Genomic DNA, 70,241 nt, shown 5'->3' on the forward strand with positions numbered 1-70,241 from the left:
CACCACAGTTTCCATGTGAGAGGAGGCCTTAGCACCCACAACTTATCCAATGACGCTTCTCACCTTTCCCTTCCAATACCACATCCCACATTCTTTCTGATAATGGCTAATGACATAGGGAGGCTAAGGAAAGAAAGGGAGGAATGGGGACAGTGGGTAGGAAACATACTGGGGCTGGTTCTTATCTGTCTCCCCACATCCTCACCGGGAAAACTGATGGCTTTTAGAAATCAAAGTTACCTAAGGATTTTGTACCCTCAAGCAGGGCACATCACTGTTATTTCATCTGCACAGTGAAAAATGTTGGCAATGATCTCAAAGGGCCTTTCCAAGTACAGTGTTTTGTGATTCCAAGATCCATGTATTCCTGTAAGGGATACTGGTGGGCAATAAATCTACTGTTATTATGTAATACAGGTCCAGAATCCCTACTCCAAAATTCTTGTAGCCAGGTGTATTTTACAGATTTTTGAAAGGTAATAGAGTACATTTCACATAGTATGGAAAGCTACAGTAAGGTCGGGGGTAGCACCTCACAAGCAAAAACAGTAATATTTCTGCAACAAAGCATACACTTAGTAAGTGGGCAAAGATTATAAATGGCCTGTGTCATGTCAGTTCTGGGTCTTCAGATCTTTTGTATTCAGAATTGAAAATAAGGGATTGAGGAACTGCAGGGAGAATATTCTTAAGATTTCAAAATCTTCATACTTTCTCCAAGTTTCTATCTCCTGACTGCTTCTTCCTGGAGGTTAAGTAGTAAAACCCTTTAAAACGTATGTTTTTTTGAAGATATCCGAATGCGAGAAAGTGACTTAAAACAACTACAGAAGTGTATGCATACACACATACATGCACACATACATACATACATACAAAATCCTGTCCTATAATAGTCTATTCACAGCCAACCTGGGCTGCATGGACTCCAGCCTGGAAGAGTAAGCCCTGGCAGGAACCCACAGGGTTAATATCAGCTCCCAATTACTGAGTACTTCCCTGGGTACAGGGAACCTCTCCTTGAATCTTCACAAGAATCTGGGAGATGGGTATTGTCACTCCATTTTACAGAACTAAAGCTCACAGAGGGCAAGTAACTTTCTAGTCAGATAGCTGGTAAGCAGTAGATCAAATGCCAGGGCCAGCTCTTTTCATTATATCATGTCTCTAAGGAAAAACAAAAAAACAAGGATATATAGCAAACCAGCCCAGAGCTTACCTGGCAGGAGGTTAACTTTACGACCCTATCAAAAATAGTACTCCCATCACTTTATCCCTTTTTCTGCTTTTTTTTTTCTTCCTAGCACTTATCACTCCCTGACATTACATTATATATTTATTTGTTTACTGTCTACCTCTCTCACTAGAAAGTTAACTCCATGAGAGGAACTTTTTGTTTTGCTCACTACTATTTCCCCTGCATCTGGAACTATGCTGGCCCAGAGCAGATGTGTGTATATTTATGTGGTGAATGAATGTAAGACCCTGTAAGCCCTCATCTAAGAAAGATCAAACAAAAGTCTGTTGCACAATGTGAAGTGCAGTGCTTATGCAAAAGATTTCGCCATCCTCCTGTGTCTCCAGCAGCCCTGAGATCTCTGTGAGTGCCCCATTAGCAGGGCTGCAGGCTGGGTGAACAGCTGCAGGGAAAAGTAAGTGAGACACCAGCATTCTGGAATTCGAATTCTGGTCCCTGATTTCTGTAATGCACTCAGGAGGCCCTAAGCCCAGACTGAAGGAAATTTAAAACAACCTACTAAAACTGTATTTACCTTCCTCCCTGACAAACATCAGAACCCCTCCTCCCTTCCATCACCACCCCCCAGCCCCTACAGGACCACAAGGAGGTAAATCCCCTCCACACAAATTATGCAGTAGGAAAAACATAATATCCAGCCTCCTAGCAGCAGCGGGGTTGGGCTCAACCAAATTTCTGTTTCAGTACAAACAAGGCCTCATCTGAAAGCTCTCCATCCACTCAGATACCAATCTTTCAGTTGGGAAAAGCCAGAGGCAGCACCCACCCCAGGCACACTTTCAATCCCCAGCTCTACCTCCAGCTCCAATGCCACCTCAAAGACACTTGGCCAGCCAGACTACTTAGGGACACACCATATTCTGCCTTCTGCCAACCTGCAGCCTTATACTATAAACAAGTGCTGCCTTGTTCTGCTAATTTCCCTTTTAAAATCAGTCAATAAATACTGGGTTTAGCAGCAATGTAGTTGTTACTCCCTTTCCCCTATGCAGAATTGGAAGTCTTTCACTCTCTGCATTTCCCAAAAGACAGCACATGGCTAGGCCACTGACAGGTACTCATTCATTCATCAACAGATATTTACTAAGCACCTACAATGGGACAAGCACTAAGGCCAGTACAGTCCCCACCCTTAGGACGATTACATTCTAGCCAGGGAGACCGGACATTAACAAATTATGCATGTCATTATCATTGTGCCAGGGAGAACTACAGGGCACTCTGTGGTTCTTGCACCCTGGTCGGATGGCTGCCGCACACTCCTGTGCACAAACCTTCCTCTCTCCCAGTCACAACACATAAAGATGCACCTGTCTCTCTCAGTGCTCCTGTCAAATCAACGCCACCCAGACTCCCACACTCCCAACCCAGTACAAGCAGATATCCATCCCCACAGAGTATCAGCAAAAATGCAGGGTCTCTGCCTGGTGCACGGCCGAACCCCACAGGCCGCACATCCAAAGGATGCTCTCGCTAGGATGGGGTGAAGCTAGGGAAGGGTGTCCCTCCTCCGAGCAACGGGGGGAGGGGGGAGGGAACAGGTGGCCCCACAGGACTCTGGGACCGGGCGATCCTCTCTCTACAGAGCCCTCCACTCAGTCTTTCTCTAGCGCTGTCGAGGCCTGAGGTCTCTCGCAAAACCAGACGCTGTGGCCTGGCAGGCAGGTTCTCCCGCTGCGCCCCAGCCCCTCCGGCCCGAACCCCTTCAGCTAACAGGCGCCTCAGTCACCTCTTACAGACCCGTCCCTCCCCGTCCTGTCCTCCTCAGCGCCCAGCTCAGGATCCTCCAACCCACAGCCGGGCTTGGACCTCCGCCGCCCCGGCCCAAGATCTGCCCCCGCCGAGGCCCGGAGCTCCCCGCGTCTCCCCCGTCACTCAGTCCCCAGTGGCCCCGACCCGGGGGTGGAGTCACGTACCCAGGCGAAAAGCGCGGTGGCGGCGAGCGCGGCCTCCGAGGCGCCGGGCCCGCGCTCCATTCCGGGACGCTCGGCGGGCGCTTCCGGGAGGGCGGGCGTGGGAAGAAGGCTGGCAGGGGAGGGGTGGCGGGGAGGGGCGGGCCGCCGAGGGGCCGGCGCGGGGGCGGGGTCTCTCGTGTGGGAGGAGCCGGCGGCGGCCACGGCGCTCCCCAGGACGTGCCCTGCGGGGTCGCGGGCTGCCGGCTGCGCCGTCTTGCCGCCGACACCCTGGTGCCTACCGGAGCCAGGCAGTCACCCGGCCCCGCCCCGCCTGCCGCGGCGTCGCCTCGCCGGAGCGTTCTCGGAGCATCCTGTTGCGCTGGGTGGCGCTTCCTCTCTTGTCAATTCGCACTTTATTTTTAGAGATAATTTCATCCAGGTGCACGACGCTCAACAATTGACAAAGCTCCTTGGTGTTTTTGTCTCCTTGAAGTCCCACAGAAGTCCAGAGGGGCTGATGGAGTAGGCACTGTATTACCACTTAGTGATAGAAAAGGTCTCCTACCAGGGTTTTAGGCGGAACTATTTTTGAACCTGCTTTGGTTGCATTTACAAAATCTAGGGAAGGTGAGTGTAGTGTCTTAAATGAGAAGCTGATCCTTGCCAATTCCTGTGGCGACAGCCTCCTCACGCTCCTGTGCACCTAATTCAGGTAATCGAAACTAGGTCATATTGACCCAACTAAGCTTTTCATATAAAATGGTTTTCATTAGATACCCTCTGTGCAGGTTTGAAACTACTGTGTACCCCAGAAAAGCCATATTCCTTAATCCTGATTCAGTATTGTTAGGTGGGATCTTTTTGATTAAGTTGTTTCCATGGAGATGTGACCCACCTAATTGTGGGTGGGACCTTTTGATTAGGTGGTTTCCATGGAGATGTGTCTCTACCCTGTCAAGGTGGTGTGGATTACTGGAGTCATTTAAGAAGGAACCATTTTTGGAAAAAGCATCAGAGCTGATGCAGAGAAGTCTGGAGGGGCAGAAAGAAAACCCCTGGGGAAGTCATTTGCAATGAGAAGCTAGGAAAAAAAACTAGCAGACAACACCACTGCCCTTCCAGCTGATAGAGAAACCCCAACACCATCAGCCCTTTCTTCAGTCAAGGTATCTTTCTCTGGATGCCTTAGTTTGGACATTTTTATGGCCTTAAGAACTGTAAGCTTGTAACTTAAAATTCCCTTTATAAAAACCAACCCATTTCATGGGGCAGTGCAAAGATGGCTCAGTGGTAGAATTCTCTTATGCCTTGCCAGAGACCTGGGTTCAATTGCTGGAGCCTGCCCATGCCAAAAAGAAAAAAAGAAAAAAAACCCAACCCATTTCTGGTATATTACATTTCTGCCAGCATTAATAAACCAAAACACCCTCGTAGTCTCACTGCTCATGAGCATTAAGTAAGCACAATTTTTCTGAAGGAAAATATAGTCATGCTTATTAAGGATATGAATATATATAATTGTATCTAGTAATTCCATGTTGATTGCTTTATCACAAGAATACAATTAGAGCTGTGTGCAAAGATTTAGGCTGCAAGGTATTCATTATGGGTTGTATATAATACAGAAAAAATATTTAGAATCTACTTAAAAGTCTAAAAAAATGAGTTGGTCAAATTAAGGTATAGGTATGCAATTATATTTTGTAAGGATTTTAAAAGGGAAACATCCATGATACCTTGCTAACAGAAAAAAAGTAAGTATTATGATACCAGTTTTAATTTTTAAAAGCTTACACACACACACCACATTGGGTGATGAATTACAATTACAGATCATTTTTATTTTATTTTCTGTACATAATTTACATTTTCCAAGCCACACATTACCTTTGGGTGCAATGGGAGTCACATTAAAGATGATAACCCATATTCACTATCTCCTGGCTCCTCTGCTGACAAAATATGCATCTTCTTTTATGCCTGGGTCCCCTGACAAGGGTCTCAAGTGAGCTTTTAAACAGTCCTTTCCACTCACTCCCCTCCTTGAGGTGACCACTTGAGGGCAGCATATCACCTTCATCTCTCCAGTCTGTGGCATCTGGAGAACATCGATGACCAAGCTAAGAAAAACACAAACCCGAGAGAAATGAAGTAGCTCTTCATTCTCTAGAACTTGATGTGTAGGAAGAACACTACGTTTACCTACTGCCTTTTTGTTGTTGTTGTTATTCTGGCCATTCCTTTCAAGCATGTGTAACAGCATGTAAAAATGGAATCCTTCCCATCTCAGTTTTGGCTGAGCCACGGTAATAGGTACCAATTACTCCCATATTATAAAGAAACGTGCAAGAATACCAAAGTAGAACTTGCAGAGGATGTGTCTAGAAACCAGTGAGTGGCTTCCAATCTATGAAAGAGGCTGTGAGGCCAAGAGAGTATTCTACTGAAGTATGTGGAGGGAGTCATCAACGTACCGATAGCCCTGTCCATCTCATGTCCAAGGAAAAGAGTACCAGCAGAGCCATCTGGAGACCTTGCGATGCACCTCCTCAAGATTGAGGCCCTGGCAAGCTGCTGTACAGTCCATCCTGGAAAGTCCCATGGGTCACAACCCATGGGACAACTTCTCTTGATGCTTAAACAGACAGACATCGATGCTTCAAGGAAGTCTTTCACACCCAGAGGTTTTCAAGGCAAAAATGCCAGAGTATCTCCCATGCATAAGGAAATTGGCCAGGGACAATTTTAGACCCTGTCCAAGGAAATTTCTCGAAGCTGAGATAATACCCTTAAGATTTCTTGAAATCAAGAGAGAAAAATTCAATAACCAATCAGAGAAGTTTATTTACCCAACTCAAGAGATCCTGGGAAATGCCAGGGGGATAAAATCTTCAAAAAACAACAGGCAGGAGAAAAAGTTGACCTTAAATATTTACCATGTGCAGAAAATACTGATGCCAACTCACAACAGTATCAGACAAGAAATAACTTTTCTACTCCTTATCTTTCCCCCCTCACCATCGCCCCCCAACTTTGGAGGAACCAGAAGCATCCTAGTGTGTCAGGAAAGAACAGCCAGAAAATAAGGAAGCTGAGCGCACACCCTCCTTTCTCAGTTTTAGAAGGAGAAAAGTTTTAACCAAGCCTGAATGTTTAGACTTTTATATGGGGGAGTAGATTTTTTTAAATACTGAAATGAGAGACTGGGTGTATTTGTGCAGATATGTGTATATGTGTGTGGTTGGAAAAAAACTAAAGACTCTTTATTATTTGAGAGTAAGCAAAAAAGTCAAAGCAGATAATGAGATTTCATTTTAAAAAGCAAGGAGGAATGATCCAGAGAGTCAGTCTTAATAGAGAAAGGATCTAGAAAAATACAATGGTTTTCTGATTTCATCCCTTGAATGCACATGCATCCATACCTTAGCCATAGAGCTACATTATTATTTTGTATCACTTAATACAATTTCTTGGAAGTTTTGAAATGTTGTAACTATTTCAACTACAGGTCTGCTACAGATTTGCCACTATCTCTTCTCATTAGTAGTCTGGGTCACTTGCCTTTCTTGAATGGGACTAGATTTAAACTATTTGCTGGTATCACATTCAGATGCCTTGTCTCCCTATAAAAGGAAAGTATAAAGGATTTCTAGCCATCCAGATTACATTTCTGTTCCACAGATATTTAGAAATTTTTTCCCATTAGATTATCTTACTTGATCCTTCCAACAATCCTAGTATTATAAGTATTGTTAGGGTCTTATAGATGAGAAAACTGAGCCTTAAAAAAGTTATATTATTTACTCTAAGGTCAGATTTCTGCTTTCAATAAAGGCAGATTAGCTAATGACAACTAATTTCTACCAAGAACAACTAGAAAAGCTAGACAAAATATTTTTTTAATCTGTTGAAGTCATTGGAGAGCTATCAAATTAGTGAGAACTTGAGGAGTCAAGATCTGAAAGCTGAGATATTATTTTTGATATTACTTTTCTCCTTGAAGGATTGGCTATTTAGCAAGACGAGTCCTGGAAGCTAAGAAACTGTGATGAAAATAGCTGCTCAGAAGCTGAGAAACTGAGCAGAGCCTTCAGCAATCTCATAGTGGGGGAGAGGAAAGGAGGGGGGAAAAAACTGGAGTTCAGGACTCCCAAAGAGAAGCCTTACTATGCACCCATGGCATTCAGTTGGCATCTCTAAAGGACTGCACCCTAAAAGTAAAGGAGAACTGGAAATTGACCAACCAAAACAAAGACTAAAACTCAGCTTGGAAGTGGCTCAATCCTTAACTGGACTAAGAGATCTGCCCAGATCATTGTATACTGCCTGCTAGAAGCAAAAATTAATACCCACTAGAAGGAGATAAAATCATCTAGAGGCTCAATTATCTCATACAAAATCTTTCACATGCAATAAAAAATTATCAGGTGTACCAGGAGACAAGACTATATGACCACAGCCTTAGAACCGTAAATTTGTCACTTAATAAATTATCCATGTAAAAGCCAATCCATTTCCGGTATATTGCATTCTGGCAGCTTTAGCAAACCAGAAGTATTAAAAAGCATGCCAACATGTAATACCCTGATACATCTCAGAGTATTTGGAGCAGAAAATAAAAAAGTATTTGCAAAGTCCCCTTGAGGTACTGGATAAAAAGGTGGAAATATTAAAATTTCCTCGGCTGGGGAACACCTGATTTTCCAACAATCATTAGGGACTTCCAATTTAATGGGCCAGGCCCTTGATCTTGTGGCTTGCCCTTATGAAATTTATTCCTGCAAAGGAAAAGTTAAGCCTACTTATAAATATACCTAACAGTCACCCCCAGGGAACCTCTTTTGTTGCTCAGATGTGATCTCTTTTTCTAAGCCAACTCTGCAGGTGAACTCACTGCCTTCCCCCCAAAGTGGGACATGACTCCCCGGGGGTGTAAATCTCCCAGTCATTGTGGGATATAACTCCTGGGGATGAGCCTGGCTCTGGAATCATGGGATCGAGACAGATTTCTTGACTAAAAGGAGGTAGAGAAATGAAACAAAATAAAGTTTCAGTGACTGAGAGGTTTCAAATGGAGTCAAGAGGTCATTCTGGAGATTGTTCTTATGCAGAAAAAAAGTATTGTATAGATAATACTTTTCAGTTTTTGGTGTATTGGGGTAGCTAGAGGGAAATAGCTGAAATTTTTGAACAGTGATCCAAAAGCCTTGATTCTTGAAGATGATTGACTAATTATAGAGCTTTTAAGGTATGACTGTGTAATTATGAAAACTGTCACTCCTTTACCCAGTATATGAACAGATGAATAAGAAAAAAAAGATGGAAAAAAAAGACAATAATAATTTGGGAAGAGGGGTGTGCTGGTTTGAAAGGATGAATGTCCCCTGGTAAAGCCATGTTTTAATCTAAATCCCATTTCGTAAAGCAGAATAATCCCTATTCAATACTGTATGTTTGAATCTGTAATTAGATCATCTCCCTTGAGATGTGTTTTAATCAAGAGTGGTTGTTAAACTGGATTAGGTGATGACATGTCTCCACCCATTTGAGTGGGTCTTGATAAATTTCTGTAGTCCTATAAAAGAGGAAACATTTTGGAGAATGAAGGAGATTTGGAGAGAGCAGAGAATGCTGTAGCACTATGAAGCAGAGAGTCCACCAGCCAGCGACCTTTGGAGATGAAGAAGGAAAACACTTCCTGGGGAACTTCATGAAACAGGAAGCCAGGAGAAGAAACTAGCAGATGATGCAGTATTCACCATGTGCCCTTCCAGATGAGAGAGAAACCCTGACCGTGTTCACCATGTGCCTTTCCAGATGAGAAACTGTGACTGTGTTCGCCATGTGCCTTTCTCACTTGAGAGAGAAACCCTGAACTTCATCGGCTTTCTTGAACCAAGATATCTTTCCCTGGATGGATACCTTGATTGGACAGTTCTATAGACTTGTTTTAACGGGGACATTTTTCTCAGCCTTAGAACTGTAAACTAGTAACTTATTAAATTCCCCTTTTAAAAGCCATTCTGTTTCTGGTATATTGCATTCCGGCAGCTAGCAAACTAGAACAAGGGGTATGGGATGTTTGGGATGTTCTTTTTCACTTTTAATTTTACCTTTATTCTTATTTTTATTTTGTTGGAGTAATGAATATGTTCAGAAATCTATTGTGATGAAGAATGCACAGCTATATGATGATGCTGTGAACCACTGACTGTACAACTTGAATAATTATATGGTATGTGAATATATACTATATCGCAATAAAATTGCATTTAAAAAAAGACATGCCAACAATGGCACAAAAAGACTTGAAGAAGTTAGCAATAAAATGTTCTCTGGTCATTTTATTATCCATAAAGTAGTAAAAATATTAATTTATTGGACTTTTTAAGTTAAGAATAAATATTGTAATATCTCAGGTAACCTCTAAAAGAACAATATAGAATGGAGTAACTAACAAACTAATAAGAAGGAAGAAACAGGATAATAAAAAATAATCCAAAAGAAACGAAGAGAAAGAATAACTAATGGGAAAATAGGAGACACGTTATGAATTCATAGATTTAAGCCTAACTACATCAGTTTCTACATTAAATGTAAACAATTCTTGTGAGGTAACATGGTTAATCAGCAGTACAGGCAAACCTAATATTCATTTCTGTAGACCAAAACCTGAATTCTATTGCTGTTTAAGAAAATCCCTTGATCTCACAAAGACTCATTTTTCTCCTCTGCAAAATATAAATATTTGCCATAAGTACTTCACAAATGGCATATTGTATGTGAAAATGATTTGTAAAGAAAATACATTAAAATATGAGATAATAATAACAAATGTTTGGTAAATAAGTGAATCTATTTGAATCCATACAAATTGGTTAATTCAAGTGACTTGGACATAGTCCAAATTACTCCAAGTCTAGAGGATTGAATTCCTTAAAAACACACGGTATGATCACAACAGACTAAAGAAATTCATGCTTCCACTTTGAAAAAATAATTCTAAATATAAGCTTTGGATCTTCAGCTTCCAGTCATGAGCGCGTAACAAGAACTAGATTCACTTTCCCACACTACACATCTAAAGCACTGGTAACGATATGTAAAGCTTTAGATTCAGACATTGGAACTAAAAGGAGAAATAGGCAAATCCACAATTATAGTCGGAGATTTCAACACCCCTGTGCATAAAAGGGTTAATTTTGCAGGCCTGGGGCTGCTATTCTTTAGAGGATCGTGCTTCCATGTTGAGCATCTGTGAACTTGAATTTCAAGAACGTCCCCACCAGTCCCTAACTGCAAAGGATGATTTGCTGGCCTGGACTGCTCATGCAAACAATATGGTTTATGCCGCACACCTGCTTTCTTTCTGAGAATACAGAATTTTGGTACGTGCTAGGCAGAGGTTGCCTACGTGACTAGCCCCGATAAAAATCTTAGACGCTGAGTCTCTAATGGGATTCTATGGGCAGAAGCATCACATATGTACTGCTGCATTTCCTTGGTGTGAGAAAAATGTGCTCTGTGTTGATTGCTCCTGGGAGCAAGGGAGCATAAGGGGAGCCTCCATATGTATTTCTCTAGACTCGACTGGTATCATTTTCTCTTATGATCCAGCTGTGTATCCATACTATGTCACTGTAATGAATGTCAGCTATGAGTACAACTATATGTTGAGTCCCATGAATTCTTCTAGGGAATCTCCAAATGTGGAAACAGTTTTGGAGACCCCCATACAACCCCTCCCTCAATAACTGGTAGGACAAGACAGAAAAATAAGTACAAACAGAGAAGACTTGAACATTATCAGTCAACTTGACCTAATTGATATTTATGGAACAACCCACTCAACCACAGCAAAATACACAATCTTTTCAAGTACACACAGAACTTTAACAAGATAGATCATATTGAATTAAATATGTTAAATATCACAATTGAATTAAATTAAAAAATCAATAACAAAGTTATGGAGAATCGCCCAGTATTTGGAAACTATACAACACTCTTCTTTTAAATAACCCACAGATCAAAGAAAAAATCACAAGAGAAATTATTAAAATATTGCAAATTAAATGAAAATGAAAATGCAACATAAAATTTGTGGATGCAGATGAAGGAGTGCTCAGAGGGAAAATTATAGATAAATGCTTATCTTAGAAAAGAAGAAAAGTTTAAAATCAATCAACCAGATAGTTTTCCATCTTAAGAAACTAGAAAAACAAAAGCAAATTAGATCCCAAATAAATACAAGCTTTGCCTATTATGGCTTTATGGGGATCTCTGATTAGGAGAGTGTTTATTCTAACAATTCCTTAACAGGGGATAATAAACTATTTTTTTACAAAGTACTCTCACAACATGCTCTAATTTTCCCAATAGCTCAGGGAGGTAGATTTCTCATGTTTCACATATTAGGAAAGTGAGATTCAGGCTTTGCCAAGAATTCTGCAAAGTGGCTACTAGATCATGTTTGGCTTCTGTCATATCTTAAGAGATATAAGGATGTGATAGATTTCTTAAAGTGATAAAATTTGCTAATACAAAATTTAAATAAATATTTAATATGATTTTTTAATAAGAAAACACTTAAGAACACGAATTTATATATATTGATTATCCAGTGGAATAACAGACTTGCAAATCATAAATATATATTGCCTAGTAAAACAAGACTAGACTGAAATAAACTGAAGTATCTTTATAACATCCCTAGAAATTAATATATAACTTTATTATATGTTCCTTTATAGAATTCTAGAGGTTTTTTTTTTCTATTTGGGAGCCAACTTAAAAATAATAATGATTCTATACATTCTGGTGGGTCATTTCTTTTTGAATAGCTCTGAATGACAAAATATCCAGATTAAGAAATGGTATCACAGAATGATCAAAATAGGAAAAAAAAAAAAAAAAGGAAATGTTATCATTCTGACTTACAGCTTTTAGAGTTTTCTTCTAAAAATCAGGAGCATACTACCTATATTTCCAAGCAATGACTCATTGATTAACAATTCTGAATCAATCTTTTAGTTCATTACATTTCTTTTTCTCTCTTTTTGCATGGGCAGGCACCGGGAATCAAACCCAGGTCTCCGGCATGGCAGGCGTAAATTCTGCCACTGAGCCATCGTCTCACCACCCTAAATGTCATTTTTATATTTGAGTCAACTATCAACATACTCCTAGATGCCTTGAAGACATATATTTTAAATGCCTCTCAAAATTTCGATTGTGATGGTAAAAAAAAGTATTTAAGCCCTCTAGCCTCCTATTTTTGGAGCAGCTAGAAGGTAAAATGTGAGAGAATCGTATGGCAGCCAATGACAAACTCTGGGATCTGCCCTGTAACCACTTGTTGAAGAGTGCTTTGACAAGTATTGCTTTTTTATTTCCTTGCTTTGGTATATATGTTATTCTATGCAATAAGAAAAGTAAAAAAAAAAAAAAAAAATTCTAAAACTGTCAGGATTCTTGATACATCAAACATCCCAAACTGAAAGGTTAGAAGAAAGAACTGAAATAAATCATTAAATATTTCCCTTATTTTGAAATTGTGAATCAAAAGAGTTGCACCTTTGACATTTATTTTAGTGTTCTTTGGTCAAAGACTGATTTTAAATGTCATCATTTTAAAATTCTATAACTATGATACTTTATCATGTTCAAAGTTTTATGAAAAGAACCAGAAATAAAAAATTATTTATTTAGCAAAAAAAAAATTATTTATTTAGCAAATTAGAATGCATAATTTGCTAAAATCCAGGTCTATTATGATTAGCTTGCAACAGATTTTCTTTTAACCAAATGGGCTAAGCATAAACTAGCTAATCAATATTTCAAATAACTTTAGATTAGCTAACATATCTATTTCCTAATAAATGCATATTTAACAGTATTCTGTTTCCATGGCAACATAAAATATGTTTTGTAAAGGTTTTTATTATTTTTTTTAATAACTAAAAAAGGATTAAGATAGGGCAGTGCAATGGTGGCTCAGTGGCAGAATTCTCACCTGCCACGCTAGAGACCTGGGTTCAATTCCCAGAGCCTGCCCATGTGAAAAAAAAGAAAGAAAGAAAAAATGATTAGAATAGTGGTTAAAATAAAACATGTTTATTGGTATACAGTCTGACCACTAATATGAAAAAAATTAAGGACGTAGTTTTTTACGAAGCTGAATAAGCCTGCAAAACTGACTGGGAAGATGACATTTAGTATATACCATTAGCAGAAATGAGAACTGGGAGAGGAAGCTGATGGCGTGTAATATTCAGATGATTCTGAGTTCCTTTATAGACCAGTTGAGTTTGAGATACTTGGCATGGCTGCCACGTTGCACAACGCCATTTTATTCTATGTGAATGATGCCTTGGGAAGTTGTATAATATTGACCTAATTTATGGGATATCGCAATAGAACTATCCAGCAGGCAGCTAGACTTAAGGGGCAAAAATTCATGAAAGATGTGGGGCTAGAATTGCAAACAGAGTCATCCACAGAGAAATAAAAATTGACGTTCTAGACATGGATGACGTTCTCCACAGAAAGATGACAGAGAAAAGAGGGCCAGTGATAGAAACTTGGAGAAAGCCCTCATTTAGTGGGGAGGGGAGGAAAGGAGCAAATTTAAATGATACAAATATGTATTAGAGACCATCTTGACCTCTTTTCGATATCAAGACTACTCCCTGTGCTGCACAACTGGCATGACATAAAAACCAATCCCTGAAGCCCTTACCTTATTTCCAGCCTCTGTCCTAAACTGTTCTTCTTGGCCTTTCTCTTACACTATTTCTTCCCCTTTCCCAACCCTCTATCCTTACGACCTGTCTTCCTTCCCATTTAGGGCTTCATCTTCTACCTTGAAAATGAGATTCTCAGCACTTTGAACTCTCCATTTGACACTTCCTCCTGCAAACTGCGGACAAACCCACCATGGTCCTTGGAAACACATAATCTAAATAAAGGGCCTTGCAAGTGGTACTGCCACCAAGATCCCCTCAGCCCTATACAACAGATAATCTAGAACAAAACCAGCATCATGTAATGTCACAGAAAGCAAAAAGGACTTCAAGGAGGATGGTACCTTGAGAAGGGGGTCCCTACTGTTACAAAATTTTTAGCCTGGTATTAAGGATTATGCCCCAAACAATCTTTCTCAGCCTTGGCTACTCCTCTTTCCCTGTAAGACCCTAAACTTAAAACCAGCCTCCTCTGCCTGAAAATGTAGAGCTGTGTTCCAGTAGCCATGTTTCTTGATGATGATTGTATAATGATACAGCTTTCACAATGTGACTGTGTGATTGTGAAAACCTTGTGTCTGATGCTCCTTTTATCTACCTTGTCAACAGATGAGAGGAACATATGGAATAAAAATAAATAATAGGGGGAACAAATGTTAAAATAGATTTAGTTTGAAATGCTAGTGATCAATGAAAGGGATCATTAAGGGGTATGGCCTGTAAAATTTTTTTTTTCTGTTTGTTATATTTTTCTGTTGTCTTTTTATTTCTTTTTCTGAATTGATGCTAATGTTCTGGGAAATGATCATGATGATGAATATGCAACTATGTGATGATATTGTGAATTGCTGAGTGTATATGTTGGGAATGTTTGTTTCTTGTAATTTTTTTTAATTAATAAAAAATTAAAAAAAAAAAACTGGGGCGCTGTGCTCCACGCACCATGGGCTGGAGGCTGGTGTGCGGTCGCTGCGGTGGGCTTACCCACGTGCGCAGCGGACTCGGCCCGGCGTCGGGGGGCGCGAGGCACGGCCGTGCTCGGATTACCCAGGACCCTCCGCGCGCGCCTCCCGCCCCGCCTGCCGCGGCGTGCCGGGGGCCGCGCGTGTGCCGGGGGCCGCGCGTGTGCAGGCCGAGGGGCCAGGTGAAGGCGGCCCGGCTAGGGGAAAGAAGGAATTTAAACCTTCTCCCAGAAGTGTATGATTGAATTAAAGAAGAAGACAACCAAAGGTCATCTGAAATTGTGATTGGCTCTCTAATAATCCAGGGACGAAGTTAGAGATTACAACTCAAGCATAAGTTTTCCTAAGACCACTACAAAGATGTTTGATATCAAGGCTTGGGCTGAGTATGTTGTGGAATGGGCTGCAAAGGACCCATATGGCTTCCTTACGACAGTGATTTTGGCCCTTACTCTGTTGTTCCTAGCAAGTGCTGTACTGTCCTGGAAATTGGCCAAGATGATTGAGGCCAGGGAAAAGGAGCAGAAGAAGAAGCAGAAATGTCAAGAAAATATTGCAAAAGCCAAACGACTAAAAAGGGATTGAAGAAAATAAACAGGCTCTGAAACCAGAGGAAAATCATTTGGAAATTTCTGCAGCTTTGGAAGGACTCACTAAGGTTTCTTCTTTGGATTTTATGACAGTATTAGAGAGTATTATACAGTCTGACCATATGGAAGAATCATGTTATAACTTCAGTACTGACTTTTAGGCTTGCATAGAAGTATGTTGGTATCTGTGACAGTTATTGGGTAAATTAGCATTTATTATGCTACAAAATCTTTATAACTGACTTAGTCATTTGACATTTTGTAGCCTATCTATAAAATGAATAAAAATATCATTTTTATGGAGAAAAAATGACTTTAGATTATGAACTCTATTCAAATAATAGCTTACATTGGGGTCCTATTCTGGACAAAAAAGCAAAAAGTCATAATTGTCTCCTCAGATGAATAATATGTTTGGGCTTAAAATAGTCAAAATATTTAAGCACATATTTTGTCATTATTGCTTATTTCTTGGAATATAACCATCTCTAATTTTCTCAGAGCAAAATGTTAATCATTTATTTATCTTCTGTATAGTTTATCTGATTTTTAATCTTTATATTAGTAGTATAATTATAGACATTCTGCATTTTTAAACCTAATTTTATAAAGCATTCTCATCTTGACCAGTAAAATACCACTTGCTGGATATAACAATTTTTATATTTACAGGCATAGCCATTTTCTTACAGATGATTTGTGGAGAATGAAATTATAATTTAAAGCTTGCAGCACAAATGCCAAGCATTGTAGTACCTTGGAACCTTTTTATTTGCTTGCGCTAAGTATGTAAAATAGTTAAAATTCTTATCAGTAATTGCTTGTTATATAGATACCACTTTTGTTTTTTTTACTCCATTTTTTGTTTAACTTGTGGTAGTGATGTCCTGTACTTTATCACTTTAATATGAAAATTAAAATTTCTAAGTATCTTTTAAGGAACTCTTAAGATGAATAGTTATGTCATATTCCATAAGTGGAAAGAAAAGCTTCGAAAGGTTTTGTTGGATATAGCAGTTGGGCTGAAAATAGATAAATTATGTCAAAATGAGAATGTTACATTTAGACGTTAAGAGCTAAAGAGTATTCCTCAGTAAGTAATATAATAGGAATTACTGTTAAATATGACTGGTAAATGTGTGGCCCAAGAATTTTTTTCATGGTCAGTCTTTAATAGCTTATTAATGTTTTTCCCACTTTCATGAGTTTTTTTAAGTTACAAAATAATTGCCATTAACTCTAATTAAAGAATGAAACTCGATATTGAAATAAATTTGATATTTTTGTAAAAAAAAAAAAAAACTGGCCTCCTTACTTTTCACTAGGTATACTTTGTGTGCAAAGGTCTCATACTTTTGTTCACTCTGTCAGCAGATACAGCTGGTCTCCTATTAAATCTAGGCATATGAATGTTATCAATAGTGATTAAGTAATTTAGAAATAAGAGTATCTCCAGTACTAACACAGGTCAGCTGCCTCCTACCTAGTCAAGGTATTCTACGTGATCACAAAGGTCTTTTTACTCAAGAAGGAACAAGGCAAATAGAATCAGACTGGAACTAGAGCTATCCATTAATTTGAACAACTTTTCTATTATAAATATGGGTGAACTGTATCCAATGTGAAGTTTATCCCCGTGAAGCTGTTAACAACAACAAAGATGGTGGGAAGAGTATCTAGATGTTCAAAAACTAGTGTTCCATTAAGGAGTGGGAGCAGACAATATGATTAGGCCAGATTCTGTCCCTCTTGTCCATTCCACCATCAGCTCTTCAAGAAAATCAAGAGTTGGCTCCCAGACGTCTGATAGATGCTCAGAGGTCTTCTGGATTTAGGACCAGTGATCATCAGATACTTGGCTGCCTGCTGATCTTAGCAAGGGCATCACTGACCACATCGAGATCATGCCGCAGCTCACTCATGGCGCTGGTTATGCTCTTGGTGTCCTTCAAGACCTGAATACTCCGCGTGTATGGATTGTACTTCACTCCAAATGGACGTTTAATTGTTTTGGTGAATTCTCTATTTAAGAAAACAAATGATACCATCAATTTCTAGGGGGAAAAATGACATGACGAAAACCAAATAAACAATAGCAAATGCATCAGGCAAAAGACAAATCTTCATTAGATGTGCGTGCACCCAATCTGGCCTATTGTCCCACACGGCATTTGCAAAGGCCACCTGGAATCCTGCACGAATGCATGAATGCAGCTGGTCCTGCATTACGAGGGAAAGAGCCTGTGGGTGGCCTTATGGATGATTTATTACCCTACTTATCTCTTGACTAGAGTAAGGAGTCCAGTCATGGTAGCTTTACCAGTTGACAATGACAACATTTGTTTATAATAGAAGATGTTTCGATTGTGATCCAGATAATTACACCTACACCCCAAAAAAGACCAGAAACAGTCCAGCCCCCTGTACATATATATTCTTTCTGCGTAGAATGTTTTCCTCTAACCTCTTCACAAATGACCTAAGTGCTACCCTTTTTTCAATCATTATCTAAAGTTTATCCCCTTTATCAAGCCTTTATCAAACTTCTCATTTGTCATCCCTCAAGGACATTATTGCACAGGGCCCCAAGGACAACTGGACAGCTAAGGACAATTGTGTACACGTAGGAGATGAAGTCTACCCAGAGGGGATCCCTTTTTCCTAATAGGCACAGGTGCTATATTTGCTAGAGGAAGCCCCGCTGCTTATTCTATTCTGTGCGTGGACTAACTCCCCAGCTAACAGTACATCCCCGGAAGACAAGGTGTATGTCTTCAAGTCACCTATCTCCACTTTCACAGTGTGACTTCATGATTCTTTTCCCTAAATGTTTTGTTAATTCTGCTTCTATAGTCATCTCCTCTATCTTAGTTCAGGCTTTTATTTCTCACCTGAAGTATTAGAAGAATTTCCTAAATAGTTTCTCTGCTTTTAATATCCTTCTTTCTTAACCACCCACTTAGCTGATTTAAAAAGTATAGCTTCAATTGTATTGCATATATCTCCTATATAATCCCACTCCCTTAATCTTTTTCATGCTATACCTTAGCTTAAAACTGAATATATCTAAAGCCCATCTATCCTTCACATCCTTTCTCAAATGCCATTAAGCTTTCCCTGTGCCTCCAGCTGGAATGAATTACTCCTGAATAACATACAGAACCATGTATCTCACTAATGCTCTTGTCACTTTTATGCTGTTGTGCTGTTATATCGTAATTTATGTATATTTTTATCTTTCCTAATAGACTATAAACTCTCTGGTGGGAAAGAATGAGAGGAAACGAAGTTCTCAAGTATCTCTATTTAAAGAATATATTAATAATAATATATGATGTAATATAATACATCATTATACAGAACAAACCCTAAATACCTGTTGTGAAAGGAAGGCAGAAGGCAAACTAGTTGGCTCCTACTTATACAGCTGCTTACTTCTATGACTTGTTACCATCACCGAACCTATCTTTTGCAGAGGAAAATGAAGGCATGAGAAAAAATACTTACCTCATCTTCTCCTTTGCCTCCTCAAAGCTTTCTGATACAAAGTAGACATCCTGAAAAGTTGTGATGAGACACTCTTGTTTGCAGGTAATCTTGGGATCAAAGGGCTTTACTTTGGCATGTCCAGAAAGTGCATGCTAGAGGACAAAGAGTCAGTGAATCAAAGAATACTATTTATTTGTATAAATCACATTCTACATATACAGCTAGAATCAATACAGCTCTGAATGTGCTACTAATGCATTGGCTGAACCTACAATTCCAAACTTATTTTCTACAGCTCTATTTAATCCACAATATATTTCAGCAAAACAAATGGCATACTGTTCTCCATAAATTCCCCAAGATCATCTCCATAGCTTTGTTCTAACTCCTTTATCTTGGAGGCACCTAAGGATGTCTATGCCTCTGAACTTCAGAGCACATTATTTACTTCTGAATTATGGCACCCACTCTCTACCCTGCGCTAGTTATTTCTGTACATGGCCTATACCACCAAGGGATGGACTTCTTGAAGGCAAAACAGCATCTCGTACACATCAGTCACCTAACAAACGTAAATTCATTTGTTCATCGGATAAATAATAAATCTCACAGAATTCCCTAGGAATTGCAGACGTTATTGTTAGCATATATAAGCAATGGTAAGGAAACACCAAATCTTTGCAAACACAAGCTTTAAAGCACTATTTTATTATAAAAAATAAATATTTATATGCACACATATACATACATACAATCAGAAAATTTGAGAAATAGAGAAAAATGCTTCAAATAAGGTTTACTGCCATTCCCATATATTTTCCAGAGGAAGCTCTTGTTCAAGTCCAAAAAGGATTTCAGGTGGTATCAATTATATAAAGCGAATTTAGTTATGTGCAAAGATTTACAACTCTTACTTTGAGTTCACTGATGGAAGAAAGTAAACCTGCACCAAAGACTTTTAGCTGCCCATCTTGTTTACATAGTCCAAACTCCACAGTGAAAAAGTAGCACTGCAAAAGGACATCAATATTACTTTCACATCCTGAATGACTCAATTTAAAACTGATTATAACAACTCTTAGTCAATAATCCAAATTACCCTGGAATCAAGTCCAAAACCCCCAGCCTGGTTTACAAATCTCTCCACAAACTGGCTTCATTCTAAACTAGTGGTTCTCAAAGTTTTGTTCCTAGGATTCTTTTAACTCTTAAAAATTACTAAGGACCCTAAAGAGCTTCTGTTTATGTGGGATATATTTAGGTATAATTACATATTAAAACTGAAAAAATATTTAAATGTTTATTACTTAATTCTTTAATAATAAGCCAATTTTATGGAAACCAAAAGTTAACATTTTAATGAAAAATAACCATATTTTCTAAAACAAAAAAAGCCATGAGAAAAGCAGCATGACTTCACATTGTTGCAATCTCATTAATAGCTGACTTAAAAGAAGACAGATGGATTTTCCTAACGGTTTTTGTATTTAAACTGTTGCAATGTGTTGTTTATATAAAGAAAATTCAGTCTCACATAGATATGGAGTTCGAAAAAGGAACAGTATGAAATAGCCTTTTCAGATAATTGTGGCTATTCTTCTTTGACATGACATCCAAACTTGCCAAGTGATAGTTTCTTAAAGTTCAGTAACAACCTGAAATCTGAAACCATGGCAATGAACCCGGTTACAGTAAAATCTGCTGGTCTGTCTTGCACTTTGAATGCGTCTTTTACCTATGCCTGATTCTTACCTCGTACACTCCCTGAAAGGGTCTCAGGGACTCAGGCATCCCCAAAATACAATTTAAGACTCACAGTGCTAAGCCATCTCCTCGTTCCTCCCTGCCTCCCCCACCTTCACATACTCTGCTCCAGCTTCGTGCTGTTTCCCAGACACACTAAGAGCAAGCTTAGTCTTTCCTTTTGTGCCCTTATCCTGATCTGCTCTTCCTTCATCTCTTGGCAGGTGAAAACTTTCCTCCTCTTTCATGGATTGATCCAGAGGTCCCCCTTCCACGAACCCTTCCCCTAGAAGTCCTCTGTGTTCCCAGGGTACTTTGCCTGAATGTCCCTTTTAGCCTTTGTTTCATTCTAACATAACTCTCCCTTCAAGTAGTGTGTAAACTCCTTGAAGGCAGAAACCAGTTGTTATTCACCTTTATATTTCCAGCTTTGTGTCTTACATTCAGTGCTCAAAAGTATTTTTTAGCACCCTATCATTTTTATTGAAAAACAGAAAATATACCAACTATTATTGTTGTAATCTAGTGCATCTCTATTTTTTTAAAAGCTATCATATCTACATTTGATAACCTGAAAATTCTACATCTTCCTTTAATGTTATTTAAATTATTTAAATGAAATGAAATATTCTAAGCAAAGACAAAAATTTTAATGGCTATGTTGAGTATGCACTTTTAAACTACATGTGTGCTCACACAACGTGCCTCAGTTAAGAATCAAACATCTATAAAACAATTTCCATTTTGTACCGTTGCCAGTTTCTGAACAGCCTCTTCTGAAGCTCCAAGGGAAGCCAGGCCAATTTCTTGGGAGAATTGAGCAAAACTAGGTTCAGCCAAAAGGGGAATATGACCTAAGAGTTCATGGCAGGTATCTCTGAAAAAAAGAGCTACAAGTTTGTTACACTGTGGTGCTTTCAGCAAATGCATAATCAGCCATTCAATTTGAATTAAAAAATAATAAATATCTGATCTTACTAGTATTCAAATTGATCAAGTTGTATTAATTCGGTAATAGAACACAAAGGACACTAATCGAAGAACGAAACAATTTTGGTTCAAAACCTCTGCCACGCACAGGCATACACATAGAAAGGCACATCAGCTACCGCTAGAAAGCCACATGGCCCCCTTCCAGCCAGGCTCTGCTCAAATATCACCTGCTCAGTGAATTCTTCTATGGTGCCTCCACCGCCACGTCATCCCCTTTCCTTATTTTTTCTCTTGGCACCCATCACCATCTGATTTATATTTATATTTGTTTACTATCTGTATCCCCCTCTGTAACCTCCATGAAGGCAGAAGTTTTGCTTGATTTTCTTCAGTGTTACATCCCCTATACTTTGAACAGCACCTGACACCTAACAGGTTGTCAAGTCATGATGATAATAATAATAATAGTAATACTGGCTAACATTTATGGATCTTAAGCACGTATTATATTCTAAATGTTTTACATGATTATAAATAACTGTTTGATGAATTGACGGCTAAAGTAGAAATACTTACGGCTCTGGGGTATAGAGGGGATCTGAACTGTGCCTCACATACTGTGTGCAGTGGAAGACTCGGAAGGCTAAGCCTGATAAGAAATCTCTTGGTGACAGGTAACCAGCCACAGGACGGATAGAAAAACCTGTGCGCTCTGCAAAGCAAGGGAAGAAACAGGAAAATGTCTTCATTGGCATTTTAACTCCGCCAGTGGCACCAAATGACAGATGCATACTAAGGAGAGCTAATATTTATTAAGCACTTACCACAGGCTAAACAAGGAATTAGGCTCTTTGCATTACATATCTCCTTTATGTTTAAAATGAGTTAAGGGATAGTCTCTTCATCGTGACAAATATAAAACTGAGGCTTAGAGGCTGGATAATGGGCCTAGGACCACCCAATAGATAATAAAGGATGAGAACCCAGCTCTCCTTATACTACCTCTTATACTTAAAATACACTAAAGAATTTACACTGTCCTCTAGATGATTTTACTTACTTAAAAAAAAAACTCATCAATAAGATCTTATTAATTTAGAACAGAACCATTGTGAACCTATGCCATTTTTAGCCAGGATTACCTCTTGTAAAGTAGTTGCTTTATTTTGTCTAAACTGGGTGGTACTCTACCTTCCCTGTCTCACTTTGCCAAGGCAGCTATGACAAACACTACACAGTGTTTGGTTTAACAACAGGAATTTATTCTCTCTCTGTGTGTCGGTTTGAATCTGTTGTGTACCCCAAAAAAGCCAAGCTCTTTAATCCTCATTCCATATTGCTGGGTGGGAGCTTTTTGATTGTTTCCATGGAGGTGTGACCCACCCAATTGTGGGTGGTAACTTTTGATTAGATGGGTTCCATGGAGATGCATCTCTACCTATTCAAGGTGGGGTTGCGTACTGGAGCCCTTTAAGAGGGAACTATTTTGGAAAAAGCTTCAGAGCCCATGCAGTCAGAGACCTGTGGAGATGAAGAAGGAAAATATACCCAGAGAGCTTCATGAAACAAGAAGCCTGGAGAGAAAGCTAGTAGATGTCGCCTTGTTCGCCAGTTGAGAAACCCTGAACATTATCGGCCTTCTTGAACCAAGATATCTTTTCCTGGACCCCTTAGATTGGACATTTCTATATCCTTGCTTTAATTTACACATTTTCACAGCCTTAGAACATGTAAAGCTGCAACTTAGTACATTCTCCTTTTTTTAAAGCCATGCTATTTCTGGTATATCACATTCCAGCGTCTTGCAAACTAGAACACACAGTTTCAGAGGTTAGAAGTCTAAAATCGAGAGGTAAGTAAGGCTATGCTTTCTCCCCAAAGTCTATAGCATTCTTTGTTGGTTTGCCTCAATCCTAGGGGTTCTTAGGCTTGAATTTCTGCCTCCCACCCTATGGCAGTGATCCTTGGTTTCCTCCTGTTGCTTTCTTTTACTTCTCTGTCTTCTCTTCATAAGGCCTCCAGTAACACAAATCCAGACCCATCCTGATTCAGTTTTTCTAAGCCTACAAAGGATCTTAGAAGATCCTATTCACAAATGAGTTCACACCTTACTGATAATACATCTTGAAAGGGTCCTATTTACAAATAGGTTCTCATCCACAGGAATGTGAATTAAGAACATGATTCAATCTACCACACTCCCCCAACTGCCAAGACTGCTTACACACTGTAACAGGGGCCTACCTTTAGTGGCTCAGCAGACTCTATAAATTCTGATCTTGCCCTCTTTTCAAACCCTCACTCTCTGGTATTGCACTTCCATCCACTTGTTACGTACTTAGATTTGACCACCCTGATGGCAGACTGTACTGTCCCCACAGAACTTTCTGCAATCATGGCAGAAATGGGGGAGCCAGCAGTCACATATGGCTGTTGAACACTTGAAGTGTGACTAGTGGAACTTGGAACTAATATTTTAATTTAAATTAACTTAAACAGCCACACATGGTGAGTGGCTACCATATTTGACAACTGCAGGTAGCCCCTCCCAACTGATGTTTTGTTTGAACTATCTGCCTTTCAATTTTGGCTTCTCTGCCACTTTCCCTTGAAATACCTTCAGCCACACATCCTGCAGCCAGCCCACGCTCCAGACCCCAAGTGAAAGCTTTCAGTTTTGTAACTATAAAAAAAATTTCCTCCAAATCCCAAGCATACTTGATATTATAACAACTTCTAGAGCATACCTTTGTCTATTTTTCTAAGTCCTGGCAGTCATGTGCATTGGTTCCCTATTTTTTAAAAAGTTTAGTTTACATGATTTTTTCCCTTGAAGAAACTATATTACCCTTTTCCCTTTAGTTCTTGATTTTTTTAAAATTACCTATGAGTTTACTTAGGATTTTTATTTTTATTTTTTTTTTTTTTTTAAAGGAAAGACAGAGAGAAGGAAGGAAGGATAGAAGGAAGGAAGGAAGGAGGAAAGGGAAACATTTTTAAACATTTTCTTGTTTTATTGTATTCTGTTTCTCCGTTTTTGTTACATGGGGTGGGGCCGGGAATCGAACCGAGGTCCTCCGGCATAGCAGGCAAGCACTTTGCCCGCTGAGCCACCGCGGCCCGCCCTGGATTTTTATTTTTTAATTCTAATTATTTTATCTTCTTGGTTTTGAATATAGTGGCTAAATAACAAGAATTATGGGGTTCAATGGGTATGTAGATTTTTGCAAGAGGTCATGTAAGAAACTCAAAGATACTAATTTCAGACCATGATGGAAATTGACTAAACTATTTTTAGTCAAAAGCATAACATCTTTTTCCCCTTAAATTTTCTAATCCATTGAGATCAAAGAGGTCATTCGTTTTTCTTAGATATTGTAGACCCAGGCGGTCACTGATCATTTCATTTCCTGTACTAGCTAGAGAAAATAAGGTCTGAAGTCCAGCTACAATACAATTGACTGCAAAGAGGCCTCCTGTAGGCCATAGCTGAGTCAATGCAAAATCCCCCCCCCACCAAAAAAAAGATACCAAATGTATGTAAGGTCTGAACTAAACAAGAATGAAGGAGCAAACTTGTCCTTACACTTTGTTTATGTCTTTACTAATACATCTTCTTTCTTGGGAAAATTATAGAATCTGCATGTGGAAAGGGGGCTTCAGAGATCACCTTCCTTACACCCTCTGCCAGATGCTTGAATTTCCCTTATCACAACCCTGACAATGAGTTTGAAGAGCCTTTGAACAAACACCTTCACGGATGAGTGTTGTGGACTGGATTGTGTCCCCGATAAGATACACTGAAGTTCCAGCCCTCAGTACCCCAGAACCAAACCTTCTTTGGAAACAGGGTCATTCGAGATAGAATTGGTTAAGATGGTGTCATACTGGAGTAGGGTGGGACCTTCATCCGATAAATCTTGGGTCCTTAAAAGAAGAGGATAAGAGACCCAGACCAAGGAGAGACTCGCCTACAACTATAGAGGCAGAGATTGAAGTGCTGCAGTTACAAGCCAAGAATGTCATGGAGTGCAGGGCACACTTCCCAAGGCTGGGAAGAGGCAAGCAAGAATTCTCCCGTCCAGGTTTCAGAGGAGCGTGGCGCTGCCAACGCTCAATTTCCGACTTCTGACCTCCAGAACTGAGACAATAAATGTGTGTTGTTTTAAGCCACCGTCTGTGGTAATTTATTACAGCAGCCCTAGGAAACTAAGAAATGAGAAATTCACAATAGACCCTGTTCTATTTTCAAATGGCTCTTTTGGCAGAGTCTTCTCCATTTTGAGCCAAAAGCCTGCAGTTTCTATCCAACAGTCCGACACTTTTGAGAACATAGTAATATCTCTCCTACATAAGAGACTTTCAAACATTTAAATGAAGCTATAATGTCTCCTAAACCTCTGAATTAAACACCCTAAGAGTCCTTCAATTTTACTCATGTGACACATTTTTGAATCTTCTTATAATTCTCTCCCTTTCCTCTAGATTTCCTCCAGGTTATCACTGTCCCTCTTCAAATACAGTGCCCAATATTGGATCCAGTACTCCAAGTCAGAGTACAAGAAAATTCTGAACTCTATTCCTCTACAAAAAAATGCTGTAATGACCAAAACAGAATTTAACATTTCCCTTATAAAAATTAACCTGTTTATTACCTTTTAAAAAGTTTGAGACATCTTCCAGCTGTGGGATGTTATCTTCCCGATAGCCACAATATTTAGAAAGCAAAGGTAGGTTTTTGAGATACTCTCTGCAAGCATGGGTTGGGTAGAGTTTGTTGAGCTCTCTGAACACAGTTCCCCAGGTCTTAACCTCCTCTTCCGTAAATTCAACCTTAGGAATGGGGTCACCACTAACGACACAAAAGGAAGGAGTCATTCTGAATTTGCATTCAATAAAAAATAACACATTTTATTTTCTATTTACCAAGTGAGCATAATTTACTCTATTCATTCATTTTATTATCTCAAAGTAGTAAAAGCTACTTTTATAAAACACTTACTGTCTATAGTTCATAGCCAAGTCTGCAAAATATTTTCGCCTTTTACGGTAGACATTGTCCTTGAAGCCCTGATAGTAAAAGATACATTTTTAAATATCCATATTAAAAAATGCATGACGAAATGTTATTTAGGAAACATTTCATTACACTTGAAATATATTAAAGGGCTACATAATTGTTACCATATGCAAGCATTGTTTACAAATGTATGATCAATTTTTATTCTAAAGTCAATGTTAGATGACAGCTTTATACTACAGTGGCTACAAAGATAAGACAGTTTAAGGAATAAGAAAAGAGGGCAGAGCAACGGTGGCTCAGTAGCAGAATTCTGGCCTGCCAAGCCAGAGACCCAGGTTCAATTGCTGGAGTCTACCCATGTTAAAAAAATTTTTTTGATTTTTTTAAACAAGCTCTTTTTCAAGGATCAGGTGTGTTTTTTTTTTTTTCCCCTTTATCATTCTACCACTTCATATTCAGTTCTATTTTCCTGTGTTACAAACATATAAAATAGGGATTAACAGTAAATGAACTTTTTTATTTTTACTGGGCTGGACATTGGAAATAAGACTTAAAACCCATAATTGTTCCAGTGCCAGATGAGCTCTGAAACCCAGATGTACCAGACACTTCAAGGACAGTAACCAGTTTCATCCCTCTGCCCCTTAATGACAATGCCCCTTTTCAGCCTTGAAGAAGTTAGAACAGTTGTTGCCCAGATACCCCTCATGATTGAGAGATAATTATCAAATGAGAGAGAGGAATTGTAACCGAGAAATTGGAATTTGAGGGATAATTTTGATTACTGAATTATGGAATTCTACTTTCTAGTATATTGGAGTAGACAGGGGGAAAAACCTGAAATCTTTGAATTGTAATTCAGATGTCTTGATCTCTGATAATGACTATATAGCCATTATCTTGTGCCCTTGTGATATAAAAAGCTTCTGACTAATCTTCACTTGTACCCATCTATACAGTCATTTTACATTAGAGTTTGTGATCACTAAAGACAACCCGTTATGTTTATTAGTGAAGGGTCCTAGGCTAGCCCAAACTAACCCACCCCAAGTCCAAAGTAATCTTGATAACAAAACTAGATCTAACCAAAATGTGCCTGTCTGACATGCACAATGGCTTAGGCTTCAACCTGTAAGCCACCTATACCTCATTATAATACTAAAAATCATGCCCAACATCATATTGACGCCACCATTTTCTTACACATATTCTGCGACTAAGCATGCAATCAATCTGTACATGCTCAATAATTAATTACCTCTGATTACATCATCTGGGACCATCATACTTATTAACCTAAAACTTGCACATCTTTTGATGCTATAAAACAGAATAACTGCCAGTTTGGAGAGACAGATGTTTGAGCCTATAGGCCATCTGATCTGCTATGTGTCTAGTAATAAACTTTCTCTCTCTTTGACAACAAACAAACAATAAATGAACATGATTTAACTAAATCTAGCTGTAGATTTTATCACAAAATGCAAACAATTGACTCATTTGCAAAGGCAAATACCATAATTTCTAAAACACAGACGAAGTAGCCACTTGAAATTTACACCTATGAAAAATATTTCTGTAAAAAATTAGACAAGGAATCAGAAAGTAAAGCTCAGGAAGAGACAGTCAATGACGCAAATAATAGGGGAAAGGCGGAGGACCTCTGAAAGAGAGAATGAAACTCTCCCTTTAACACAGATTTACAAACCCTTTCTTGTACCTGACAGCATGCAAAAAGTAGGAAACACAACTAGGAACAAAATACAACCTGGGTCCTCAAGAAGTTTTCATTAATCGATCATTGAAGTAATGTGAGAAGTATGTTGTTAGAGATACATAGAGAATGCCATGGAATGCAAGAGAAACTCAAAATCCAGTGCAGGTGAAAGATGAAAGCGGTGCTCAGGAAGACTTTCCAAATAAGACTCCTGAGCTCAGTCTTACCAGAGGCGTGGAGATAGCCACGTGGAGGAAGACAGAGAAAGAGCTCAGGCAGCACAGAGAAGAAAAGCAGCATGCAGTGCCTGAGAACATGGAAGCAATCCAACGTTGCTGGAGCTTAGAGAGCAAGGGAGAGCACACGCAGAACTCGTCAAGGGCCTGCTACCTAAAGGCTGTGAGGGAGCTTGGATTTTAATCTTTGGACAGTGGAAGCCAGCAGAGATTTTTTTTTTTTTTAATAACAGCTTTATTGATATGTAAGTCACTTACCATAAAATTCACCCTTTCTAAGTGTAATATATAGTGGCTTTTAGGATATGCATTGACTTGCACAATATCACCACTATCTAATTTCAGAACATTTCCATCATTCCATAAAGGAAGCCTGAACCCATTAGGGGTCACTCCCCATTCCCCCACCCCACCACCAGCCCCAGCCCCTGGCAATCATTAATCTACTTTCTATTTCTATGGATGTGCCAATTCTGGGCATTTCATACAAATGGAATCATACAACATGTGGCATTTTGTGACTTTTTTCTTTCACTTAAAATGTTTTCAAGATTCATAAATGTTGTAGCCTGTTAACATTATTTCGTTCCTTCCTATGGCCAAATAATATTCAGTTGTATGGATACATCACATGCTATTTTTCCATTCATCAGGTTGATGGACATATGGGTTGCTTCTACTTTTTTGCTGTTGTGAATAATGCTGCTATGAATGTAAGTGCACAGGTGGTTGTGTGGACATGTTTTTAATCCTCTTAGGCAAATGCCTGGGAGGGCGAATCACTGGTGATTTTTAAGCAAAGGAGGGACTCTGTCATGTTGGGGGTTCCGATCATTCTAGTGACTGTGAGGACAGTGGAGTGATGAGACAGGAGGTGGAGGGACCAGTTAAGAGATGCGGTAGTAGGGATGATTGAGGAACAAATTTTAAAAACAGGTGAAAATCAGCAGGATTTGGTAGTAAATCAGGAAAACTGATTTATTTATCCTTCCATCAACATGCCTGTTGGGGATTGAATCATGCCTCCCACAAAAGACACGTTCCTTTCCCAACCCCTGATCCCATGGGTGGGAACCCATGTGTAAACAGGACCTTTAAAGATGTTATTAGCTAAGGTGTACCCAGACTTAGGGAGGGTGGGCCTCAGTCCAAAATGCCTGAAGTCCTCAAAATTAAAGGACATTGGGCATGGAAGGAGATGCCATGAGGAACAGTGAGAGATTGGAAATCAACGGAACCCAAATGAGAAAGGAGAAGACGCCATCATGTGCACTGCATGTGACAGAAAAACCAAGGAACCCCAAAGGGCCAGCCTGAAGACAGTGGCTCACTGGGGAGAAGGCAAGCCTTCTATTCTAGCTTCTGAAACCCTGAGCATGTAAATTCCTGCTGTCAGGCCAACCCGTTGTATGTTACTATTTTTTTTTTTTTAGCAGCTGAGAAACTAAAACAAGACCCCAGATTTTCTTGCCTCTGTCCCTTTGCTCATATTGCCCTCTCCTGAACTATCCTTCCTCTCCATCTCTTACCTGTTGCCCTTCCCTGAGTTTTTCAACTGGACACGATTACTCTTTCGTGTTTATGCCAAAGCAATTTGTTCATGCCACTTAGATCTCTTTACACATTTTATCTATTGTGTGTTTATTTATATTCATGTGCTTTATCTTTTCAACTAGACTGGCAACTCCTTTATGGCAGGTGAAATGTATTAATTTCAATCATTACTCAGTAAAGACAGATGGGCAGATGGTTAGCTAAGGAAGTGCAAGTTTACACGCACACAGCCAAGAAGTAGTAGAAACCAGACCACAGCCTTCATCTGTACAACTCCACAAATGCACTCTCTTCTCTCCTCCCCTCCCAGGAACTAGAGCCCCATAAGCAATCATAGTGCCCTGGATTTACTAATCCTCCACCTAAAATATGTCTGTTCTTTATCCCATATGCTTTTCCAGGGAAACAACTGCCTTGCTCATCTAATAAACTGATCATGCCTGGCAGCGTGGGTAATAAATATCTTTCTCCTTCATATCTTTCCTTTTCTTTCTAATAACACATGCCTATTTTAATGAAAACGGACACAGATACTGTTTTCATCTTAGTATAACTCTTGGATTAGCTCTTAGCAGGAACGCTAGGCATGGACAGATATTTAGCTGTGCAGGCAGTTAGTCTCAATTCCAACAAAAAAAAACCCATGAAAATCTACCAGTGCTGCCTGAAATCAGTATTAAAACCAGATTCCATTTGGTCTAGAAGGAGCACTTTCTCCAAAAAGGAAAAAAAGAAAAGTGGCCCTTAAGTTTTACTTCTGCTTTAAATTCTTTTCATGAAATATTAGAAATATTTACAGGGTGGTCCGCATCTAGTTCAGATCCATACATCAGAACTCTGTTGGCACAGTGGTCCAGGTCAGAAATTCTCCTTGGAAACCAAGGAACAGTTTCCATACCTGCAAAAACAAAAACCATTAAATGCTGAAGAGACCATCTTAAATAAGGCAATAATAAGGAAGAAGAAATTAAGAAAGTCATAAATGTGTCTAGATAGGACTTTTAATTTTAGTTTGTACATTGAGGAAACACTTACCCACATTAAATAAAACTGCTCTAATTCTAAAAATTAAATTTTATTTTAAAATCTTCAACTTAAAAAATTTGGGGGGGGGAGTCTTTGGATTGATTTCAAAGTGTTAGATAACTGTCGTACTTTAGTAACGTCAAAAAACAATGCAAAAAATTTTTAAAGCCACACATTTAGTTATCTTAAAAAGTGGAATAAGGATTCACAACATTTACAGACCAATGTATTTGGGGGGGCTAAAAGGATCTTAGAGACTCTGCCACTCTGATCTTTTCACCATTACTCAAAAGCTCTGGTTTTGTATACGCTGTACTTCCACCTGGAATACCTGTCCTACCCCTACCCCTTTCCGGCCTCATCCTTTTAGTCCGCTGAGAATATCTTTCTCGTCCTTCAGAGTCCAAATCAAAGGAGACTCCCTCAGTCGGCGAAGCCTTCCCTGGCCTTTAGGTGGCGCTAGTTCTCTGTACTCTGGGTCCCGGCCACAGGAGGTTGTGATTCTCGAAGACTTTTACCCTGTTTTATTGTCCACGCATCTGATTTGGCCTGTCTTTTCCTCACAGGAATGGGAGCTAGTCCAGAGTAGGGATTACAGATTTTTGTATTCCCGTTTCTTAACAGAAGTATCTGGCACAAGGTCTGGCGTATCCTAAACATCAACTCTCTCCACCCATAAAACTTCTCATTTAAAACAGGAGATAACCAACGTCCAGAGAGGTAAAGTAATTTACACAAGGTAACTTATTACTAATGGAAGAGAGAGAAAAAACTAGAACCTGATCCTTCTTCTCCCAGTCTAAACCAAGGAGTGATATTCCAGAGGTTTAACAACAGATGCAGCAGGGACCAAGCACTTAAAATAGGCACAAGCAGAAATGTCCAGGCTTTGGCTCAGGAGTTGCCAAATAACCCTTTAGTTGCTAATTTGGGGTGTGAGGTACCCAAGGAGGGGACCTGGGAAAACAGGGGCTTTAGATACTGTGGGCGGCATTCAAGGCACTCCAGGAAACTGCCAACTGCCAGTCAGAATAGAAGTAGATCAATATTTTAATAATGGGGACAGCTGTATCGATGCATAACAGGCGAATATCTGTCCCGATTCCACCCCAAATATTGCGACAAATTCTGGAGCGTTTGCTTTAAATTGAATCCACATATAATAATTGGCTGGATTATCCACTTGTTCTTGCCCCAAACAAACGACAAGGATTTTTTTCACTAATGAAAGACCTTAGCTTACGTCTTTGCTATCTAAGTATCTGAAACTTAGAAGGCTTTATTGCTGTTTCATTTGCTTTTGGTGGGGGTGGGGACAGAAGAACCCTGTACATGGTGTACTTTATGTCACAGTTGTCAGCAACTGTCAACATTCTCAACCAATTCAAATATTCACTTAATGTCAGCTAGATGCAGAGTATTATGTGAAGCCTTGTGAAAGTTACTATATGTTTAGAGATTGTGAAACAGACTGGTGAAATGAAGAAATGCATTATACTTTGAAAACTGATAGATAATCAATTTTTAGTGATTCGGAGTTTTTCTTATATTCATGTTTCCTTCTCACTTCTCTCATATCTTATCAAATATTGCTTTATAGTTTTACTTTAGTATTTTGAGCAACCATATTTTGTGTTCCCTTCCCTACCAGAATGTAAGCAACATGAAAAGACAGTCTTCTATTTTTGCTTTCATACCTTCAAGATAAATATGATTGGACACGCATTAGACATTTAATCTTCCAAGTAGTATTTTCACTTTTCCAACTTACCATCTTCCTTCACAGTAAAATTATCCGGTGTATTCACAGAAAGAGCATTAGTATGAGACTTCAACAAATGAAAAATATCATTCAATTGTTCTCTGTTGATATCACAGTCAACAAAAATTTCAAATTCTGAGTTTCTTCTCTTTGATTTTCGGGACTCGATATGAAACAGACTAACATGCTTCTCCTGTGTAAAGCAGAGGGTAAAGATTTCAGATACTTGCTTCAAATATTAATAGTCTCTGAGAAGATTAGTTTCATTACCACTAAAAATCAATTTCACACTTGTCATAATAGCCAAAGGAAAAAAAATGTGCTTTTATTGTTGTCAACAGTAAAATGATTCTCCCTTAGATAGTAGATATTATTCAAAAAAGTTTGGAAAATTGATCACACCCTCCAAAAACCAATAAACAACACCCACTGGAGGTCCCTTAGGTTGTCAGAATTGATTAGCATTCAAATCAAAATACTGATCCCCTGCATAAAAAGAACCTTTTGAAAATTCTCACGAATAAAAGTCAGTTTTCAAAAAGTAATAGTAAACAGTTGTCCCTTAAAAAAAGATCCTTTGCAAAATGCAAAATGGAATAAAATTAGATGAACAGCTTGAATACAGAGGATTCCTACCTCAAATCTCTTCAGCTAGAAATTTAGTAACTAGCTAAACCAGATTGCTTCTTCTGAAGACGTGGGTACCAGGCAGATGGGGGGTTTCTCCTCTTACCAATTTGCGTTCAGTGAGGTAAAGCATTGATGATGTACTAATGAAACATGAGAACCAATTGCCCAACCTAAAAGGTGAGTGTTAGAATGGATGATCTCCAGTACCTGCCAGCTCATTCTAAAATAACTTAGTAGACTTCTGTTAGCTAGGAAAGGCTATGAGGAATATCAAAACGGGAAAGACATATAAGGATTTACAATTTAGTTGGCTAATAAATGAAAGAATAAGAGAAAATACAGGAGGTGGTTCTATGAAATGGATTAAAGGTGCAGAAGTTCAGCAAACAGATAAAGCAACCACGGGTTACAGAAGGTTTCACGGAGCAAACAAGAACTGAAATGTTTTAAAGACTAGATAGAACAGAAAGGTGGAAGGGAAGAAGGAGGGATTGCAAACAGGAGGGCTGTACAAGCCAAAACAGGGGTGAAATAAGAATGATCAGGGTGTATGAACCAACAACAAAGGTGAGTGTTAGGGAATGATTATCATGTAAAGTTGATAACTCCAAGAAAGATATAAGGGCTATATTGAGATTTTTAAACTCACCATCAGAAGAACTAAAGAACGTAAATAGTTAAAGGCAGTTGCCTTTAGGGACTGAAACAGAGAATATGGTAAGTTGGGTAGGAAAACTGATGCATTTCATTAAAAACTCTTCTAGACTAATTGACTTTAGAATCTACATTTTAAAAAATTAATCCCTTGAAAATATGATGTTCAAACAGCTATATATCAGTATTTCATATAAGCGTAAACTTGATTTTTAAAACAGCTAACATTTATTGACCATTTACTTTGTACCATTCTAACACATTTATATATTAACTCCTTTAATCCCCTCAATAATCCTATAAGGTAGGTAGGATTCTCACTTTATAAATGCAAGGATTGCAGCAGAGAAAGATTAATTAATTTGCCCATAATCACCCCAGCTAATAAGTGACAGAGGTAGTATTTAGTCTAAAAGGTGGTCTGTCTCCAGAAGCCACAAGATTTCCCACAAGCTGTTCCAGTGGCATAATTTAACCCATCTGCTACTTTAGGGCAAGCAGTTTGTTTATAACATTCAGTTCCTATAAATTAATGTGTCCCTGGGCCCTTAAACTAGGTTAGGTCCCCCAGTCCAACGCTGTCACAGCACCTGCTATTTCTTTCAGGTCACTTTACACCCATGGGGTTACTGACTGACTGCAACTGTTTATTTAATGTCTGTCTTTCCCACCAGCTTATGCACTCCATAAGGACAGAGACTGTACCTACCTTGTTCAGTTCCACATCCTTAGTATCTAGTACAACACCCAAAACATAGTAGGTGCTAAATAAGTATCTGTGTCCTCCCTGGCTGATTCCTATTTCCTAAGATAGAATTATGGGAGTGGAGTTTCTAGGTCAACACATATGAACATTTCAAGGCTCACAGTACATAATACCAGATTGTTTTCCTACACGTTACCCCAATTTACCCTCACACTGAAGGGGATACAAATGCCAGATGCATTCACAGCAGGGGATGGTATGATTGTAGAATCTTTGCTATTTTACTACATGAAAAACAATATCATAGATTTCTTAAGATTCGCTTCTTTGAAACCTGTGGAGTAGATCTTTTGTTCCCCCATTTATTTATTAGCAATTTACACAACATTTTTTGTATCCTTTGCCCATTTTTAGAATTGAGCAATATTTGAGGTTCTTAAGAAATTTCTGTAGTCTGTCTCTGAAGAATGTATAGCAATTTATATTTTGAATATGATTTTAGAAATCCATTTTTTAAAAAGTCTTATTAAGCAGAAATATGGAAAGTGCTTACCTGGAAGATTTTCAGTGCTTTTATAAGTCCTCCAACTTCATTTTTTAAAGAAAAAATGAGAGTCGCTCTCCCCTTTTCTAAGGAATGGTCTTTGTTCTCCTTATTGTCTTCAATCATGATGAATTTGGCGTGCTTCTCTAAAGCAGACAACATCTGATAACTAAGGGAATATTAACCTCCCCGTGCCTTGGTTTCCTCACCTGTAAAACATGGATATACAGATACGCTTTGCAAGACTGTTGTAAGACCAAAGTCAGACAAGCATTTCCCAGCATGGTGCCCAGGATGGAACAGGCAGACAGCACACGTTAATAATCCCCTTTTTTTCTCTCACCTAATCCTTCATTCCAGACCTGACTTAAGCCGACTGGCCTCTTTCAGGCTTCCCTGCCGACTGCAGCTTGAACTGAGCTCTCTTCTTCCACCAAGATCTACTAATCCACATGGTGTTAACTTTTCATTATACTGGGTCTTAAAGGCTTCCCAATAGCTGTATTCATACATGTCTTGTCTTCTAACAAGACAGCAAGCTCCTTGAGAACAGGGAAAGGCTTTCTACTTATTTCGTCAACTCAAGAGCCTGGCCAGCTCAGGGCACATCTAGACTAGAAGGTCAACTGCTGGCCAGGAGAATTCTGGCTCCACTGTAAATGGTTTCCTTCCTCTCTGCCCATGAAATCCCCTAGGTCATGGGCTCCCAAACCTTTTCTGTGTTGACCTACAATGCCCGATATGATAATAAATGCAAGCGTGTGTGTTGGGGGGAGGTTAGGGATAGGATATGGTGGGGGACAGAAGTGGGGTACCATAACTTTGTCTTGGCAACTCTCAATTGAGAGAGACACACTTGAGAAATATGGTTTTGATTAAGAAGTGGAAACAGCATATTGAGGATTTGTTATTAGTTTTCCCTTCATTATAAATTCTTCTTAATTGCCAGTTTCATGTTACAGTTTGAGGGAATCACAGTTCAAGAGGTTAAAGTGATATAACTGACTTTAGCGTCTTTTACCTGCTCTTGCTGTAGCACAACCACTCAGAGCAGGTATAGTGGAATGAGTGTGGGCTTGGGTCAGATAGCCTGGCCTCCCCAAGTCAACTCTCCCTCATGTAGGTCATCACAGCACCACACATCTCCCACTCATACCCACAGTCACAGTTGCAGTTGTAGCTTTGTTTCAGTGAGTATTTGATTGTATCTGATTCTCCAACTAGGCTGTAAGCCCCATAGGGGCAGTTATCATTTTTACTTTTGCTACTGTTACATCCCTAGCACCTAGCACAGTCCCAGAACATAGTAGACATTCAATAGATACCACTAGATGAATAAATAAATAAATGATTGATTGAAGATACGGTCCCTGCCACCAGGGAAGAGAATGACAATGCACAGGCTATGAACTGTAACACAGAGCCCATAAGATACAGTGATGACAGCAGCTGGATTAATTATTCTGATACTTCCTCATCTTCATTGAGGAAGATGTGTTAAAACCCTATCTCAAAGAAAAGGATGGGGAGCAGAGGAGGAGAAGAGAAGGAAGTGAAAGACAAAAGATGAGGAGGTGACGAACCATTACAATGCCAGTGAAAGCACATGTAGGCCACTTGGCTTTACATAGGCAGCGCAGGGAAGGAGTGGGTTTGGACTTGATCTTCTATGCCCCTCCGAATGGCCATCTCAGGACCAAGGCCACCAGGAGCCCAGGCTAAATGAGAAAAATAAGGACAAGGCAGTTTTCCATGAAGCTAAGTTTACTAACTCTCAAAGAATTGCCCTGACTTTGACACGCCTTTCTAAGGAATGATGCACTATTTCTTTCTGGCCAGAAATCTCTTGTGAACTTTCCGTTTCCTCCACAAAGCCTTTTGCTTAACCCCTACTGAGTAATATTCTGGGACCTTTGCAAGACAGGTGGGAGCCCTGAAGGGATGCACCTGCCTCAATAGAGGACAGCAGGTACAACTGATGAAATTTAGTTGAAAACAATGGCTCAATTGTTTTCAACTAAATTGATCATAAGACAATAGCCTACTATCAAACTTGCCATTAGGATACAACTTGATGTTCCAGAACTTACACATACCTTAGGAATTTAGTTAAAAAATGGTTATTGGGCATTTACTAAGTTGAAGGAACTGTATGTCTGAGTTCAGAGAGCATGAAGATAAGAAAATAATTCCCTACCTTACTGGTGTCAAATTCTACCAGATCTTAGTGAACCAAAGGTGAGTAAGGAACTGACACTTGTCAGATGTCTATAAATATTATGCACCAATATCCCATTTGATTCTCAAAATCTTAAGGGATTAGGAATTTTACCCATTTTATAAATGAGAAAACTGAAGCTTAGAGAAACTAACTAACCAGTACATGGTCACCCAACTGAAGAATGTGACAGCGCATATTTAAAACCAGGTTCTTGACAATGAGAGCAGTAGCCTGGGGAACTGACTGCCCTGGGTTACCCTATAAAGAAAAAGAAGATATATATACTTGGAAAAGGAAGATAGAACAAAACTGCTGGCTTCCAGTTAAAAGCTGTCTTCTCAGAAGATGAAGTAGTTATGACTTCACATCTTCTCAGTCATCTCTTTACACTGCAAAACAGTGTAAGGAAATACCTGGGCTGTGAAGTCAGATGCATCTACTCAGTGGTCTGATGTCTATGGGGATACAACATTGAGATGTTAGATAACCTTTCCAACACACAAAGCTATCACACAGCTAACCACAGCTTACAGCATCCAAAACTCTCTTAAATAATGTGACTCGGTATTCTGCTGTCTTCCGACAGACGAAACTAGGTACCAAGAAGAGATATAATTCAAAATTTAACAAATACTTACTGATTCATTGCATTTCAGTTCCCAAAACTGCTCACACATGTTAATATACCAATTCACTCTTTACAACTAAAACAATTTCTATGACACAAGATTTAAAACCAGATGGCCATCACTCTCTAAGCCCAACTCTGGAAGGGAAATCATTGCCTTCCCCCTTATGTAGGATATGACATCCAGGGGTAAAAGTCTCCCTGGAGGCGTGGGAGAGGACTCCTAGGGATGAATCTGGCCTGGCACCATGGGATCAACAATTCCATCTTGATCAAAAGGAGGAAAAGCAGCGTAACTAATAAATTATCAGTGGCAGAGAGAGTTCAAATAGAGCTGAGAGGCTACTCCGGAGGTTGCTCTTAACGCAAGCTTCAGTTAGACCTTGTTACCTATCATAACCTGCCAACCCCCAACCAGAACCATTCCAGCCAATCCTAAAGAACACCTAGGGCAATATATGATTCCACAAGGGTTCCATGCGCTAGAGTAACTTTCCAGAAACCTATAACTTCCAGATAGGTCCCTGGTCCAGATAAATCCTGAAACCTAGCCCAGTCTCTCCATAACATCAGATACTTTCATCTCTCTATCCCATATTAGTGATAGACACTTCCAATATGAAAAATTAGAATGGCTATAGCCCAAACACCCCTAAATAGAGGGATGGAAAAATGAAAGGTGATGGTGGGGTTACACAGTGAAGATAGGATTTAACAAATAAATATGAATGCTGAATCATTAAATTGATATCGCTTTTAGTCTCCCTATCTTAGAGCAACTAGAAGTAAAAACTTAAAATTGTGGAAGTGTAACCCATGTCAAACTCTGGAATATGTTCTACAACTAATTGCGGTGCTGTGCTTTGAAATTTATTGCTTTTTTGTATATGTTATTTTTCACAAAAAAAGAGGTAAAAAGGTCAATTGTGATGACAAAAAAAATATTTAAGCCTTCTAGCTTTCTATATTCTGGAGCAGCTAGAAGGAAAAAATCTGAGAGGATCATATGGTAGCCCATGACAAACTCTGGGATCTGTGCTGCAACAACTTGTTGAAGGGTGCTTTGAAAATGATTGCTTTTTTATTTCTTTGCTGTGTATATATGTTATACTATACAATAAAAAGTTAAAAAAAAAAAAGATGGCCAGTTAAATTTAATAATATATGGATTTTTCTGTGTTTCAAATTATGACTAATGGTAAAATGAATGAAATTTTAACCCAAGCATATTCACATACGTAAAGCATCATCGTCACTGTTAAGGCAGGGAAGATTCAAAAACAAAGAGGACACTAAGAGTTCTTCTAGAGAAGCTCTTCTGTTACTCAGATGTGGCCGCTCTCTCTCTCTCTCTAGCCCAACTCTGCAAGTAAAATCAAGACCCTCACACTACATGGAACATGACATTCAGGGGTGATAGTGTCCCTGGCAACGTGGGATATGACTACCAGGGATGAGTCTGGCCCTGGCACTATGGGATTGACAATGCCTTCCTGGCCAAAAGGGGGAGGGAAATTGTAACAAATAAGGTATCAGTGACTGAGTGAGTTCAAATAAATATTTGAATAAAGTCAAGAGGCTACTCTGGAGGCTACTCTTATGCAAGCTCCAGCTATCGCTCTTTACCATGGTTTGCCAAACCCCAACCAAAACCATTCCTGCCAACCCTACAGAACACCTACAGCCCTGAGATCCTACAAAGGTTCCATGCACTATGATCACTTTCCAGAAACTTACAACCTCCACACAGGTTCCTAGGCCACATAAGTCCTGAAACCCAAAGAGGCCAGACTCTGCAGAATGTCAACTAGTTACATCCTCCTAGCCCGTATCATCAGAAGACCTTTCCAATATGAAAAAGTTAGAATGGGTATAGCACAGATACCCCTAAAGATTGGGAAAAAAGATCAGAGTAGCACAGATACCCCTAAAGATTGGGAAAAAAGATCAGAGGAGAAAGTGAAGTTATAACAGAGAAGATAGGGTTTAGCAAATAAGTATGATGGCTAAAACATTATATTGATATTTATGTTAGTCTCCAGTGTCTTGGAGCAGCTAGAAGGAAAGACCTAAATTTGTGGAACTGTAACCCATAACAAACTCTGAAATCTGTTCTATAACTAATTGCTGTGGTGTGCTTTGAAATTTATTGCTTTTTTTGAATATATGTTATTTTTTACAATTAAAAAAGATGACAATTTGCCTCCAAGCAATTCATGGATTTCAGTATGTGGAGGAGGAGAGGACAGGGAGAAAGACTTTTCAATAAGGACAAATAAGCAGGAGAGAACGGGACCCTGAGATCTCAACTCTGATCATGAGATGCCTGCCCCGCAACTCTGATCATGAAATGCCTGCCCCGGGTGACCAACCTCACCATGTGACTCAAAAGATGGCTGAAGACAGCTTCTGACCCATGTCTTAGTCTCAGAAATATTTCAGAACTATTTCCAGCTTCAAATGAAGTGACCATTTCTTAAGGTAAACAGTACATGCAGAAAATTCTGAATTAATGGCTCGAAGCTAAAAAACTGAAGGGTGGTCTCAGATATACCTTCTCAAAATTCTTTTAGATGAATGAACATCTTTGGAAACACTTCTTACCTACTTGTCACTCAAAGACCACGAACTTCTTTTTTTCCACTCAGAGTATGAGTGATTTTTTTCCTATAGTATACAAATGCAAATAAGAGGGATGTAAAATAATATAACAAATTGCTGATAATAAATCCATCTAAAAAAGCAATTTAGCATACTATTTAAGCACACATATTAAACACACATAAATTATGTATGAATTTAGGCAAGTTACAATCCTTATATATGCTAATTTTCATATTGGCAAAATTGGAAGGAGATAATTATCACCTATCTCACGGGATTATAATGAGGACTAAATGAGATAATTCATGTAAAACTCTTCCTGACTTAACACAAAGTAATCAAAGAATATTAGCTGTAATAATGTAGAATGCACCCAAATTTTCCAACTCTCAAAAAAAGAAAATATTAAATGTAATGAAATTGACATGCTGAAATACCCTGGCTGCAAATTTTTCTTACTTGGCCATCAGCATTTTAGAATATGATTAGCATATCTCTTATAGTAGCAAACACATGGAGAGCTTGTTGCATCACTTAAAATATAAGTATTCTAAAAAAAAAAAAAAAAAAAAAAAAAAATATATATATATATATATATATATATATATATATATATATAAGTATTCTCTTGTCTCAAGCTGATTTGGGGTTTCATTATTTTATTTATTATGAAACTCCCAAAATATATTAAGTTCCAAATTTCAAGTGAATAATTTAGCAATTCCTTTGCAAACAAATAGATGAAGACCCTAAAGTATAATTTACAGAATCAGATTATATTTACTGAGTCTCCATGTGCCCTGACATTTCACTACATGCAGAAGGAAGAGGGTTCTGCAAATATAAGTATTTCCCGGCCCACCACTATTTTCACAAAGCAAGTAAACTTTAGCAGATGGGAGCAAGGATCAGAGATCAGTGAAGTGATTTTTGCCAACCAGCAGTAATAGCGACAGATTTCTAGATCTCTTGACAGTTTGTCCTTCGACAACCTCTCAGGACTTGGAATAAAACTATCCCTATAAAAGTACATGACGATTTTCTTTCAAGTTTCAAAATTGGTCCTTTAGCTCCACTGGCAAATGCCATTACAAGAAGGTACTAACATTATTGACTGGCCTAATATCACCCCACTGGGGTTCTCTCTTATTTACCTGGTTCTGAAGGGGATCTAGTTTTGATACCACTATCCCCTTAACAGGTGAGGGAGGAGCCAGATAAAGGATACATTAATTGAATATTCATAACGTGCAAGGCATTTTATATTATTTTGATTTATTAAGGAGTATAATGGGTTATTATACTGAGATTTGGAAACACTCTTATTCCTCTTGTTTAAATAAAGGTAAGCCTGAAATTCATCTAAAGGAACTTTTGCTGAAAAACTAAAGGAAAGGAATTCTCATCTCCTTCCCCCCGCCCCCCTCCCCCCAATAGTTTACAGAGCTTAGAGCTTTGATCTTCTTGAAAGTTTGACCATAACTTTGCCTGGCTGAGTGTATGAGGTATCAGTTCTTTTTCCTTTATCTGACTACTCCCAAATCCCTTCAGACCCTTATTATTCTCCCTTGTCACTTCTTCTTTTTTCCCTTCCAGCCCCTCCTAACCTTTCAGACACAAAATCCACAGTCTTAGCCTGGTAAAATAAAAGGTCATAAGATGACTAATGGGCTACTCCTGTTTGAATCCATTTCTCATCAAGGAGCATATTATTTCCCTTTTAAACCAACACTCTAATAGGTCAAGGCCAAGAGAACTTTCTCTCTTCTTTGAAAGGCAGGAGTCCTCCTCCACTACATTTCCTTGTCTGACTAAGGATGCATTTGCAACACAAATGATTGGAAATAAGGAAGACACACACAAAAGGAGATCAGAAGAGTAACAGCCCCGTGGTAGAACAGACATCAGAGTACATACATTGGAGAGCTCTTTTCTCCTCTAAGTCTAATTAGTAACAATTACAATTAAGATGTATCTGATCTAGGAAACACAAAGCACTACCCAGTCAGTCTTAAAACACGGATGCTATCTGAAGACGGAACTTACAGCACTGGGAAGGACTGGTGGAGATGTCTTGATTTTATTTTTTAAACGGGAAATGGGAGTGAGGAAGAAAGTGGAGACGAAATACAAAAGGAAATTCTGTATTTTCCTAAGATACTTTCCTAAGAAATAAAAGGTGCTGGCAAAGAAAATGGAAATAGAAGGCATATTCCTACCTAAAGAAAATCTAATATCATAAAAAATACATGTACAAATGAACTCCAATGATAAAATACATAACCACAGATTATAGTTTTACAGAAATATTTATAAGCACTTTAGGCTATGCTCAATTCTACTTTTAGACCAAATAAGTGAATTTCTTTACAAATTAATTGAGAGGCACAGACTAGGTTAAAAAGTTTAACTCTAGCATTTTTTTTTTCCTCCACGCTATAAAGTCGAACATCAGTGGGGAGTTAATTTCTAAACTCGGAAAATCAAACGGTCAGAGGAAAGGTTAAGTTTACCTGGACAATTAACTGGATCTGAACTTCTAGAATCTGTGCCTCTTTGCTGATCGGTAACCTTGCACCCAAGGTCTCAGCTCCTGTGTAGGGGCGGAGATGATGGTGGTAAATGTGATGATGAGAGGGTTTGCATCTAAGACCCCCTTTTCGTTGGGAACGTGTAAGGAAGGTGGTCCCGTTATGGAAGGCTAAAGAAAGAAGAGATATTATCCTTTACTGGAGAGGAAGGGAAGAAAGAAGAATGTGTCTGTTGCTGCTAAAACAGCAGTCACACAGACTTGAGTTCAACTCTGAACCTCAGTTTCCTCTTCTATAAAAGGCAGTGAATAGCTAGCTCACAGGGTTTGTTGTGAATATGGAAATCAGACGATGTGTACAGTGCCTGTTTCTGGCACACAGGGGTCCCCAAAGAGGGTAGAAGGAAAGAAGAGCGAGAGCCCGCAGGGGTACCACTCTCCGACTTCCCAGCCTGGGCTCCCAATGGCCAGCCACCTCCCCGGAGGGTGACCCCCGCAGCCCCTGTGCAGGCCCAGCGCCCCCAGCCCCGTGCCGGCGGGGAGGGGCCACCCCACTCACCTCCACGCCTCGGGCTGTGGGCTGAGTCCGCCCGGGGTCCGGCCATGCCCGCCTCTTATAGAAGCGGGAGTCGGAGCCGGCCAATAGGCGCCGCAGGCAGCCCGACGGTGGCCAATGAGAAGGGGCGTCGGACGGGCGTGAGTTTGGGGTGTTTTCTGCCCGGCGGGGAAGCGTGGCCCCCAGAAGCTGACCTCCGCTGGGTGATGGCCGCCCCCGCCAGCGTGCATCCTGAGTCCCCAACGCTTACCAGTTAGGTGCAGCTAGGCGGTGTTTTAATTAAGCTAATGGTGGACCTTAACTACAGAAGTCTGAGTGATATGAAAACAGTTCAGAGTTGGAAATTCCCTCCCAACCAAGCAAACATCCATTACCCACGTAGTTACCCGCACTAGGCTTGTACTTCCTTCCCTGTCGGCGACCCAAGCAGGAATCCCCCCTCCTCCCACGTAGCCCAGTGCTTCGGATGATTTGATAGCCCAGACCCGTCTCATCATTTCTCCTTCCCTCCTTTGAGGCAGAGCACTTAGAAGAGAAGTGTTAGGACCCCTCTAAATGCGGAGGGGGGTGCCTGGTCTGGAATCGAACTGGGTCTCCGGCATGGCGTGCCAGCATTCCACCACTGAGCCACTGTGCACTCTGGACCCTTCTAATTAAAAATAAATAAATAAACAAACAAATAAATAAATAATGTTGCAAATAGATGAGCTTGCTCTATGAACAACATGATACAGAAGCCCAATTTCTGCAACAAGTTATTTATTGGTTGAATGATCAACCTATTAAATCCCAAAGGTCTATAGAAGTAACACATTATATTGTCAGGCATTTTTCTTCAATTTTTAAAAGGCAGGTTTATTTACGCACAGTAACCGTTTTGAGATGTACAGTTCTATAAGTTTGGACAAACATATACAGTTGTGTAAACACCAAACAATCAAGATACAGACCATTTCCATCACCCAGAAAAGTTCCCTTTCTCAATTCTCTCCTCCGGCATTCAGCCCCTGGCAGTCACTGATGTGATGTTTGTCCTTAAAATTTTGTTTTTTCTGAAATGTCATATAAATGTAATGATGGAGTATGTAGCCGTTTGTTCTTTGCACTTAATGCTTTTGAGATTTAAATGTCCTGCATTTTAAAGCGCATCTATGTGCAGCAATAAAAAGGAATAAATGCACTTTAAAATGCAGGACATTTAAATGTTTATCTGTATAAAATTCTGAGTTAAATTTTATCCTCATTTTAAAGATAAGAGTAACTGAGGCTCAGGGAAGCTTGATGGTGTCCCACTTCCTGGCACATGCTGGTAAGTAGAATCGAGAATTAAGTAAAGTCATTTTTATTAAAACATAGTGTCTTACTGCAATATCATGAGAAACACTGATCAGGTAGAGACCTTTCAGAACGCAGCTGAGGTCAAAGAAAGTCAACCTTTCCTAAAGTTGGGTCCTGCAGAAGGGCTTGAACCACCCGTGCTGAAGAAGAGACGTGGGGCCAAGTTATTCAGTGACCCAGGAGCATCCCCAAGGAGACTGGGAGAACAGGTCAGGACCTGGCTTGAGAAGTTAGCAGCACTGAAGCCCTTCTAAGTTCACTTTGAGTGAGAAAAGCAGGGACCTTCTCTGCATCTCTCTGAACATACCGAGGTCCCCAAAACCCCAGGGTACTGCAGGTACCTGGACTTTCCCACCCCTCTGCCAGAAGTCTAGGAGAACCCAAACCCTTCCATTACATCTCCAGCATTGTGCCTGAAATTCTACCAATTAAGAGTTTTTATTGAGCTTATGACCTGATTTAAAAATTCACACACTCTGGGAAGGCTGAGGGAAAGGACTGTCAGTTAGACAAACTTCTGTATATATTTTTGCCTAATCAGAATTGTTAATTATGTCCTAATACAACTGATATGACAGAGTGGAAAAAAAATGACGATTTCCATGAAAATTATGGAAGAGGCAAATCAAAATAATTGAAGAAAAGAGGACAATCCTTAGGAAGAGTATTTGTTTCCTGCTGCTGGTATAACAAATTACCACAAATTTAGTGACTTAAAAATAACGCAGATGTATTATAATTCTGGAGGTCAGAAGTCTGAAATGGATTTCACTGAGCTAAGATCAAAGTTTTAGTTGGGTTGCATTATTTCTGGGGGCTTGAGAAGATAATTCATTTCCTTGCTTTTTCCAGCTAGTAGAGACCAGGTTCACTCCTTGGCTAAGGGAGATGGGTTGAAAGGTTTCTGAAGGAGTCTGGATGAGATAGAGTAGGGACCAAGGAAGTAGAGGAAGATGAAGAGAATAGAAGACCAGCTGAAAATATATGCATTGGTGGTGGAGTCTGATGATAGGGGATGATAAGGTAAAGGTGGTTTCAAGGACTTTTCCTAGTTTTTTTACCTGGCAATTGGATTAATTGTGGGTCCATTTACTGAGATGCCAGCCTGGAGGGAAAGCAGATTTGACAAGAAGGGAGAAATTAAGGCTTGTTTTGGACCTCTTAGATTTGCAATGCTTCCTTGCTATCCAAATGAAGATATTACATAAACAATAACATTTAGGAGTCCAAGTTCAGAAAGAGGTCACAGCCAGAGATATAAATTTAGAAGTCACTGGCATAGTGGTCATTTATAAAGAGAATATAAATTTCCTAGGGAGAGAATGTATTGAGAGAGGAGAAGGGAGTGTGCCAAGTTCCAGAGGTTAAGGAAAAGAGAAGCCAGAGGAGGAGATGCAGAGTAGACACTGACATAGGACACTGTGGTCTCACAGAAGCCACGGGGAGAAAGTATTTTTAAAAGGAAGGACTCATCCACTGCCTTTAATGCTAGTTCAGATTGACAGAAGTGTAAGCACTTGTTCCAGCAACAGGGAAGTCTTGGGGCTTTTGACAAGAGCAATTTCAGTAGTGTCGGGCACAGAAGCAGCTATGTGAGCAGACGGAAGATTAGGCCACAGAGATCATGCCAGCTCTTTCAAGGAGTTTTGTTTTGAAGGGAAACAGGAACATGTGGCAGTAGCTGGAGGGGAATGTGAAGTAAAGGGAGGGATTTTTTTTTCTAAGACAGAAGATACTAGGGAGAGAATGATTCAACGGGGCAGAAGGTATGAATGATTTGGGGATGTAAGAGGGTAATCTTAAGAGTGAAGTCTGTCTTACCAACCTCTTATTAGCTCTAATAGATCAGGCAGGTGAGTGTCTTGACTTCCTAGGTATACAATCATATCAACTAAAAAGGCACCTGAAGAAAATCATGGCAGTTTTCAAAGAAGTGATTATCATTAAAGTCAAGATAGTGGTTTGTTTGGGGGGAAGGAAGGGAGCACATAGAGGGGCTTTTGGATGGGTGACAAAATTCCATTTCTTGACCAGGAGTATTTGCTGAGTTTTTGCAAGAGTGTTTGCTTTTTAACAATTCAGTAAGATGGACATTTGTTTCCTGCAGTTTTCTGTTTCTGTTTTGTTTTACAAGGAAAAGGTTAATGAAAAGCAAAATAATGATAGCATTTTTATCCTTTCTTTTTAATATTTATATCTTACACCTATTTGTTTCTTATCTTGCTGGATTAGCTAGGGCTGTCAGAGCAGTGTTAGGTGGTAGCACCCATGTTTTGTTCCAGGCTTTAATAGTAACGCTTCTCATGTTTCAGTTAAGAACCACACCGGCTATCAGTGTTCGGAGGATGGAGAATTCCGCTTAGCATGTTAATGAAATTATCTCCTATTCAGACTACAAAGAGGTTTTTCTCAGAAATAGATGTAAAATGTTATCAAATGAGTTAATGGCATTTGTTGAAATGATCACATGGCTTTTCTTTTTTAATCTATTAATGTAATGAATTGTATTACAAGATCTTCTAATGTTGAATCATCTTGCATACCTGCGATAACTTTACCTTGATCATGATGTGTGTGTGTCTTTTCCAGCTGTATTAATCTGTTGCTATTCTTCTCGTAAACTCTTCTAGAGTTCCCTACTGCCATTTGTAGATATCAGACTGTATAAGGATCCACTTCAAATGCTGGTACAGCTATGAGCATGGTCTCTCCCTTTACTTCAACTCAAAATTAAGACTTTTCCTTCTCATATATTGCAGTCTGAGAAGTAGTTTAACTGTAGACGTTATCTGAAGACAGTCTGGCACTGTCTAGTAGTAAACTGCCACCAGGCTCTAGTTTCTCTGGGAAATTCAACAAAATGATTTTAGTATAAATATGTGAAACCTAGAGGCACTCTCTCATATGGGTTGAAGTATGTTTTATTTATTTTTAATGTTTTTATGTTTTATTTATTTTTTTTTTTTATTTTTTTTTTTTTTAAACATTTTCTTGTTTTTTATTGTATTTTGTTTTTCCGTTTTTTGTTACATGGGCTGGGGCTGGGAATCGAACCGAGGTCCTCCGGCATAGCAGGCAAGCACTTTGCCCGCTGAGCCACCGCGGCCCGCCCTGTTTTATTTTTAAATAAACCTGTATCTCCTCTTCTCTACATAAATCAAGGGCAAAATAAATGAATTCCAAATGAGCTTATTTACAAAAGTTCTTGTGTTGTGTGGATGAAAAGCAACAAGTAATTATGACAGGTGATAGATACAAAGTAATTGCCAGATTTGTTCTCATTTCTCCATTTCATAAAGGAAATCCTATATGGGGTCACAACATCCTCACAGTTGTCCACAAAGACAACCAGAACATCTGGATTCATGATTTCATCAATAAAGACCTGGTCAGACAAGTCCAAATTCAAATTTCAACTCTCTTTTTAGTATTTTTATTGAGATGTCTTCATGTACATACAGTCCATCAAAGTATACAATCCTTGGCTCACAATATCATCACATAGTTGTGTATTCATCACCATGATCACTTCTAGAACATTTGCATCACTCTGGAAGAAATAACAAGAAAAAAGGAAGAAGAAGAAAAAAAAACATCCCATACCCCTTATTCCTTCCTCTCATTGACCACTAGTATTTCTATCTACCCAATTTACTTTACCCCTTTTCCCCTTCCCCATTATTTGTTATTTTTTGTCCTTACTTTTTTACTCATCCATCCATACCCTGGATAATGGAAGTGTTAGCCACAAGGTTTTCACAATCCACTGTAACATTGTAAAAGCTATATAGTTATATAACCATCTTTAAGAGTCAAGCCTACTGGAATACAGTTCAACAATTTCAGGTACTTCCCTCTAGCCACTCCAATATACCACAAATTAAAAAGGGAAATCTATAACTTCTAATGAATACATCAAACTTCTCGATTCTGTCTGAAATCTTTTAGCCACTAAGACTTTATTTCATCTCATTTCTCTCTTCCCTCTTTTGGTCAAGAAGACTTTCTTAATCCCATGATGCAGGTCCCAACTAATCCCCAGGAGCCATGTCCCACATTGCCAAGGAGATTTACACCCTTGGGAGTCATGTCCTACATGGGGGTGTGAAGGGCAGTGAGTTCACCTGCCAAGTTGGCTTAAAGAGAGAGGACACACCTAAGCAACAAAAGAGGTTCTCTGGGGGTAACTCTTAGGTTTAATTATAAGTAGGCTTAGCTTCTCCTTTGCAGAAATAAATTTCATAGGAGCAAACCCCAAGATCGAGGGCTCAGCCTATTGAATTGGTCATCTCCACTGCTTGCGAGATTATCAGGAATTCACCAGATGGGGAAGCTGAATATTTCCTTCTTTCTCCCCAGTCCTTCAAGGGGACTTTGCAAATACTTTTTTATTCTCTACCCAGATTACTCTGGGATATATCGGGGCATCACACTAACCTGTACAAACCAACCAAATTTCACACCGTATTCAAGATTTCATGTAATTATGGTGTTCAATAAACTGACCTTACAAGTTAAATTAGATAATGTGCCACCAAAAATATAGTTTTTAGACCAAATAAACATGTCTCCCTTTGGTTTCACATAGAAGTTGGAGTTTTAAGATAAAGACCATATCATCTTTTACCCTGTTTTCTGATTTACCTTAGTCTTATCCATACCAGCTTCATTCATATCTCTAATTAAAGTCAGATCACTTTTTCAACTTGTTTAACAGTTACTGTATAGGGTAATGCTGACTTTCTTAGCTTCAGAGCTCCAACTTTGAGTCTCAGGTGTCACATAAATGCCTGAAGTTTCAGGAAATGGCCAGGTTATACACAAGTAGATCAGTAGCTCAAAATTTAAAAATAACAGTTACAACTTCAAAATAGTTGTGACTACTGTAAGAGCTTACAATCTAGGAACTTTTACAATAGGCGCCAACCTAATAACCTGTGCTCTCAACTTCAGTTCTCTGAGTTTATATATTACAGTTAGTCTATATGAGTGAGGCACGATAATGTCTTTTTGTTTCTGGCTTATTTCATTCAACATCCTGTCCCTAAGGTTAATTCACCTAGTTGCATGCCTCACAACTTCGTTCCTTCTTGCTGCCACTCAGTAGCCCATTGTATGTATACACCTCGGTTCCCCCTTCCATTACTTAGTCAGTGTACCTTTAGACCACCTCCATCCATTACACAAATTCCAATTCTTGCACTTATTATCTTTGTGATCATCAACAGTTTTCTAGACCTCTCTGAATCTTTCTCCACCCAGAAAATAGAAACGATATTATCTTCCTTGTGAGACTGTTGTATTAAGAAGATGATGTATGTAAATTTCCTAGATCAGGTCCTAGTGCATAATAAGTACTCAGACATTGCAAATTTACTTTCTCTTCCCTTTTCTTATGAGACACTTCAGTAACGTGCAATAAAGTATAATATCACCACAGACAGGAATGTTCATTTATGAAACGTTTTAATCCCAAATCCTTATACAAATGTTTTATTAAGGTTTGAAAGGCTGCCACTAGCATTCATAACCTGCACAACTATTTTTAAAAAGTTATTGTCCCAATATCAAATATCAAAACCATTCCTGGCAACCCTAAAGAACACCTAGGGACTTCCGGAGCAGATGGCGGCTTAGTAAGACGCGCGGGTCTTAGTTCCTCCTCCAGATCAGCTACTAAAGAAATAGAAACAGTACAGAACAGCTCCCGGAGCCACAACAGAGACCAGAAAGACAGTGTACCCCATTCTGGAAAGGCTGAACCGGCAGGGAGAATCCGCTGCGGTGAGATACCCGAGGGGCGTGTGCTTCCCCGGGCCGGGGAGGCTGGCAACTGGAGTCCCTCCCTCCCTCCTTCCCGGGCTGGCTGGGAGAATTGGACAGGTGGTCCCCTCAAGCCGTGGCGGCCGGCGCCCCCGCCCCCACGCGCGGCCACCCAGGCCAGCTGGGAGAATTGGATAGGAGGTCCCCCAAGCCATGGAGGCCGGCAACTGGGGTCCCTTCTACACACGTGGCTTCCCAGTCTGGCTAGGAACATTGGATTGGCACTCCCCCAAGCTGCAGCGGCCGGCGCCACACCCCACGCTTGCTTCCCGGGCCGGCTGGGAGATTTGGACCAGCACTCCCCCAAGCCACGGAGGCCGGCGACCCCCACCCCCCAACGCGCGGACTCCCGGGCCGACTGGGAGATTTGAATCGGAACTCCCCCAAGCTGCTTAGGCTGGCGACCCTCCCCCACAGCAAGAGTTTTCCAAAGTTAAAGGAGCAACAGCATCTTTTACTGGTGGGACCCGCAGACAGACGAGCGCCACGAGCACCACGTACTGGGCAGGATAAGAAAAACAGAGCCCAGAGATTTCACAGGAAAATCTTTCAACCTGCTGGGTCCCACACCCAGGGAAATCTGATTAAATGCCCAGACGCCAGCAGAAAATAACGGATTGCACTCGGAAAATTGAATATATGGCCCAGTCAAAGGAACAAACCAATAGTTCAAATGAGATACAGGAGCTGAGACAACTAATGCTGAATATACGAACAAAAATGGAAAACCTCTTCAAAAACCACATCAATAAATTGAGGGAGGACATGAAGAAGACATGGGCTGAACAAAAAGAAGAAATAGAAAATCTGAAAAAACATATCACAGAACTTATGGGAGTGAAGGACAAAGTAGAAAAGATGGAAAAAACAATGGATAACTACAATGGTAGATTTAAAGAGACAGAAGCTAGAATTAGTGAATTGGAGGATGGAACATCTGAATTCCAAAAAGAAACAGAAACCATAGGGAAAAGAATGGAAAAATTTGAACAGGGGATCAGGGAACTGAATGACAATATGAAGCGCACAAATATACATGTTGTGGGTGTCCCAGAAGGAGAAGAGAAGGGAAAAGGAGGAGAAAAACTAATGGAAGAAATTATCACTGAAAATTTCCCAACTCTTATGAAAGACCTAAAATTACAGATCCAAGAAGCGCAGTGCATCCCAAAGAGAATAGACCCAAATAGGCGTTCTCCAAGACACTTACTAGTTAGAATGTCAGAGGTCAAAGAGAAAGAGAGGATCTTGAAAGCAGCAAGAGAAAAACAATCCATCACATACAAGGGAAACCCAATAAGACTATGTGTAGATTTCTCAGCAGAAACCATGGAAGCTAGAAGACAGTGGGATGATATATTTAAATTACTAAAAGAGAAAAACTGCCAACCAAGACTCCTATATCCAGCAAAATTGTCCTTCAAAAATGAGGGAGAAATTAAAACATTCTCACACAAAAAGTCACTGAGAGAATTTGTGACCAAGAGACCAGCTCTGCAAGAAATACTAAAGGGAGCACTAGAGTCAGATACAAAAAGACAGAAGAGAGAGGTATGGAGAAGAGTGTAGAAAGAAGGAAAATCAGATATGATATATATAATACAAAAGGCACAATGGTAGAGGAAAATATTATCCAAAGAGTAATAACTCTAAATGTTAATGGACTGAATTCCCCAATCAAAAGACATAGACTGGCAGAATGGATTAAAAAACAGGATCCTTCTATATGCTGTCTACAGGAAACATATCTTAGACCCAAAGATAAACATAGGTTGAAAGTGAAAGGTTGGGAAAAGATATTTCATGCAAATAACAACCAGAAAAGAGCAGGAGTAGCTATACTAATAGCCAACAAATTAGACTTCAAATGTAAAACAGTTAAAAGAGACAAAGAAGGACACTATCTACTAAAAAAAGGAACAATTAAAAAGAAGACATAACAATCATAAATATTTACGCACCGAACCAGAATGCCCCAAAATACGTGAGGAATACACTGCAAACACTGAAAAGGGAAATAGACACATATACCATAATAGTTGGAGACTTCAATTCACCACTCTCATCAATGGACAGAACATCTAGACAGAGGATCAATAAAGAAATAGAGAATTTGAATATTACAATAAATGAGCTAGACTTAACAGACATTTATAGGACATTACATCCCACAACAGCAGGATACACCTTTTTCTCAAGTGCTCATGGATCATTCTCAAAGATAGACCATATGCTGGGTCACAAAGCAAGTCTTAACAAATTTAAAAAGATTGAAATCATACACAACACTTTCTCGGATCATAAAGGAATGAAGTTGGAAATCAGTAATAGGCGGAGTGCCAGAAAATTCACAAATACGTGGAGGCTCAACAACACACTCTTAAACAACGAGTGGGTCAAGGAAGAAATTGCAAGAGAAATTAGTAAATATCTCGAGGCAAATGAAAATGAAAACACAACATATCAAAACCTATGGGACACAGTAAAGGCAGTGCTAAGAGGGAAATTTATTGCCCTAAATGCCTATATCAGAAAAGAAGAAAAGGCAAAAATGCAGGAATTAACTGTCCACTTGGAAGAATTGGAGAAAGAACAGCAAACTAACCCCAAAGCAAGCAAAAGGAAAGAAATAACAAAGATTAGAGCAGAAATAAATGAAATTGAAAACAATAGAGAAAATCAATAAGACCAGAAGTTGGTTCTATGAGAAAATCAATAAGATTGATGGGCCCTTAGCAAGATTGACAAAAAGAAGAAGAGAGAGGATGCAAATAAATAAGATCAGAAATGGAAGAGGAGACATAACCACTGACCTCACAGAAATAAAGGAGGTAATAACAGGATACTATGAACAACTTTACGCTAATAAATACAACAATTTAGATGAAATGGACGGGTTCCTGGAAAGGCATGAACAACGAACTTTGACTCAAGAAGAAATAGATGACCTCAACAAACCAATCACAAGTAAAGAAATTGAATCAATCATTCACAAGCTTCCTAAAAAGAAAAGTCCAGGACCAGACAGCTTCACATGTGAATTCTACCAAACATTCCAGAAAGAATTAGTACCAACTCTCCTCAAACTCTTCAAAAAAATCAAAGTGGAGGGAAAGCTACCTAATTCATTCTATGAAGCCAACATCACCCTCATACCAAAACCAGGCAAAGATATTACAAAAAAAGAAAACTACAGACCAATCTCTCTAATGAATATAGATGCAAAAATCCTCAACAAAATTCTAGCAAATCGAATCCAACAACACATTAAAACAATTATACATCATGACCAAGTAGGATTCATCTCAGGTATGCAAGGATGGTTCAACATAAGAAAATCAATTAATGTAATACACCATATCAACAAATCAAAGCAGAAAAATCACATGATCATCTCAATTGATGCAGAGAAGGCATTTGACAAGATTCAACATCCTTTCCTGTTGAAAACACTTCAAAAGATAGGAATACAAGGGAACTTCCTTAAAATGATAGAGGGAATATATGAAAAACCCACAGCTAATATCATCCTCAATGGGGAAAAATTGAAAACTTTCCCCCTAAGATCAGGAACAAGACAAGAATGTCCACTATCACCACTATTATTCAACATTGTGTTGGAGGTTCTAGCCAGAGCAATTAGACAAGAAAAAGAAATACAAGGCATCAAAATTGGAAAGGAAGAAGTAAAACTATCACTGTTTGCAGACGATATGATACTATACGTCGAAAACCCGGAAAAATCCACAACAAAACTACTAGAGCTAATAAATGAGTACAGCAAAGTAGCAGGTTACAAGATCAACATTCAAAAATCTGTAGCATTTCTATACACCAGCAATGAACAAGCGGAGGGGGAAATCAAGAAACGAATCCCATTTACAATTGCAACTAAAAGAATAAAATACCTAGGAATAAATTTAACTAAAGAGACAAAAAACCTATATAAAGAAAACTACAAAAAACTGCTAAAAGAAATCACAGAAGACCTAAATAGATGGAAGGGCATACCGTGTTCATGGATTGGAAGACTAAATATAGTTAAGATGTCAATCCTACCTAAATTGATTTACAGATTCAATGCAATACCAATCAAAATCCCAACAACTTATTTTTCAGAAATAGAAAAACCAATAAGCAAATTTATCTGGAAGGGCAGGGTGCCCCGAATTGCTAAAAGTATCTTGAGGAAAAAAAACAAAGCTGGAGGTCTCACGCTGCTGGACTTTAAGGCATATTATGAAGCCACAGTGGTCAAAACAGCATGGTATTGGCATAAAGATAGATATATCGACCAATGGAATCGAATAGAGTGCTCAGATATAGACCCTCTCATCTATGGACATCTGATCTTTGATAAGGCAGTCAAGCCAACTCACCTGGGACAGAACAGTCTCTTCAATAAATGGTGCCTAGAGAACTGGATATCCATATGCAAAAGAATGAAAGAAGACCCATATCTCACACCCTATACAAAAGTTAACTCAAGGGCGGGCCACGGTGGCTCAGCGGGCAAAGTGCTTGCCTGCTATGCCGGAGGACCTCGGTTCGATTCCCGGCCCCAGCCCATGTAACAAAAACGGAGAAACAGAATACAATAAAACAAGAAAATGTTTAAAAATGTTTCCCTTTCTTCCTTCCTTCCTTCCTTCTATCCTTCCTTCCTTCTCTCTGTCTTTCCTTTAAAAAAAAAAAAAAAAAAAAAAAAAAGTTAACTCAAAAATGGATCAAAGATCTAAACATTAGGTCTAAGACCATAAAACAGTTAGAGGAAAATGTAGGGAGATATCTTATGAAGCTTACAATTGGAGGCGGTTTTATGGACTTTAAACCTAAAGCAAGAGCACTGAAGAAGGAAATAAATAAATGGGAGCTCCTCAAAATTAAACACTTTTGTGCATCAAAGAACTTCATCAAGAAAGTAGAAAGACAGCCTACACAATGGGAGACAATATTTGGAAGCAACATCAGATAAATGTCTAGTATCCAGAATTTATAAAGAGATTGTTCAACTCAACAACAAAAAGACAGCCAACCCAATTACAAAATGGGAAAAAGACTTGAACAGACATCTACCAGAAGAGGAAATACGGATGGCCAAGAGGCACATGAAGAGATGCTCAATGTCCCTGGCCATTAGAGAAATGTAAATCAAAACCACAAAGAGATATCATCTCACACCCACCAGAATGGCCATTATCAACAAAACAGAAAATGACAAGTGCTGGAGAGGATGCGGAGAAAGAGGCACATTTATCCACTGTTGGTGGGAATGTCAAATGGTGCAACCACTGTGGAAGGCAGTTTGGCGGTTCCTCAAAAAGCTGAATATAGAATTGCCATACGACCCAGCAATACCATTACTGGGTATCTACTCAAAGGACTTAAGGGCAAAGACACAAACGGACATTTGCACACCAATATTTATAGCAACATTATTTACAATTCCAAAGAGATGGAAACAGCCAAAATGTCCATCGACAGACGAGTGGCTAAACAAACTGTGGTATATACATACGATGGAATATTATGCAGCTTTAAGACAGAATAAACTTATGAAGCATGTAATAACATGGATGAACCTAGAGAACATTATGCTGAGTGAGACTAGCCAAAAACTAAAGGACAAATACTGTATGGTCCCACTGATGTGAACCGACATTCAAGAATAAACTTGGAATATGTCATTGGTAACAGAGACCAGCAGGAGTTAGAAACAGGGTAAGATAATGGGTAATTGGAGCTGAAGGGATACAGACTGTGCAACAGGACTAGATACAAAAACTCAAAAATGGACAGCACAATACTACCTAATTGTAATGTAATTTTGTTAGAGCACTGAATGTAGCTGCATCTGAGCTATAGTTTTTTTTGTTTGTTTGTTTGTGTGTTTTTTTAATATATATATATTTTATTTTTTATTATTATTATTTTTATTTTTTTCTCTATATTATCATTCTATATCTTTTCCTGTTGTTTTGCTAGTTCTTTTCCTAAATCGATGCAAATGTACTAAGAAATGATGATCATACATCTATGTGATGATATTAAGAATTACTGATTGCATATGTAGAATGGAATGATTTCTAAATGTTGTGTTAATTTTTTTTAATTAATTAAAAAATAAATAAATAAATAAATAATAGGGGGAACAAATGTTAAAAATAAATTTAGTTTAAAGTGCTAGTGGTAAATGAAAGCAAGGGGTAAGGGGTATGGCATGTATAATCTTTTTTTTTTTCTGTTATCGTTTTATTTCTTTTTCTGTTGTCCTTTTTATTTTTTTCTAAATCGATGCAAATGTTCTAGAAATGATGAATATGCAACTATGTGATGATATTAAGAATTACTGATTGTATATGTAGAATGGAATGATATCTTAATGTTTTGTCTGTTAATTTTTTTTTAATTAATAAAAAAATTAAAAAAAAAAAAAAAGAACACCTAGGACTTTATCTGAGATTCTACAAAGGTTCCATGTTCTTTCCAGAAACCTGTAAACTCCAGATGGGTTCCTAGGCCAGATAAGTCCTGAAGCCCAGAGAGGCCAGCCTCTCCAAGAACATCAACCATTTCCATTCCCCTATCCCATATCATTGATAGCTCTTTCCAGCATGAAAAAGTTAAAATGGGCATAGCTCAAACCACTAAAGGTTGGGAGAAAGATTGAAAGTGGAGGTATAACAGAAAAGACAGGATTTAACAAATGAGTGTGACCGCTGAATCATATTGATAGTTCTGTTAGTCTCCGGTGTCTTGGAGCAGCTGGAAGGAAAAACCTAAAATTGTGGAATTCTAACCCATATCAAACTCTGAAATCTGTCATACAACTAATTGTTACAGCATGCTTTGAAAGATATTGCTGTTTTGTATATATGTTATTTTTCATCATAAAACAATAAAGTAAAATATCAAATGCGGGTTTATGTTGTATAGAAAGTATGGAGAAGAAAATTCTCTGTTTTGTGCAATAAGACCAATGGAAAGTGTAGTCCCACACATACTGTGCACACCTCAGGAAGAATCCTTCTCTGCAAAGTTATTCTCATGCTGGTCTATGGAGATGTTAAAGTACATCCTTTCTTATTTAACCTTGTGGCTGGAGACTTAGTAAAAGGAAGAATTGCTTTGGATGTCACAATGTGTTTTGCGTGTATGATTAAGAAAAAATTCTTTCAGGAACAAAAAGTCATTTTAGGAAAAAAATTAGACACAAAGTAAAAGTTATGTCTATTATTCTTCAGCATTATGATGATGCAGCAAACTGAGGTATTTCCCTAATAACCTCTTAGATTTTATCATTTTCATTTTACAAAGTACTTTTATTTATATTGTTTAATTTGATTCTCACTGAAAGTGAGCATCCAAGAGGGTTTGTGGACAGAACTGGGTGTGAATCTGTTTACACACAGCTTTAAGCAAATGTCATTCCAAATCTGCTTCGATTCTCAATTACACTCTTCTTTTTTGGAGGGGAGGGGGAGCATGGTCCGGGAATCGAACCCAGCTTTCCTACATGAAAGGCGAGGAGGATCCTACCACTGAAACCACAATTCTCGATTACACTTATAAACATTAGAATTGGAAACCGCGTTTAATATTTGAACATCTTTGCTTAACACATTACTACCAAGAAATGTTGGTTTATAATGACTTCAAATTGGACTTAAATTTGAAAAATTTTAAAAAATAATGACTTAAAACAGCCCGATTAGTACTGGCCGAGACAAAGTCTTCCATTTTGCTGTGTTACAGCTTGATCAACCCTCACTTCCCTAGGAAACCTTTTGCCTTGTTGTACCATAAAACTTTAAAAATGGACCAAGGCACCCCAAGGATTTATTTCATTTTTAGTTTCTTTGGGGTTTAGATTTCATTAACTTTGACTTCTGAAACATTTGGAAACCTCCCAGTCCATTATTAAGAAATAATTATGAAAGCACCCAATACCATTAAAGATAATATGAATGGTGCTTCCTAGACTTGTGCAGTACAGATTCCTGCTGAAGTTATTAAAGTAAATAGTGTTAGAAAATGCCACTATAGAAATGCAAAGAGTTCTGAACCATCAGCAAATGATGGCTATTGGGAATTTTAGGATGAAGGAGATGATTTTACAACATGAGAAGGAACTGTACTTGGAGAAATAGTCTTTGTTGCATGGGCACAACTGATTCCTCCCCATGTCTGCTGTTTTAATGTTTGTTTTGTGCTGTTTAAAGAGGCATTATCACCCCCTGTCATTCAGTGCAACTAGTCATTTCTCCTACAAGACAAACAACATTCACTGGGGCTGCAGAAAGCAAAGCCAGTACCTTTTGTCTAATTAATGATCTGTGAAGCTTTCATGAAAGCTTCTGAGTCTACATCAGGGGAAACGAGCAAATTGATGATTAACCTCCCTTTTCTTTGTTTCTCCAAACTGAGCTCAAAGTAATAGGGGCTGAGCTTTCACAGTGATCAGAGAGATTTTGAGAGAATCCATGTGTGACCATCTGAAAAGTCAAGAGAAGAAAATACATCATGTGGGGAGACAAAGAATGCCGCTCCTGGAGTTCTAAATGGACAGGAAGGGAAACTCTTCATCTCATTTTTGTGAAAGTCTCAAGTACATTAATGCCCTGGACCCTGCACTAGAAGAGGCCAGAGTCAGGGACACCTTTTCTTAGGTGCCAAAGTTAAAAGACTTTACATGTCCCACTGTGGCAGAAATTAATCGATAAAGCCCTCAGCCCGCAGTCTCTCCCCGCAGAGAGCACTCTGCTTTCATTCATCACTATCCTTCATCTTGCTTATGTATGAAGCAACTTTTCCTCAGTAAGCAAAAAAGCCACTGATAAACAGATGTGTAAACAACATGGGTGTGACCCACCCCTGTAGGAGTGTGATACACGGAAGGGGCCAAGAGAATGCACAACAAAGTGAGGCCATGAATAAGACTCAGAGAACCCCGGAGCCATCTTCGTACTGGGTAGATGACGTGGGTTAAGGACAGGTCACACAGCCTCTTAGCAAGCAAAAGAGCGCTGAGACTTGGCAAGTTGGGACTCAGAAAGCCTTCTTGACCAAAACGGGGAAGAGAAACGAAACAAAATAAAGTTTCAGTGGCCAAGAGATTTCACATACTGTCGAGAGGTCATTCTGGAGGTTATTCTTATGCATTATATAGAGATCCCTTTTTAGTTTGTGGTGCATTGGAGTAGCTAGAGGGAAGTACCTAAAACTGTTAAACTGTGTGCGTTTCAGTAGCCTTGATTCTTGAAGATGATTGTATGACTGTAGAGGTTTTACAATGTGACCATGTAATTGTGAGAAACTTGTGGCTGATTCTTTATCCAGGGAATGGACAGATGAGTGAAAAAATAAGATAAAAAATAAATAAATAGTGGAGGGGGATAAGGGGTGTGGGATGTTTTGGGTGTTCTTTTTTATTTTTATTTTATTCCTATGTGTATATATGTTTTTTGGAGTAATGAAATGTTCAAAAATTTATCGTGGTGACGCAAGCACAATTTTTTGTTGATGCTGTGAATCACTGATTGAACACTTTGGATGATTATATGGTATGTGAATTTATCTCAATAAAATTGCATTAAAAAAATAAAAACAGCGCTGAGAGTCTCTCATCAGCTCTCACCGTGGGCCATATTCTGTGGTCTTCAGGTAGTATTCATGCTCCCCCCACCAAGTCACCGAAACACACTCCACGCTGCACACCTGGCCAAAAGCAAAGAAGAGGAAGTTGGACACGTGATTATCCTGCCAACTGGCCCCCACGCCATGTCAAACAGAAATGGTTATTGTTTGCCTCTGTAATAAACTCACTGAATACATTTTGTAGGGACTTATAAGCATTTAATCAGCCTCATAAGTGTCACCAGGCAACTCTTCTAGGGAGTGGGGGATGGAGATAGCGAAGCACAGAACTCCAAGGACAGAGGCAAGGACATGATATATCTCGCCCTGGAAATGCTATGAACTCATGAACTTTGGGCTAACTATGCAATCCAATCAATATGATGCAAAAACCAATAAAACTATAGAACCCTGCCAGTTGCAGCAACAAATTCTTCTGCTCCACAGTCGAGCTCACTCTGAGAACATTACAAAAATCATTGTTAAGATCATGAACCAAAATATAAGACAGACAATGGCACTAAAAAAAGCAGCATCTTTTGCTTGTCATGGTTTAGCTTTCACGTGGTGGTAGCCGTGAGAGGACAGTTACTGTGCATCTTCCAGCCAAATGACACTTCTGGAAAGCTCATGCAAGCTAAGTTACCAGGTGATTAGACTAAGACCGCCTCACAGATAGAGAAGGTCTGATCTGGGTATTATAGTACCCAAAGCTTATTCAGTTTGGGGACCCTATTCTAGAAATACAAAATTATGAATTCAAAATTGTTAGTTCCCTCCCAGGGTCTTGGATAGGGTTCCAACAAGTGAGTGAGAACCACTTAAACCAGCGGTTTCCAAACTTTGCTGTACTTTAGAAAGACTTGGAGAATTTTTTTTTTTAGTCCCATCGCCCACTTTGTACCTGATACCAATTAAATCATAATGTCTGGGGGTGGCAGACAGGCATCGGTACTTTCTAAAGATCCTCAAGTGATCCCGATGTGCATCAAAGTTTGGGAACCACCATCAAGCCTTATTAGTTTCAAGTAAGTCTGCCTCTGAGTAGGAAATATAGTTTTTATTCATTTATTTAACTACCATTTGGGGAGCAGTTGCCACTTGCCAAACACTGTATCCCCAGCACTTGCTGCTACGCCTGGCATGTGGCTGGCAATCAGGAAATGCTTGTTGGATATATAAATGAACATTACTGGCTAGGTAGTCTCTTCTGTTTCACACTGGAGACTGGTTGTAGAGTAGATTTAGAATCCACTGGTTTATCTTTTACTTTAGATGTGTCATCATGGCAAAGGAACCCTCTGGATTTCCCCTAAGAGAGAGACATTTCATGGTTCAACCATGCGTAGGTTGTCCCTATGGTTTTGGGGTACAAAATAAACTCCTGAAATGTAATGAAATCTTTTCACCTATTGTCCTACTCTTTGTTTTCCTGGAAATGCATCTGTGTATGTGGAAGGCATGTTAAATATACCTGACTGTAGAAATGTCGATAGAAGTCTGCACAGATTCCCACTTATCTGCTAAAACTTTGGCTGCTCCATCTCTTCCTAACTTTCCCCTATGTGATAGGGGTCTCAAAATTCAACTCACACTGTTACTCAGATGTGCAGAGAAAAGTTACCAACTTCATTTTGTGCATATAAAATCTGATATTTCTCCGTAGTCCCTATTTGTGAGTAGCAGGAAAATCAGTAGACTGAAGATCCAACTCAGTTTAAATTTACTCTGGTGCAATAATTTAAATAGTCTCTTCAAGAATTGTCCAGTCCCTAAAAAAAAGTTTTAGAGTCTTAAATTGCCTCTTTCTGCCCTTGCATCTCTCCCTAAGATTGTGTCCAGGTACACCGAGAAACAGCGTAACTATGACACCTCATGATGGGTTTAAAGGTTATGTTCTCCATTTCTGGCCTCAGCTTCCAGAGTGCTCAATGCCTGCAGCTTATGTAAATTCTGGATTTTTTCTCTCTTGACATGGGTAACAAGGCCTCATCTCGGTTCCCACTTGCAACAAATCCTTACAGATCAATCATTCCTCCAGTTTTCTGCATCTTTCCTCCCCTCCAGGCTCTGCTTGGTGTCAACTTGCCCTGCTGTACAGGTCTGTTTGCACACCCACCAGCTCTCAATTCAGTATTGATATTGCATGGGACCTTCAGGCAGCTCAGAAAAGCTAAAACAGAGTTTGGTATGGCCAAGCCCTAGGTTGGAAAAGGAGCAGACTAAGAGGTGATTTCTTTGTTAAGTCCCAACAGAGGAGCAGTGGGACTGATTCTGTCCTTAATTTTCATGAAGGGTGCACAGTGGAGGAAGGGTACTGTTGAGACTGTGTACACACTTGAGGGAGAGACCCACCAACAAAAAGACCTACATATCTCTTCCTAATGGTTACGGAAATCTCAAGAGAGCCTCAAATCTCCAACTTAGAGTGAAAGTCCTCCAGAGGACCTTTCAAAACTGATGGACTGAGTAGCATTAACTAGCTCCTCTTTTTCACTCCTACCTTGAATTTTCACCATCATATTCCCGCCAACAGAGCACAGTGAAACAGACATTAAGCTTAACAAATCACAAAAAAATATTGAATGAATGAATGGATGAAGGAGTGAGAAATGTTAATCTAGAACTCAGTGTCTCTCTGGTCCAATAAACCTCAACAAAATACTTACCGATCACATAGTGGAGGCTTATCCTGACCAAAATTCTGACAAGAGACCCATGTTCTATTGCCATTCCAGTTCGCCCATGGAGCAGCAAATCTCTGCCCAGTGAAACCCTCCAAGACACCAGAGCAACCTTAAAAAAACAGCCCTAGAATGGAGGGTGAGAGAACATGACTTCTGAACTGGTCATGAGTAATGGTAGGGGCTCTGAAAAAAGTGTATGTGTGTGTGTGTGTGTGTGTGTGTGTGTATTTCAGAGCCAGAAAAGAAAGAATAGATTTTAACCCAAGGTAAGTATTTTTTAAACTCCAGGATATGGCAATTAAGCTAATGGTGGCTCCTCTGTAGTAGTAGATATGGATAAAAATCACTAGACCAATTCAATTCTCTTGATGCCGACCACATCAGCTACAAAACCTCCTCTCTGCTCTGTCTGCACTTATTTTCAGGACAAAATGTCCACAGCAACACAGAAGACAAGCCTCCACATGTATTCTGGGTCCACTGCCCACAGTTTCTGTTGTCTTGAATCATTCAGGCATAGCTGGACCCCTCCTTACCATGTCTACCTCCTTCCCATCATCCAGTTGCTTTCTCTGGTTCTTTATATTCAGAATTGCAAAAGAAAATAAGCACCTCAGCTCTCACTGAAAGTAAACCCTTAAACAAGCTCTTTCTCATCACTTCTCTAGATAAGAAGGTTCAAAAGGTGGTAAGAGAGGAAGAAGAGAGACTTTTCCCCCCCCTTTCTCAATTAACTTCATTTCTTTCAAGTCTGAGTAAACGCTGGACACAGAGCAGCCAGGATGATATGATTATGGAAACTATTAATCTCGCCATCAAAGGGGAGCCAGCTCATGGTGACAGAGCAACTGGCACGTTCCTCCAAAGGGCTTCTGCAGCGTGGTCCTCCCAGTCCAGCTTGGGACCACAAACGCCAAGGATACAGTAATGGTAACTTCCTAAAAGGCAAAGTCACCCTTGAGTCCCTCATGAGTTGTTCTGGGAAATAGGGTGTTTTTCCACAATTGGTCTAAAGAGAAAAATAGTCAAACCAAATATCCAAACAGAATGAAAGTGAAAAATCCACTAAGAAATTTTCAGATCATTTAAAGCTCATTTAAAAATAAGAAATTTGGATCTTTAAAGACCATTCAGTATCACTCAATGTGGGTAACAAGCGAAGGAGTGCATTTGGAAAAGGAGGTCTCCAAATTGCTTTAAATATCAGATACTATAATCATAAAAATTGAAATAACTTCTGAAGATCATTTAGGACAAATACAACAGTTATCTGGTTTGTGCAAATCTAAGACAAACATCAAAAGAAATTAGGGAATTTAATTTAAGTACTCCATTCCAGGGCCCATAATATCAACTGATTTTTTTTTTTCTTCTTTTAACCATGATAGTGTACAGACCGCTCTGTGGAGGGGGGCGTTAAAGGATTGTTTCTTCCAGGGAAATGCTTACTGATTGGCCAAATGAATGCTTGTTCCTGGATACACGTAGGAAAACCCCAACAGCAATTGCATTTTGGAGAAGACACACTCATGAATTTACAAATGCCACCAGCTTTCCCAAATACAACGCCAAAGGAAAACTGGATTTCCATCAGTGCCAAGCTCAAACGACGCGTTATCAGCAGGTACCACTCAAAAACAAAGCTCCATGGCCCTGTGTTGGCTGGATGGCTTATAATAAAGCCAGAGTGTGTTTTCTTGAATTGTGGAATATGTTAGACATCTCTCACCCACCCACACACTGTGCTTTCAACACGCACTCCTTCCTGGAAGCCAGACTCCCCCAAAAGAACAGACAGCCTCTCCTCTATTCCCACCACTACCCATTGTTGGAGTCTGCATGCACATTCGGCCCAAACAGGTATCAGTTCTGGGAAGGGACTGCTTCCAATACTTTTCAGTTTTTCATGTAATCATATAAACCCTGATGCTAAGGCGGAAAGCCCATAAAAGTTATTATAAACAGGTCTCATGATGTGAAAGGAAAACAACTGGAGAAAGGGAGTTTAATAAGCAGTCTTCTTTTATTACAATAGGCTTGACGTCATTGACAATTTATTATTTCCATCACTAAAACACAACGCCATGTGCTACACTGTGGAAGAAAAGGATATGTGGACTCTCCTGAGTATTTTAATATTCTCTTATTGACAGTAGATAGAAGATCTAAACAAGGACTTGGAACAGGAAATGATTTTAGTGATTTCATTACAGTAATAGAGAAGAGCATTTCCAACACAGGGCTTGGCAGATGGTCTGCTAAGGTTTCAACTTCTGAACAGCCTGCAGGCCAACAAGTCCAATATTGATACAAGTGCAGTATGTAATTGAGAAAGGGTCCTGGTGAACAGAAAAGTTTGTTTTTTTTTTAAATAAATATATACTGTAGCCTTAACTGTAGGACACAGGAAGCTGGTGTTTAAATTAAAATCATTTCATGTAGAAAGGTATTAACAGGCACCAACTATACAAGACCTCAGCTAAAGAGCCCTTGGTGTTCTAGTACAAATCAGATTTGCAATGAAATATTGAGTATGGTATATCTTCACTTAGTTTATCTCCAGCAGTCACTTCCTTTTAACTAACATCAAACATCATCTTGGTGAAATCCCTGAGGAACAGAGTTCCCCGTAACAAAAAAAGTAGTCATTTGAAGCTTAATATGTCAGATTTCTACAGATCTTTACAATTTTGAAATACTTTTATCTCATTTAACACATAATAATCCTGCAAGGTAGGTATAGTTAAGCATCATTGTCTCTATTTTATAGATGAGGATGCTTAGAAAGGTGACTGAGTCAAGGTCATAATGACCCTTGATCAGTGGTTTTTCATTCCCTTTTCACCACTATGATCTATTTCTGTTCAATATCCTATGCATTTCAGCACAATCAAAATCCTACTTCATATGCAATGTGTTATATACTTTTTTAAAATGTGCATTCAACTTTATCAGACCTGCTCAAACATGGGTGTAAAATGTAAAACCCTTATAGGAAAGCCTTACTGTTAGGTGGTGATTTTGAATGCTAAATGCCAATCCGCTACACAGAGCCGTTTTTACTGAGCCTGGGGTGGAGCAGTAACTTTCAAATGTGAGAACTGTGGATTAGGCGTGCAGCTTCTCATAATACTGTTTCTTTGTGAACCCAGGAACCTCTAGGCTGTAAATTTCTCCCAATTTAGTCCAATATTTTCCCATCCAGCTCCTATTTGTGAACAGTTAGTGCTTTAAAATGTTTGTTCTCTTTGGATCTTTGTCCTTTGTCCCAAATCTGTATCTATAGCCCCTCTGTTTCAAGTCCATGTGGCCATTGAACATGTCTGCTTGGATATCCAGCAGGCACTTAAAGCTTAACATGTTCAAAGTTGAACACATTTTCCACTCATATCTGCCCTTCTTTCTGGGTTTCTTTGCTATCACAGTGAATGATGTCATCATCCCCTCGGTCACCCAAGCCAGGAGTTAGGATCATCCTAGGCTTCCCACTCTCCCTTGCCTAAATCATCAAATACTGTTGATTCTATTGTCTAAATCCCGCCCCGCCCCCCCGACGGTTATCAATCCTCTCCTCCTTCGTAAGACTTCCAGTGTGACCGTGACACTTTAAGAATCATGAAAACAGCTTCATTGCCTTCAAAGTCAAGGCTAAACTCCTAGCATGGTGATGAACAGACTGGAGATTCTCTTTCCCACCATATTTTACAAAGACCATTCTCTTCAGCCCCTAGAGGTATATGGTTTATAGCTCAAGAGCACGTATGCAATAAACCTTCTAACATGGACAGCTTATGTGCCATCCAGAACTGGAGAACCTTTATTACCCTCCCTCCTATGCTTTCTTGGTCCTCACTTATAACTCCATTCTTGATACCATTTTCTAGCTCAATGAAAGATGCAAATGCAAACTATTATGTCTCCAGTGGAACGAATTCTACGTGAAATTTATTATAGGGAAACCTTCAGGAAAGGGTAAAACTGCAGACAAGCAAGATAAGACACATTCCTAGGATAGAAACCCCCTCTCCTAGCCTTCAGGACCAGGTGAAACTGCAGGCAAGTGAGATAAGACACCTGACCTGGGATGGGGACTCTCCCATAACAGCTCATCAGCTTCTGTAACCCACTTTGTGCCCTAAACTAACTAACCAGTTGTTTTTCTTTTAATATTGCCAGTGGCCATATTAAGTTTACCTTATCTCTAGCATATAATACAGTTTATAAAAGCTAAGGTTGCCTTCTGTTCAAGGCTCAGACTTTCAGAGGTTACTCAGCTGAGCCCCATGGCCATAGAAAATAAAACCTACTTCCTGAAACTTCGGAGCCTCAGCCTGGTTTATTCTATTTCTATGTAACATTCCAGGAGGCTTAAAGCCTTGTCCCTTTTTTCGCACAACAAAACAAACCACCAAAAAATGTAATGACACAAAATATCAAGTATTCATTTCTTGCTCACAGGTCTGCAGGTTGGCTGCAATTTAGCTTAGCTAGACTAGATTCCAGGCTCCAGGTGGGGCTCAGGTTTGTTCCATGTCTCTCATCCCCCTTGGACCAAGAGCTACTGTGGGCATGCTCTTCTCATTGTGAATGGCAGAGCACTATGCACACTTAAATACTGTGATTATGTCAGCTTCATTAACATCTGATTGGTCAAAGCAAGTGACTCAGCCAAGCTCAAAGTCAAGTGAAAGGACATACACTCCATTCACCAAGAAGCCATGGCAAGGGCACAGAAGCAGTGAGGGGAAGAATTTAGAACAACGACCCAATCTGCTACAGATTGCATAAACCTCTTCTGGGTATGCAACCAATGTCTTCCTGTTTCTCTTATTCATGACCCTCTAGGATTGGGTTCCATTACGGCAAGTCTTGTCTGCTTTGTCCACTGCAGTATTACCAGGATGCAGATTTTGTCTGTTTTGTTCATTAATAGTGCTTAGAACACTGCCTGGCACATGGTAAAAAATCAGTAATTATGACTGATCACGCCCAGTCTTGCAAGGATCTTTAGCATGCACTGCTCCCGAGCCAACCTGATATGTCCAACTTGGACTAGGAGTCAATCTCTTGTTCATCCTCATGCTGTAACCAAGAGAAGGTAGGTCGGTAGTTCAAGGACAATTCTTTAAGAAGGGGCATCGGTAGGCAGATATCTCAGGTTTCTCATCCATATGAGATATAAAACCTTTAATAAACCTATAACCACTCTAAAATAATAATAAAATAATAAGATAATGAAGAAAAGCTCTTCAGAGTGCCTGGCATATAGAAAGCCCTCAACACATAGTGACCATTCCCACTTGGCACGTTTAAGTCTGGTGTCCACTACACCATTCTATGCCCTTAGGTAAATTTTTTTCACATTCATTTTAATTTCAGCTTTAGCTGAATGTATTGGGGTGTACGCTTGTACCAAACTAGCCAATCCACACGCTGGTCAGTGATCCACAACTGCCAATGTAAAGACTAATTGCTAACTAGGCAAAAATCCCTCTCTCATAAATTCAAAGAAATACAAAAAGAAGTGCTTAAGCAGGGAGAACACAATCTTAAACTTGAGAGAGGCTGGTGTGTCCTTGATATTCCACATACAAGCTAAATTCGTACCACAGCAGAAACTCTGAACTGAGGAATCCAGATGCTATGGGGATTCAAAGCAGCGAGACCCTCTAACTCCAGATGCTGCCTCCTTCAGGCCAGATGCCCCCTCCTCTAGGGCTGGGTTCAGTGTGGCATGGCCCTTTCCCACAGTCGTGTTCCTCATTAAGGCCCTGGGAGATGGACAATTAGAATAAAATGAGAACAGCCCAGGCCATGATGATGCTGAGCTACAAAGGTCTTGCAAGCATGGACTTCCAAGCACAGCTGTTAAAAATGTGCAGTCACGTGAGCACTATAATCAGGATGAAAGGAGAGTCTTAATATTCCAAATTTTTTTACTTTGAAAACCATGGAGAAATCCTAAAAGGTTCTTTACCTTTTATATTAGATGTTCTCCGGTTATACAAATTGGACTTAAGCAAATTTGACTTAATGCAAATCACCTAAGTTACATGATAAGATTTTAGCAATGCAGAAGACTTTGCATTCTATAGATACACAGAACGGTCAGGCTGATGACTGTGATATGAGAGTGTAAGGCTAGCAGCAGCCACAACATATACTCCTGCTTCCAGGCTTAGCTGTTTCCTTTGGTTGGGCTTTAGATCTGGCCTGGCCCTCAGGACTACTGACCCAGGTTCAACTGGTCCAAAGGGGTAAGCACTGGATTTAAGTGATCTTTAAGAATCTCTCCATCTCTAAAATTTTATGCTCCCTTCCCTCCTCCACCCACAAAATACAACACTGGATCACCAATAAGGGCTTTGATTAGTAAAAGTATCCCACTATGGTAGTAAATATATTTGACAATTTCCAATCTGGGTAATAGTTACTAGCATGCCCATTGGCAAATGCAGAAAGGACAAAAGCCTGCTTGTCAAGTCAGCCAAAACAATCAAGAGAATATTTTTTTACATAATTGGTTATAAGATGGTAATTAATCTTTTCTACGAGTATTTGTGTTGGTTTTACCTGTGTTGAATTCAACAGGATTTAATGCTGACCCAATAGCTTGAGTTTCATTTAGGCATAACCAGAATAAGCATCATTCATAGTTAAATTCAGTCTCAAAACTTATTTGCTTTTAAAAAACCTTTTACAACACAAAATTTCGAACACATACAAAAGTAGAATCATATATCTAACAGAC

General features: G+C 39.3%; 3 protein-coding genes across 16 annotated transcripts in view; 1 reads left to right on the plus strand and 2 right to left on the minus strand.

Moving 5' to 3' along the window:
- SERGEF (secretion regulating guanine nucleotide exchange factor) overlaps positions 1-3,277 on the minus strand; it is a 328,021-nt gene extending 324,744 nt beyond the window's left edge. For all 13 annotated transcript variants that reach the window (XR_013156840.1, XR_013156841.1, XR_013156839.1 and 10 more), the window contains exon 1: positions 3,175-3,277. Coding sequence is in view for 9 of the 13 variants with exons in the window: in XM_077114155.1 (XP_076970270.1) it covers positions 3,175-3,234 (60 nt within the window). In the remaining 4 variants the exon portion in view is untranslated. The remainder of the gene's footprint in view (positions 1-3,174) is intronic.
- Positions 3,278-15,083: 11,806 nt separating this feature from the next.
- On the plus strand, positions 15,084-15,799 carry LOC143644749 (small integral membrane protein 15-like). The gene has a single exon (XM_077114163.1). It carries the CDS (start codon positions 15,221-15,223, stop codon positions 15,443-15,445), a length of 225 nt encoding a protein of 74 aa, XP_076970278.1. The 5' UTR covers positions 15,084-15,220; the 3' UTR covers positions 15,446-15,799.
- Positions 15,329-44,057, minus strand: TPH1 (tryptophan hydroxylase 1). 2 transcript variants are annotated; one of them, XM_077114162.1, is made up of 12 exons: positions 44,010-44,057; positions 43,434-43,513; positions 35,477-35,676; positions 32,943-33,126; positions 30,943-31,043; positions 26,618-26,685; positions 26,271-26,467; positions 22,192-22,327; positions 21,433-21,559; positions 19,854-19,949; positions 18,958-19,091; positions 15,329-17,472 (listed from the first exon to the last, which is right to left on the minus strand). In XM_077114162.1, the coding sequence occupies exons 3-12, from the start codon at positions 35,627-35,629 to the stop codon at positions 17,298-17,300; spliced, it is 1,371 nt and encodes a 456-aa protein (XP_076970277.1). In that variant the 5' UTR covers positions 35,630-35,676; positions 43,434-43,513; positions 44,010-44,057; the 3' UTR covers positions 15,329-17,297. The 2 variants fall into 2 exon arrangements, with proteins under 2 accessions (XP_076970277.1, XP_076970276.1); XM_077114161.1 differs by having other exon boundaries at positions 43,434-43,621.
- Positions 44,058-70,241: the final 26,184 nt, after the last annotated feature.

This window comes from Tamandua tetradactyla, chromosome 8 (genome assembly GCF_023851605.1).
Source record: "Tamandua tetradactyla isolate mTamTet1 chromosome 8, mTamTet1.pri, whole genome shotgun sequence".
In the NCBI taxonomy this organism is placed as follows: Eukaryota; Metazoa; Chordata; class Mammalia; order Pilosa; family Myrmecophagidae; genus Tamandua; species Tamandua tetradactyla.

Coding starts and splice junctions, on each gene's coding strand:
- LOC143644749 (XM_077114163.1), top strand. CDS start 15,221: ATGTTTGATATCAAGGCTTGGGCTGAGTATGTTGTGGAATGGGCTGCA.
- TPH1 (XM_077114162.1), bottom strand. CDS start 35,629: ATGTTGTCTGCTTTAGAGAAGCACGCCAAATTCATCATGATTGAAGAC. Junction 26,686..30,942: donor AACTAGATGCGGACCACCCT/GTAAATATTTCT, acceptor TTTTACTATCAG/GGCTTCAAGGACAATGTCTA. Junction 19,092..19,853: donor CTTCCATCAGTGAACTCAAA/GTAAGAGTTGTA, acceptor TTTGTCCTCTAG/CATGCACTTTCTGGACATGC.